Source organism: Nicotiana tomentosiformis, chromosome 7 (assembly GCF_000390325.3).
Source record: "Nicotiana tomentosiformis chromosome 7, ASM39032v3, whole genome shotgun sequence".
NCBI classification, from domain to species: Eukaryota; Viridiplantae; Streptophyta; class Magnoliopsida; order Solanales; family Solanaceae; genus Nicotiana; species Nicotiana tomentosiformis.
In genome coordinates, this window is record NC_090818.1 from 118,141,016 (window position 1) to 118,213,104 (window position 72,089).

The 72,089-nt window shown below is 35.7% G+C and overlaps 2 protein-coding genes and 1 non-coding gene across 4 annotated transcripts; 2 read left to right on the top strand and 1 right to left on the bottom strand.

The window, feature by feature from the left end:
- Window positions 1–6,612: 6,612 nt before the first annotated feature.
- On the top strand, window positions 6,613–6,719 carry LOC117275881 (small nucleolar RNA R71). The gene has a single exon (XR_004506109.1). It is a non-coding gene; the product is annotated as a small nucleolar RNA R71 (small nucleolar RNA).
- Window positions 6,720–27,797: 21,078 nt separating this feature from the next.
- Window positions 27,798–31,739, top strand: LOC104092653 (BTB/POZ domain-containing protein At5g03250-like). Of its 2 annotated transcripts, none has more exons than XM_009598306.4 (4): window positions 27,798–27,945; window positions 28,894–28,963; window positions 29,512–30,720; window positions 31,012–31,739. In XM_009598306.4, exons 1-4 carry the CDS (start codon window positions 27,887–27,889, stop codon window positions 31,468–31,470), a joined length of 1,797 nt encoding a protein of 598 aa, XP_009596601.2. In that variant the 5' UTR covers window positions 27,798–27,886; the 3' UTR covers window positions 31,471–31,739. The 2 variants fall into 2 exon arrangements, with proteins under 2 accessions (XP_009596601.2, XP_033511113.2); XM_033655222.2 differs by lacking the exon at window positions 27,798–27,945 and adding an exon at window positions 27,960–28,292.
- Window positions 31,740–36,440: 4,701 nt separating this feature from the next.
- On the bottom strand, window positions 36,441–41,153 carry LOC104092654 (cytokinin riboside 5'-monophosphate phosphoribohydrolase LOG3). Its single transcript, XM_009598309.4, has 7 exons — window positions 40,828–41,153; window positions 40,059–40,156; window positions 39,864–39,894; window positions 38,885–38,984; window positions 37,252–37,322; window positions 37,000–37,143; window positions 36,441–36,791 (listed from the first exon to the last, which is right to left on the bottom strand). The coding sequence occupies exons 1-7, from the start codon at window positions 40,954–40,956 to the stop codon at window positions 36,699–36,701; spliced, it is 666 nt and encodes a 221-aa protein (XP_009596604.1). The 5' UTR covers window positions 40,957–41,153; the 3' UTR covers window positions 36,441–36,698.
- Between the last annotated feature and the right edge of the window lie 30,936 nt (window positions 41,154–72,089).

Sequence of the window (72,089 nt, forward strand, 5' to 3'; positions counted from 1 at the left end):
AATTATATATTGCCAAGGCTGAAAAATCGATCAACCTTCCCCGAATAGGTACCAGCTGCTCAGGGTCCTTTGGATCAAAACCGACATAAAATTCCCAAACCATATTGACATTGATATCCCCGATATTTTTAAACACATAGCTCAACCCCAAATCATTAATACCTCTCTAGATTGCTTGGTACTTGGTCTGTAGCCGACGCTCATGAATAGCAGATCCGGATGTATATGTCTCGGCCGACAATGCTTATACCAGTCCTTAACATGTGGGGGTATGCTCTTGATTCCATACTCCTGTTGTCCCTGAGGTTGTGGACGAGTGGTTGCTATAGCTGCCACTACTTGCAGTCTTTCAACCTGACTTGAAGTGGCTCCCCCCCCCCCCTCTCCTTTCTCTTTTTCGGTGGATGCGCGGAGGGAGCCTTAGCCTTGGACGGAGCAGTGGTTGTGCCCTTACCTTTACCGGTGTCCTTCCTTGGAGGCATGTTCGTACCTACACAAGTGAGCATTAGTCAGTTTAAGACTCATTGCAACATTTCAAAACATGGTCTTGCGACCCCATATTTAAGAGTTCATCATATGATGTTCAACAATTTTCAAGGTTACTCAGACTTCACCTCGTTATTTCAGCAAGAGAATCAAGAAATGACACAAGGATGTTTCCTCCAATTTCGAAGCATCGGGATACCGGTGAGTCACCCCACACTTAAAATTTTAAAGTGGTGCACGACGACATAGCACTAATATTACAATCCCGGAGACTCGAGCTCCAATGGGGACAAGGAATGCCCTTGCGGCATTTTGACAAACACTTAGCATGCATTAGTCCCATGGGAGTGCTTTTTGGAATGATGGATTGTCTCACCCTCCCAAATCGGCTTGAGAATTCCGTGCTACCACTTTTGCACACAACAACAACACCATTCCTATGGGGTTTATGGGTTTGGGACACACAAACACATTGATACTATGAAGAACAACCCCAAAATTTTTATCTGATTTCATGCATTTACCCGATTCGAAATTGTCAAAGAATGGAGGTAGAAACCATACCTTAGATGTTTAGGAGGAGGTATTGCCCTTGAATTGATGTTGCAAGTGAAGGAAGGAGTAGAAGAATACTTGTCTTCAATGGGTTTGTGAGGGAGAGGGTTTTGGCAGTGTGTTCTTTAGGTGTGAGCGTGTGAGATTGTTATGAGGCAGTGTGGTTGAGGCATTTAGTTTAGGTTTTAAGGGAAGGGGTTAAAAGAAACAAAACAAAAGGAATTAAAAGAAAACCCCAAAAAAAAGAATACTTACCTGGCGACGCGAGGCTACTGACTCGCTATATCCCTTGCGAAGTGATCTCTAACACGAGTTATGGGGCGTGCGATGTGAGGGTTTTCGTGAGATGCACCTCGCTATACCCCTAGCGAAGCGAGCTCCAACGCGAAATACAAACCTGGCGACGCGAGACTTTCTGCCTGGACAAGCGCGATGAGGACCTAGCGTCGCGAGGTCTAGTGCACGGTCCACTGGTACTGCCTACAAATATGTTAGTGCCTACAAACAAAAAGAAAAAATTCTAGTTATGCCAATAATCAACTACGAATTGGGTTGCCTCCCAACGAGCGCCTTAGTTAACATCACGACACGACGAATACAACATTACAATGGGTTGCCTCCCATGAAGCGCCTGATTTAACGTCACGGCACGACGCAGACAATCAAACTTAAGGCTCACTCAAAATTTTTGGCTCTTGCAAATCAGTCACCGCTACTACTTTCGTCTCATCCATGCCCAAGTAATATTTCAACCTGTGACCACTGACTCTAAACTTGCGAGAGCCATCTTCTGATGCAATCTCTACGACTCCGGTGGGATGAATCTCTAGCACACGGAATGGTCCTGACCATCTTGACTTCAATTTACCCAAAAACAACCTCAATCTCGAATTGAATATTAATACCACATCTCCCGGTTTAAAATTTTGCTCAAGAATGTTTTTGTCATGCACCAGTTTCATTCTTTCCTTATATAACCTTGTACTCTCAAAAGCATGGTAACGGAACTCGCCATGTTCATGCAGCTCTATGAATCTACTAGTTCCAACACCCTCCAAGTCCAGATTTAATTGTCGTAACGCCCATAAGGCTCTATGCTCTAAATCCACCGGTAAGTAACATGCCTTTCCAAACACCAATTTATATGGTGACATACCAATTGGAGTTTTGATTGCAGTGCGGTAAGCCCATAGCACATCATCCAATTTTCTCGCCTAATCAGTCAGAGTAGCATTTACAGTTTTGGTCAAAATACTCTTGATTTCTCTCTTTGACACCTCCACTTGTCCACTTGTTTGTGGGTGATACGGAGTAGCAACTTTATGGAGAACGCCATATTTCTCCAACAACTTTGCAAAGGCTCGGTTGCAGAAGTGAGTGCCTCCATCACTGATGATCGCTCTTGGAGTACCAAATCGGGTGAAGATATTTTTTCTCAAGAAACCAATAACTGCCTTCGCATCATTTGTTGGAAGTGCCACGGCTTCTATCCATTTCGAGACATAGTCCACCGCTACAAGTATGTACTTGTTATTAAATGAGTTAACAAATGGTCCTATAAAATTGATTCCCCATACATCAAATACTTCCACCTCTTGAATTGGGTTCATGGGCATCTCATGTAGACGGGAAATATTCCCCGTCCGTTGACACTCATCATAACTTTTCACCCAGAAGTGTGCATCTTTAAACAGCGTCGGCCAATAAAAGCCCGACTCCAACACTTTAGCAGCTGTCCTTACTCCTCCAAAATGACCTCCATACGGTGAAGCATGACATGCCTGCAAAACAGAAGATTGTTCTATCTCGGGAATGAATCTCCGGATCATGTTATCAAGACAAATCCTAAACAAATATGGTTCATCCCAGAAATACATGCGACAATCACGAAAAAATGTTTTCTTTTGCACAGAAGACAAGTCATAGGGAGCAATATCGCTTGCCAGGTAATTTGCAATATCCGCATACAATGGCGTAGCCTCAAGGCTCGTGGCTAAAAGTTGTTCATCTGGGAAAGTCTCCATGATCTATTCCACCTCAACCTTCTTTTTCGCTCCTTCAAGCCTGGACAAATGATCAGCAACTTGGTTTTCTGTTCCCTTTCGGTCACGGATTTCCAAGTCGAATTCTTGTAGCAGTAGCACCTATCGAATTAAGCACGACTTTGACTCTGTTTTCTCAATTAGGTACCTGAGGGCAGCATGGTCAGTATAAATAATTACCTTCGAGCCTATCAGGTATGACCTGAATTTATCAAATGCAAACACTACAGCTAGCATCTCTTTCTCTGTCACTGTGTAATTCAGTTGGGCACCGCTCAAGGTTCTGCTTGTATAGTAGATCAAATGCATGACTTTATCTTTTCGCTGCCCAAGAACTGCTCCCACAGCATAGTCACTTACATCACACATCAGCTTGAAAGGTTGTCCCCAGTCGACAGTCACTAGTTTCTTCTTCAACTCCTCAAACGCTACCCCGCAGTCATCAGAAAACACAAAAGGGTGATATTTTTCAAGCAGTTTACACAAGGGGTTAGCAATTTTGGAGAAATCTTTTATAAACCGTTTGTAAAAACTGGCGTGGCCAAGGAAGCTTCTTATTGCTTTGACGGAAGTGGGTGGTGGTAACTTTTCTATCACATCAACCTTTGCACGATCCACCTCAAGGCCCTTACTTGACACTTGGTTCCCCAAGACTATCCCTTCCTGTACTATGAAATGACACTTTTCCCAGTTAAGTACTAGATTAGTCTCCACACATCTTTTCAGCAATCTTTTCAGATTCTTAAGGCAGTCATCGAACGAGTCTCCCACCACTAAGAAATCATCCATGAAGACTTCCATTATGTCTTCTACCATAGCTGTGAAGATGGCCATCATGCACCTTTAGAATGTTGCATAGGCTGAACAACATTCTTCGAAAAGCGTAGACGTCATATGGACAGGTGAATGACGTATTCTCTCTATCTTCTGGGCAATAGAGATCTAATTGTATCCCGAGTATCCATCTAGAAAGCAAAAGTAGGACCTCGCAGTCAATCTATCTAACATCTGATCAATGAACGGCGGGGGAAAATGGTCTTTTCAGGTGGCCTTGTTCAATCTTCCGTAGTCCATACAAATTCACCATCCCGTGACTGTTCTTGTTGAGATCAGCTCGTTGTTCTCATTTTGCACTACAGTCATTCCACCTTTCTTTGGAACACATTGAACTGGGCTAACCCAGTTACTGTCGGAGATGGGGAAAATGATTCTCGCATCTAACCACTTTATCACCTCCTTTTTCACGACTTCTTTCATATTGGGGTTAAGCCTTCTTTGATGTTCTCTAGAAGGTTTGTGCCCATCTTGCAGTAAAATCTTATGCATACAAAAGGCCGAGCAAATACCCTTAATGTCTGTAATGGTCCAATCAATTGCAGTTTTGCACTCTATTAATACCTGCAAAAGTTGTTCTGCCTGCACATCTAACAAACCAGATGAGATAATAACAGGTAAAGTTGATTTAGGTCCCAAGAAAGCATACCTGAGGTGAGGTGGTAGCGATTTCAGTTCCAACTGTGGTGGCTCTTCAATCGATGGCTTAGCTGGAGGAGTCTTTCTTTCTTCTAAGTGCAAAAACTCAAATTCGAGCTCTCTTTTCCAGAATCCTTGGCCTTCAAGAGCCAGCACCAACTCCGCCAAGTCCTCTCCATTTACTTCTTCTAAGTTCATGAGACAGGCTGCTAAGGGGTCTTTAGCGTTCAGAGCCTCACCTTCCTCCTCCAAAATTACATCCACGGCTTCTATCAGAGAGCAGTTAGGTAATTCACTTGGTCGCCGCATAGACTTCTGCACATTGAACGTTATCTCTTCATCGTTCAGTCTCATTTTTTGCTCTCCAGTTTCACAATCAATTAGAGCTCTCCTGGTGGCCAAGAATAGTCTTCCCAAAATTATGGGAATCTCCTCGTCAACCCGGCAGTCCAGAATGACAAAAAATGCTGGAAACACAAACCTTCCAACCTACACTAGTACATCATCAAGGATACCTGATGGCCTTTTCACTATCCGGTCGGCTAACTGTAGTAACATGGATGTGGGTCTTGCTCTTCTAATGCCTAACCTTTTATAGATAGCCAAGGGCATCAAGTTTATGTTTTCCCCTAAATCACAAAATGCTTTAGCAAAAGCAGAGCTGTCTATTGTGCATGGGATTGTGAAACTCCCTGGGTTTGACAACTTCTAGGCTATGGGTCTCGTCACAACAGCACTACAAGTCCGGGTTAGTGTAACAGTGGCCAAGTCTTGGAAGTCGAACTTGTGAGACATCAAATCCTTTATCATTTTAGTATACCCAGGCATCTCCCTTAAGGCGTCAATCAGTGGAATATTCACCTGGATTTGCTTCAACATCTCCATGAATTTCTTATACTGCTCATCCTTCTAATATTTGGCCAATCTCTGTGGGAAGGGTGCTAGAGGTCGCTTCCTTCCTATGATTTTAGTTTGATCCTGCTCGGGCACTACTTCTACTTTCGTTTCTTGCACTACCTCAATCTCCTTCGCAACCTCTTTTTCTTTGCTTGTGCTCTCTTGTGTATGTTGTATCGTTACCTCAGTTAACCATGTTGAATCATCTACCTCAAAGGGTACTGGCACAAGTGTTTCAGTTGGTCGGCTTTAGCGAGCAATTTCTTGCTCTAGATCTAGATCTCTACCATATCTTAGACTCACCGCCATAAGCTGCTTCTGGCCCTGCTCGTTTGGATTGACATGGGTGTCCGTATGTAACGTCCCTTGGGGATGATTATTCAGAGCCATCGATATCTGTCCTAGTTGAATCTCAATGCCTTTGATAGTTGAGTCGTGCGATACTACCTTTTCTTGCATCTGGTGGGCCTTTTCTTCCATTTTCCCGCTGGACCCAATGAGTTATTGCAACATTCCTTTAATTTCAAACAACCCATCATCTTGTCGCACTATCTGTTGTTGTTGTGGCTGTTGATAAGTTGGCTGCTGATTTTACTGGTTGTATCCCTGTTGCCTTTGGTAAGGCACAACTTGACCCTATGGTCACATAGCCCCGGGATTGTTGCTATTATTGTAATGATGTTGTGCTGGTCTATATTGATTATTTTGTTGCCCCCAATTCTGACCACCTTGTCTCTGTCCTCCATAGTTAGCCACATAGTTCATATTTTCCTGATAGTTCTGGTTGTCACTTTCAGCACTCCACGAGCATACATATGGTTGGTTAATGCATGGTGTACCCTTATTAGTCGCATCAACTATGTGTACCTGCTTCTTGTCTTATTCATCAATCTTTTTGGTGAGGATACTCATTTGCATCATCAGAGTGGCCATATTCTCGGCTATGGAGTTGTTTGGGTCCAAAGCTACTGAGTGAACGATAGGAGTGATTGTATAGTCTCTTGTCATCCATCCTGAGTTTTGAGCCATTTTATCAAGTAAGATCTTGCATTCTCTGAATGATTTGCTCAAAAATGCTCCACCTGCTGAAGCATCAACATTGGCCTTCAAGATGTCTGCCAATCCCATGTAGAACCTTTGCCCCAACATCTTATCTGGAATGCCATGATGTGGACACTTAACCAGCATACCTTTGAACCTCTCCCACGTTTCTTGCAGTGTTTCAGTTGGTTTCTGCCTGAAGCTCAATATCTCATCAACTTGTTTGGCAGTCTTATTAGGTGGGTAGAACTTGTTCAAAAATTGCTTGACTAATTCCTCACAAGTAGTGATGGAGTTTATTGGGAGTGAATTGAGCCAAGTCTGAGCCTCTCCCGTCACTGAGAATGGAAACAACAATAGCCTTATTGCTTCCGGCGTCACATTTGGTTGCCTTTGCGTGACACATATCGACAGGAAATTTTTCAGATGCTACCGAGGATCTTCAATATAAGACCCTGAGAACAGTCCTTTGTTCTACAACAAATGTATCATGTTATTTGTGATTTGAAATGATTCCGCTAGTATTTGAGGGACTATAATTGCGGTTGCCAAATTTTCGGAGGTGGATTGTGCCCAATCATACAAGGATGCTTCTGGCACAAGAGGCACCACACCCTAATTGTTCGGGTCATTCGCATTATTTTTGTTGTTTGGGTTTTCTATTACGTCATCCATGTCTAGTTCGATTCGTTTTGTTGAGTTCTATTGTTGTTTGTCCTTCTTGTTTGCACGATTCAACGCCTTGAAAACTTTCTCACGATCTGATAATGCTTCGAACAATTCACCAGTTCTTGAGGAGTTTCTAGGCAAGCACTTATAACACCCAAGACTACAAACGTTAGAATTTCAATGTATTTAGTTTAAAATGAAGAAAATTGGCTACACTAAGAATTCTAGCACTTCTTTTAGCTGCAATTAATAACATCGTTAATTTCCCGGCAACGGCGCCAAAATTTGATCACGCCCAACTTTGCCTTATAAAAAGGACTAAGCGGTCGTCGCAAATATAATCTGGTTAACAAGTCCGGAGTCGAATCCCACAGGGAATTAACCTACTAAGCACATCTACTAGACTCACACAAATTCACGCAATTAATCTTTAGAAATACTAAATAACAAATTGGATGTTAACTAACTAAAGATAAAGTAATGAAAATACAGTAATTAATAACTAACGACGAACAGCTTGTAGACAATATTTGGAATGATCTAAGGTTATGATTTCCCCTATTGTCGGAATCCTTTTCGCCACGTTTCCTATAATTTTATCTAAGTTTTCTCTACCGATCATGAGCGCTTTGAGTGTCGTAATTCTCTTCTGAGTAACTACCACAATTTACTAGACATATTCTTCCGAACTACGCTAGCTGGCACTAAGTCACGGCTCACTCAGATTGCACCAAGGTTTCGTTATTCCTAATCCCACCTTTAAACCCTCCGTATTGATCCCTCACATACGTTAGGAGTAATGTTATTCAAAAACTATCTAAATATGCATTCTCTTCCGAGCAATACACACTAAATAGGCACAGTCAATTGAGAGCTATACAATCAACCACAATATAAACGTAGTTGAACAAATAGAAAAAAAACTACGACAACTCTATATTAAACGTAATAGGAAAATCATCCTCCAATAAGTTCCATCAAAACCCTAGATTAGAAGTTTACCTATTCATATTCATAGTAACAAATTTCCAAGTATTTTGCATAAATAAATTACAAAGAAAAGATGAAGGAATTTAGAACTCGATGATTCTTTCCCCCAAAAATTGTTCCACGAGCTATTCTTGCCTCAGGTCGCAAAAACTCCCTCAAAAGTGGTGTTTAATGACTATTTATATGTGTAGGAAAAGACCTAAACAACATAGCCCAAGTCCAAGTCCAACAAGGAGACGAAATAGGCTTTTAAAATCCGGATAAGGCTCGCTACGAATCTCGCCTTGCGAGGCAAAACGCGAGCTTCACCTCGCCTCAGAATGTGCGGTGCAAGCCCTGTCGCGCGCTTCAATCTCGCCATAACCCTTGCGTCGCGTGCTTCTACGCGAGCTAAAGAGCTCGCCTCGCCTGCTCTAATGCGAGCCACTGGGCTTGCTTCGCCTGCTGCTTTATTTTCCCTCTGCTCAATTCTTTCTTTCTTCTTTCCTATTGTTTTCGAGCATGATTTACACTTCAACTATTCACTTTGCTCCAATTTCATCTCCAATGTACCTATACATAAAATAGACTCAATTAAGCATAAATATAGTATAGTTTAGTATTAAAGCACCTAAAATATAAGTTAAGTAATGTACTAAAAATATGGAATTATAGCCAAACATCAATCTGTCAATAACCCTAGGCAAGATTACTCCATAATGGAATAAGTATTCATCACAAGAGTATTAGGAGAACAAGAGGACATTACAATTCCCAAATCCAAACAAACTTCCGTATTGAATGAATTGGATCAAGTATTTTGCGTTTCCGTTGTTTCCTTCCTTCTTCTTTCCCAAAAGTTACTCTCCAAATCCCAGATACCCTCTTTTAGACGAGCTGGGCTTCATATAGGTCAAGAGGAGTCGCCTCCAAAATTACAAAAATAGGCTTGGGAAATTTTTCGGACCAGACGTGCGCGGTCGCGCACCTGGGCAGGTGGTCGCGCATGTGGCCGCGCATGTTTGACAGTGTTCTGCTCCAAGTGCACGCCCAGTGCGCGCTCGCGCACCTGGGTGGCTTCCTGCTCCATCGTCGTTTCTCTTCATCAAGTGCATTATTGTCCGTTGATCCTCGATTACGATCCCAACTTAATCCATGGGCTTTTACTTAGATTTCAAAGCTCCAAAATAGCTCGAATTAGCTCCAAAACCTCATCGTAACTCGGAATCGCTCCTACACAACATAAAACACTCAGTACAAAATCATACCATTTAAAGCTCATACACTAGTAAAGTTCAGCGAATTAGTAATAGTACTTTGGACCGTTTTATCCCATCAACTGATATCAGAGCCAATTGTATGCGGGACGAGTATGGAGATGATGGAGTGCGGCATGGGGCCTGACTTAGTGGCTTTGTCCATCTACGGGCCGGTTTATGACACAACCTTTGGGCTTCAGTGACCGTAATTACTCGAATCATGTGGGTGACACATAGTTAATCTCCAAATTATCCCATGAATGGTGATAGTCATGTGAAACTTAGTTCAATGGGAAAATTGTGGGTATGTATGAACAAAGTCCCATATCAAAAATAGAAAAATTCTACTTATAAGGTGTTGGATATTTTTAATGGTGTGAGGCCTTTTTGATTAAAAAAATGTATAGGTTTGGCCCAAAACAGACAAAATGAATCTACTTTCATTAAGTGATTTATTAGATAATCGAAAACAAAGGATCTTGAATACTATTCGAAATTCAGAAGAACTGCGTGGAGGGGCTATTGAACAACTCGAAAAAGCTCATTCTCGCTTACGGAAAGTCGAAACCGAAGCCGAGCAGTTTCGAGTGAATGGATACTCCGAAATAGAACGAGAAAAGTTGAATTTGATTAATTCAACTTATTAGACTTTGGAACCCAATTGTGTCGAACTTTCCATTTTTGGAATAGTTATGGAATCTCCATGAATAGGATCAAACCTTATTCCATGGTATTTACATGAGGTTCCTCTTTAAGAAAGTCCCCGAGAGGGCTTAGTTGATCCATGATTTATGTTTCATCTTTCGTTTCCTTTTCGTTTGTTTCGAGAAATCTATCGATCAATTCCGATTCTTTCTTTTTCTCTTGATTCTTTTCCGATCGAGATGTATAGATCCTGTTCATGGATTAACGAAAATGTGCAGATGGTAATCGTGGTTGATTCGAGAATCTTACGCGGCGGAGCGAACGATAGACATCATGTTAAGATTATCTTTGAGCCCAACTGTTTATTGTATCGAAAAACCAAATACACTGTTTTTGTTTTTTTTAGTGCATATGAATTTTGAGCTGCGATCATTAGTTCTAGATGAATTTTCGTGAGGGACATAAAGCTACAAAAGAAGAAGAAAAATAAGAAAAGTAGAATCATTTGGAAGATGAAATTATGGACACATATTACCCACGGCTAGTCCTTAAAAGTAACGAAAAGGAACCAAATGGACAACATTTGCGTCAAAAATGCACTCTTCTTTTGCTTTTTCTAAAGTTCGAAACAATTGAATGTCAATTTGAAAAAGAAAATAAACGTGAAGATAGCGAATACTTTATTTGAAACATTGTAAAAGTACACTATGCCTATTAAAATAGTGGAAAATAGTGGGACCAATTATATCTTTCTGTAAAAAGAAAAGAGAAAATCCAAATATCCCTTCTGTTAAAAAGGGATTGTATTCTGGTCAAATAATTAAAATTCCTCTAAAATTTTCTATCAAAGAAATTAAAGCCCTTTGAAAAGAAAATAGAAAAAAGCTTTTATAAGCTCGATACCTAGGTATATAATATCAATTTCATAAACTTTAAGAAAAACCTAATAAAATTCGTGTTGGGCATTGAGAAAATCTGGCAAAATTTCTTCAATTTTTACACATTAACCAATTGAACATAATATTCTTATATTACATGTCATTATAGGCGAAACTAGTCTTGACTATATTTTTATTAATACGGTACTTATGATTTTCTGAGTCGAGTGTCTATTGGAAACAAGCTTTCTATCCTCACAAGGTAGGGGTAAGGTCTGCGTACATACTACCCTCCCCAGACCTCACAGTGTGGGATAATACTAGGTATATTGTTATTGTTGTATCATAGGCGAAACTAGCTAGGGATGCAAGGGGTTCATCTGAACCGTCTTTCCGAAAAATTATACTTGTTTATATAAGGTCAAAATTATTTTTTATGCATATATAATTGACGTTGAATCCTCTTGACACAACCTAATAATTAATTTCGTGTGTTTATTTTATTATATTTTAAGTTCTCTTAGAGAAAATTTTAGCTCCGCTGCGTCATTAATCAAAATGATATATGAAGAGTGAATAAAAGAGTTTTGTCACTAAGTGATTGGAGATGGGGACATTAATTGGCCCATCTTCTCACTACTATTTGACAAACGTATGAAACACTTGTAGTGAAATGTTGGGTAGATGGTGTATTTGATGCAACCTCTTTGGCCACTTTGTTAATCCAACGACTGCAACTCCTTTCAGAATCTCTTTGTTTTTGTACCCACCCCATTTCCAATTAGAAAGAGCCACTTCAAGTTTTTTCTTATTTTTTATTCGGTTCTGGTATCGATATTGAAGTTCGACTAATTCAAATTTCATTGAGCAAGGCCTATTAAAAGAGGTTGCTTTTTCTACCAATTTTTTTTTTATTAACTAGACTCGAATCTGATACCTCTTATTACGGCCAGAGCGATATTAATCATAACTCTTGGGGGTAGTACTTGAAGTTAGTAAAACCTAAGTAACCATTTGGTTACTTGAAAAAAGAGAAGGAAAGTGTCAGAAAGCTTGTCTCGTCTTCTGTTTAGAATAAGAAAAAGAAAATGCTAGTTAAGAAGATTAATTTTGGATGAATAATTTTAGTTCTATGTCATGACATTGATAGTTGACGATTGATACTAAAAGAGATTTGTGGTAATAGTCATGTTTGTCTAGTTCCATTTCGCGCGGAAAAAATAATTCTACTTCGTTGAATATAAGGAATTAGTATAAACAAAACCAAAAAGAAAAACAATAAAAAAGAAGTAAGAGGGGAAGAATGCAATTACACGTATGGGTGTACATAGATCGGGTTGGTTCAGATTTTTTAATTACCAAACCAAACCAATTGTATCGGATTATTAAATCTAAAGACCAAACCAAACCAATAAAAGTCGGATTTTTCAATCTCGGATTTTCGTATTTTTCGGGGTTTTTTTTCATAAAGTCTTCATAGCACAAAATATAGAATTTGTGCTCCAAATATTTTTTTAATCCTAATAAGATAGAACTATATAAGGTGTTTTTCAATAAAATAACATAAATATGAGATGAGTCATGGCTGTAACGACCCGACCGATCATTTTGAGAGTATTAGTCCCGAACCCCTAATTATCGCTCCCTCTATTTTATTTTTGGATTTTGTGACTTGCCGGGAGGATTTATTTTTGTTTCGGAGTAAAATGGGACACATAGTCCCTAAAATAGAAGTCTAAGTCGTAGGAATCGACCGTAGTTTGAATTGTGTGAAGACGACTCCGGAATAGAGTTTTGACGGTCCCAATAGCTCTGTAGGGTGATTTGGTCTTAGGAGCGTGTTCGGATGTTGAATTGGAGGTTCGTAGGTCATTTTAGCGTAAATTGGCGAAAGCTAGAAAATTTGATGATTTTTGAAAAGTTTGACCGGTAGTGGACTTTTTGATATCGGGGTCGGATTTCGATTCCGAAAGTTGGAATAGGTCTGTAATGTCAATTATGACTTATGTGCAAAATTTGTGGTCAGTCGGACTTGATTTGATAGGTTTCGACGTCGGATGTAGAAGTTTGAAGTTTTAAAGTTCATTAGGCTTGAATCGATGTGCAATTCGTATTTTTAACGTTGTTTGATGTGATCTAAAGGCTCGACTAAGTCCGTATGATGTTTTAGGTCTGTTGGTAAGTTTGGTTGAGGTCCCGGGGGCCTCGGGTGGATTCTGAATGGTTAACAAATCAAATTTGGACTTGTGAGAATGGCTAAAGGTACCAGCTCTGGTGTAATCACACCTGCGCAAGATTGACAGTAGGTGCGAGTCCGCTGAAGCGACATGTTGATCGCAGGAGCGGGCTGGAGCAGTGTGGGCAGAGGTCACAGATGCGAGGGAAGTTACGCATCAGCGAGATCGCAGATGCAAAGGAGGCAGCGCAGAAGCGGAAGGGACCTGGCATGGGGGGCTCCGCAGAAGCGGCCTTCGTCTCGCAGAAGCAGAAGTTCTGCAGGAGCGAAAGAAACCCTAGAAGCGGGTATGTCATCGCTTATACGATGCCGCAGATGCAGCTAAGTGTCCGCAAAAGCAGAAGTGCTAGACAGAACTCTTAAATACAAGGGTTCGCGATTTTTGCCTCATTTTTAACATTTTGAGCTCGGGTTTTGGCGATTCTTGAGAGCATTTTCGAGGTATTTCTTGAGGTAAGTCTCTTGTACGTATTTTTCATCAATAACCTTGTTTCTCCATTGATTTTTCCATCTAGATTATGTATGTTTAAGGTGGAATTTAGGATTTGGAGGCTAGGGATTTGGAGAGTTAAATTTGGGGATTTGGGTGGCGACTTGGTGTTGGATTTTGGTAATTTTGGTATGGGTGAACTCGATATCGAATGGGTGTTCGTATTTTGTGACTTTTACCCGATTCCAAGACGTGGGTCCGAGTCGACTTTTTAAGGAGATTTTTTTATTCTTTGCTAAAGTCGTAGATTTATGATTTAAATTAGTTTCTTATAGTTCTATTCATGATAACTTTTAGCTAGATTTGGGCCATTCGGAGTCGGAAAAATTGAGGGAAAGGCATCCTTATCGATTGATTGAGCGAGATTTGAGGTAAGTGACTTGTCTAACCTTATGTGGGGGAAATCCCCTTAGGATTTGGTACTATTGTAACCATTTGTGATATGTGAGCGCCATGTACGCGAGGTGACAAGTGCGTACACGGTCTAATTGTGGAAATTCTAGTTCTTGATGAGTAAATTTCTTTTGAATTCCTTAACTGAGTTGCCTTAGCATGTGTAGTTGTCATGTTTAGCCTAGTATCGCATGTCTACTTGTCTTAACCTTTACTTGAAATTCGTGCAACATGCTTAGTTAAATTACCTGTTTTCTTGATTATTGTATTCGGTCTTTAACTGTAGGATTCCTTTCCGTAAATTCGTGGTTGCATAATTTATGAGTTATATATTTACTTTGGGACTACGAGGCGATACCTCGGGAGATCCCCCCTGTCTTGAATATTTACTTTGGGACTACGAGGCGGTACCTCGGGACATCCACATGTCTTGAATATTTACTTTGAGACTACGAGGCGGTACCTCGGGATATCCCCCTGTCTTGCATATTTACTTTGGGACTACGAGGCGGTACCTCGGGAGATCCCCATGTCTTGCATATTTACTTTTGGACTACGAGGGGGTATCTCGGGAGATCCCCATGTCTTGCATATTTACTTTGGGACTAAAAGGCGATACCTCGGGAGATCCCCCATATCATGCATATTTACTTTTGGGACTACGATGCGATACCTCGGGATTCCCCCTGTTGAGCATTTACATTTGGGTTACGAGACGATACCTCGGGAGTGCCCCTGTTGTTTACCTTTATTTGTTGTGCTGTTATTTTCTGAAACTTCTCGTTGTTTAACTTCTCTACTACCTTGCTTATCTTTTTAACCAGTAGGGCCCTGATCTGACCTCGTCACTACTCTAACGAGGTTAGGCTTGTCACTTACTGGGTACCGTTGTGGTGTACTATTACTACACTTCTGTACATCATTTTGTGCAGATCCAGGTTCTTCCTACCAGACCAGATACCAGTGAGCTGGACCATACGTGGAGACTTCAAGGTATATCTGCCAGCGTCCGCAGACCTCGGAGTCCCCCTCTATCATTATTCTGTTGTGTCCCTTATTCTTCTTAGACTTTGATGTATAGAGACACTTAGTATTTTCTCTTAGAAGCTTGTGACTTATTTCTATCGAGTTTTGGGCGTTGTAATTATTTAAAACGCAGTTTCTATTTATATATCGTGTGTTGAGACTTGAGTACATATTATTATTTAGCTATTCCGCAAATTGTTAGACTTACCTAGTCTTAGAGACTAGGTGCCATCACGACATCCTACGAAGGAAAAATTAAGGTCGTGACAAGTTGGTATCAGAGCTCTAGGTTCATAGGTGTTATGAGTCACAAGCAGGTTTAGTAGAGTCTCGCGGATCGGTATGGAGACGTCTGCACTTATATTCGGTAGGCTTTGGAACTGTTAGGAAAAGCTTCACTTCTTTGATTCCTTATCGTGCGAGATTTTGACTTCGGATTCTAAAATTCTGTCTTTCTATTCTCTCACAGATGGTGAGGACACGTACAACTGGATCAGACATCCGTGCCCCCTGCTAGAGCCATGAGAGGCCGGGGCCAGGGTAAAGGCTGAGGACGTCTACGTGGTGCAGTCAGAGCACCCGCACGAGCTACCACAGAGGAGCAACCAGTAGCTCCAGTTGCAGGGCAGGCACCTGAGACGCCTGTTACTGCACCAGCCCTCCAGGAGACTCTAGCCCAGTTTCTGAGCATGTTCAACACCTTGGCTCAAGCAGGATTGATACTACTTGCTCCTGCCATATCTCAGGCCGGAGGAGGAGCACAAACTCCTGTTGCTGGTACCCCAGAGCAACGGGTACAGGTCGACCATGTTCCAGAGATCATACCGATGCAGCCGATAGCCCCAGTTTAGCCCGAGGTTAGGGAAGCAGTTTCTGAAGTGGAGCAGCTCAGGTTCGAGAGGTACAAGATGTACCACCCTCCTACTTTCAGTGGCTTGGCGTCAGAGGATGCCCAGGGTTTTCTTGAGGAGTTCTACCGTATCCTCCGTACTATGGGTGTTGCAGAGACTAGTGAGGTTTCTTTCACTATATTCCAGCTTAGAGGAGAGGCCTATCAATGGTGGCGCGCATATGATTTGGGTAGTCCGGTCGAGGCAGCTTCACTTACTTGGACTCAGTTCTCAGATATGTTCTTGAGGGAGTATATTCCCTAAAGTCTCATAGATGCATGGCGCACAGAGTTTGAGTAGTTGCGCCAGGGTTCTATGACCGTGTCAGAGTATGCGGTCTGATTCAGTGATTTGGCTAGGCATGCACCAGCCTTGGTTGCTACTGTTTGAGAGTGGGTTTGTCAGTTTATTGAGGGGATCAACCCCAGTATCAGATTGAGCATGGCCCGGGAGTTGGAGATGGATATTACGTACCAGCGGGTAGTAGGGATTGCTAGGAGGTTAGAGGGAATTCTGACTCGGGATAGAGAGGAGAGAGAGGCTAAGAGGTCTCGAGAGTTTGGCACTTATAATGGTACTCGTGCCCCAGCGGCAGGGGTTATATGGGTCGCCCTGTTTATTCAGCACTTTCAGCCGCCAGCGGTACTCCGGCCACTACTAGGCCCCAGGATCCTTATTATGCACCGCCAGTGTCTAGTGTGCCTCCTGTACGGGGTGCTTTCAGTCGTCAGTCCAGTCGATCAGGCCCGAGCTAGTCACAACAGCCACGTCCTACGAGAGCTTATTTTGAGTGTGGTGACACTTGTCATGTGGTGAGGGATTGCCCCATATTTAGGAGGGGTACGCCTCCACAGATTTCTCAGATACCGCGTACTCTACCAGGTCCTCAAGCTATGGTTACAACACCAGTTACCACCCCACCTACACAATCAGCTAGAGGTGGAGGTCGGACAGGTAGAGGTCGCCCTAAAGGGGGAGGCCAGGCCAGATATTATGCCCTTCCTGCTAGGACAGAGGCAGTTGCATCAAATTCTATTATCACAAGTATTGTTCCGGTCTATCGTAGAGATGTATCAGTCTTATTTTATCCAAGCTCCACTTATTCCTATGTGTCATCTTATTTTGCCCCGTATTTGGGTGTCTCCCGTCATTCTCCGAGTTCACCTGTTTATGTGTCTACACCCGTTGGTGATTCTATTGTTGTTGACTATGTGTATCAGTCGTGTTTGATTGTTCTTAGTGGTTTTGAGACCAGAGCTGATTTATTATTGCTCAATATGGTGGATTTTGATGTTATTTTGGGCATGGACTGGTTGTCTCCCCATCACACTATCCTTGATTGTCATTCCAAGACGGTGACGTTGGCTATGCCAGGTCTACCACAGCTAGAGTGGAAAGGTACCTTATATTATATTCCTAGCAGGGTTGTCTCATTTCTTAAATCTCAGCGAATGGTTGGGAATGGGTGTGATGCGTATCTGGCCTATGTGAGGGATGTTAGTATTGATACTCCTACCATCGAGTCTGATCCGGTAGTGAAGGACTATTCATATGTATTCCCAGCGGATCTTCCGGGCTTGCCGCCCAATAGGGATATTGACTTTGGCATTGATTTGTTACCGGGCACTCAGCCTATTTCTATTCTACCTTATCGTATGGCCCCAACAGAGTTGAAAGAATTAAAGGAATAGTTGCAAGAGTTGCTTGATAAGGGCTTCATTCGGCCCAGTGTGTCGCCTTGGGGTGCTCCTGTCTTGTTTGTGAAGAAGAAGGATAGTTCTATGCAAATGTGTATCGATTATCGCCAGTTGAACAAAGTTACAATGAAGAACATGTATCCATTGCCACGTATTGATGACCTATTTGATCAGCTTCAGGGTGCCAGAGTGTTCTCTAAGATCGACTTGCGTTCAGGCTATCATCAGTTGAAGATTCGGGAGCCAGATATCCCAAAGACTACTTTCAGGACTCGGTATGATCATTATGAGTTCCTTGTGATGTCTTTTGGACTGACCAATACCCCAGCAGCATTCATGCACTTGATGAATAATGTATTTCATCCCTATCTTGACTCTTTCGTCATTGTGTTTATTGACGACATTCTGGTGTACTCCCGGAGTCGGGAAGATCATGAGCAACACCTGAGGACTGTGCTTTAGACCTTGAGAGACAAGAATTTATATGCAAAATTTTTGAAGTGTGAATTCTGGCTAGATTCAGTGGCATTTTTGTGTCATGTAGAATCGAGTAAGGGGATCAAGGTAGACCCGAAGAAGATTGAAGCAATACAGAGTTTGCCCAGACTATCCTCAACTACGGAGATCCGGAGTTTTCTTAGCTTGGCGGGGTATTACCGTCGATTTGTAGAGGGTTTCTCGTCTATTGTAGCACCTATAGCCAGATTAACTCAGAAGGGTGCTCCATTTAGGTGGACCAAGGATTATGAGGAGAGCTTTCAAAAGCTAAAGACTGCTTTGACTATAGCCCCAGTGTTAGTGTTGTCTATCGGTTCGGGGTCCTATATGGTGTATTGTGATGCGTCGCGCATCGGTCTCGGTGCGGTGTTGATGCAGGACGGTAGGGTGATTGCCTACGCGTCTAGGCAACTGAAGGTGCATGAGAAGAACTATCATGTCCACAACCTCGAGTTAGTAGCTATTGTTCATGCCTTGAAGATCTGGCGGCATTATTTGTACAGTGTCCCTTGTGAGGTTTTCACCGAAGTCTACAACATCTGTTTAAATAGAAGGATCTTAACTTGTGGAGGTTGAGATGGTTGGAGCTGCTTAAGGATTATGACATCACCATTCTCTATCATCCCGGAAAGTCCAATGTGGTGGTCGATGCCTTGAGTCGCAAGGCGGAGAGTTTGGGCAGTTTAGTATATCTACCAGTAGCAGAGATGCCTTTAGCCTTGGATGTTCAGGCCTTGGCCAACTAGTTTGTTAGATTGGATGTTTCTGAGCCGAGTTTTAGCTTGTGTGGCTTCTCAGTCTTCTCTTTATGATCGTATCAGAGAGCGTCAGTATGATGACCCTTATCTGCTTGTCCTTAAGGACATGGTTCAACACAGTGATGCCAAGGAGGTCACTATTGTAGATGACGGTGTATTATGGTTGCAGGGCATGCTATGTGTGCCTAATGTAGATGGGTTGCATGAATTGATTCTTCAGGAGGCTCACAGTTCACGGTATTCCATTCATCCAGGTGCCGCGAAGATGTATGAGGACTTGAAGAAGCACTATTTGTGGAGGCGGATAAAGAAGGACATAGTGGAATATGTAGCTCGTTGCCTAAATTGTCAGTAGGTGAAGTATGAGCATTTTTGGATTGCTTCAGAAGTTAGATATTCCATAGTGTAAATGGGAGCGGATCACTATGGATTTCGTTGTTGGGCTCCCACAGACATAGAGGAAGTTCGATACAGTTTGGCTGATTGTGGATAGATTAACCAAGTCAGCTCATTTCATTCCTGTGGTTACTACTTACTCTTCGGAGCAGCTGGCTCAGGGTTACATCCGCTAGATTGTCAGGCTTCATGGCGTATCGGTATCTATCATCTATGACCGGGGTACGCAATTTACATCATGGTTCTGGAGATCCGTACAGCGTGAGTTGGGTACTCGTGTGGAGTTGAGTACAATATTTCACCCTCAGATGGACGGACAGTCCGAACGCACTATTCAGATATTAGAGGATATGCTTTGTGCGTGTGTGATTGATTTTGGGGGTGCTTGGGATCAGTTATTGCCACTTGTGGAGTTTGCCTACAACAATAGTTATCAGTCGAGCATTCAAATGATGCCGTATGAGGCTTTGTATGGTAGATGGTGCCGGTCTCCAGTTGGTTGGTTCGAGTCGGGCGAGGCTAGGCTATTGTGTACAGACTTGGTTCAAGATGCCTTGAAAAAAGTTAAATTGATTCAGGATCGACTTTGTACAGCCCAGTCTAGGCAGAAGAGTTATGCGGATCAGAAGGTTCGCGACGTTGCATTCATGGTTGGGGAGCGGGTCTTGCTCCTAGTTTTGCCCATGAAGGGTGTTATGAGGTTCGTAAAGAAAGGCAAGTTGATCCTTAGGTATATCGGGCCTTTTGAGATTCTTGAGAGGATTGGAGAGGTGGTTTACAGACTTGCACTACCACCTAGTCTCTCTGCAGCTCATCCAGTATTCCATGTTTCCATGCTCCGGAAGTATCACGGCGATCCGTCTCATGTGTTGGACTTCAGCTCAGTCCAGTTGGATAAAGATCTATCTTTTGTTGAGGAGCCAGTAGCCATTTTGGACAGACATGTTCGAAAGTTGAGGTCAAAAAACATCGCTTTTGTGAAGGTTCAGTGGAGGGGTCATCCGGTCGTGGAGACGACTTGGGAGACCGAGCATGATATCCGCAACCGTTATCCTCATCTTTTCACCACTTCAGGTATGTCTCTATACTCGTTCGAGGACGAACGTTTGTTTTAAGAGGGGGAGGATGTAACGACCCGGCCGGTCATTTTGAGAGTATTAGCCTCGAACCCCTAATTATCACTCCCTCTATTTCATTTTTAGGTTTTGTGACTTGCCAGGAGGATTTATTTTTGGTTTCGGAATGCAATGGGAAACATAGTCCCTAAAATAGAAGTCTAAGTCATAGGAATCGATCATAGTCTGAATTGTGTGAAAATGACTCCGTAATGGAGTATCAACAGTTCCAATAGCTCCGTAGGGTGATTTTGGTCTTAGGAGCATGTTCGGATATTGAATTGGAGGTCTGTAGGTCATTTTAGCGTAAATTGGCGAAAGCTAAAAAATTTGATGATTTTTGAAAAGTTTGTCCGGTAGTGGACTTTTTGATATTGGGGTCGGATTCTGATTCCAGAAGTTGGAATAGGTGTGTAATATCAATTATGACTTGTATGCAAAATTTTAGGTCAATCGGACTTGATTTGGTAGGTTTCGGCGTCGGATGTAGATGTTTGAAATTTTAAAGTTCATTAGGCTTGAATCGATGTGCAATTCATATTTTTAACATTGTTTGATGTGATCTAAAGGCTCGACTAAGTCTGTATGATGTTTTAGGACTTATTGGTAAGTTTGGTTGAGGTCCCGAGGGCCTCGGGTGGATTCCGGATGGTTAACGGATCAAATTTGGACTTGTGAGAATGGCTGAAGGCACCAGCTCTGGTGTAATCGCATTTGCGCAAGATTGACCACAAGTACGAGCCCGTAGAAGCGGAATGTTGATCACAGAAGAAGGCTGGAGCAGTGTGGGCAGAGGTCGCAGATGCGAGGGAAGTTCCGCATCTACGAGATCGCAGATGCGAAGGAGGGAGTGAAGATGTAAAATGGACCTGGCATGGGGGAGTCCGCAGAAGCGGCCTTCGTCTCGCTGAAGCGAGTCCGCAGAAGCGGAAGTTCCGCAGGTGCATAAGAGGAGACCGCGGGAGCAAAAGAAACCGTAGAAGCGGGTATGTCGTCGCTTCTGCAACACCGCAGATGCGGCTAAGTGTCCTAGAAGCGGAAGTGCTGGACAGAACTCTTAAATACAAGGGTTCGCGATTTTTGCCTCATTTTTAACATTTTGAGCTCGGGCTTTGGCGATTCTTGATAGAAATTTTAAGGTATTTCTTGAGGTAAGTCTCTTGTACGTATTTTTTATCAATAACCTTTTTTCCCCATTGATTTTCCCACCTAGATTGTGTATGTTTAAGGTGAAACTTGGGAGTTGGAGGCTAGGGATTTGGAGAGTTGAATTTGGAGCTTTGGGTGGCGACTTGGTGTTGGATTTTGGTAATTTTAGTATAGGTGAACTCGATATCGAATGGGTGTTAGTATTTTGTGACTGTTACCCGATTCCGAGATGTGAGCCCGGGTCGACCTTTTGGATAGATTTTTCGATTCTTTGCTAAAGTCATAGATTTATGATTTAAATTAGTTTCTTGTAGTTGTATTCATGATATGTAATAGCTTTTGGCTAGATTTGGGCCATTCGGAGTCGGAAAAATCGAGGAAAAGGCATCCTTATCAATTGATTGAGCGAGATTTGAGGTAAGTGATTTGTCTAACCTTGTATGGGGGAAATTCGCTTAGAATTTGGTACTGTTGTAACCATTTGTGATATGTGAGCGTCGTGTACACGAGGTGGCGAGTGCGTACACGGGCTAATTGTGAAAATTCTGGTTCTTGATGAGTAAATTTCTTTTGAATTCCTTAACCGAGTTGTCTTAGCATGTGTAACTGTCATGTTTAGCCTAGTATCGCATGTCTACGTGTCTTAACCTTTACTTGAAATTCGTGCAACATGCTTAGTTGAATTACCTATTTCCTTGATTATTGTATTCGGTCTTTAACTGTAGGATTCCTTTCTGTAAATTCGTGGTTCCATAATTTATGAGTTGCATATTAACTTTGAAACTATGAGGCGATACCTCGAGAGATCCCGTGTCTTGTATTTTTACTTTGGAACTACGAGGCGGTACCTCGGGAGATTCCCCAGTCCTGCATATTTGCTTTGGGACTATGAGACGGTACCTTGGGAGATCCCCATATCTTGCATATTTACTTTGGGACTATGAGGCGGTACCTCGGGAGATCCCTCTGTCTTGCATATTTATTTTGGGACTACGAGGCGGTACCTCGGGAGATCCCCCTTGTCGTGCATATTTACTTTTGGGACTATGAGGCGGTACCTCGGGGGATTCCCCCTATTAAGCATTTACATTTGGGTTACGAGGCGATACCTCAAGAGCGCACCTGCTGTTTACCTCTATTTGTTGTGCTGTTATTTTCTGAAACTTCTCGTTGTTTAAATTCTCAGTCATTTCAAAATACTATTATTTCTTCTACCTTGCTTATCTTTTTAACCAGTAGGACATTGACCTGACCTCGTCACTACTCTACCGAGGTTAGGCTTGGCACTTACTGAGTACCGTTCTGGTGTACTCCTACTACACTTCTTCACATCTTTTTGTACATATCCAAGTTCTTCCTACCATACCAGATACTAGTAAGATGGACCGTACATGGAGACTTCAAGGCATATCTGCCAGCGTCCGCAAATCTCGAAGTCCCCCTCTATCCTTATTCTGTTGTTTCCCTTATTCTCCTTAGACTTTGATGTATATAGACACTTAGTATTTTCTCTTAGAAGCTTGTGACTTATTTCTACCGGATTTTGGGAGTTGTAATTATTTAAAACGCAGTTTCTATTTATATATCGTGTGTTGAGATTTGAGTTCATATTATTATTCAGTTATTCCGCAAATTATTAGGCTTACCGGAGACTAGGTTCCATCACGACATCCTACGGAGGGAAAATTGGGGTCGTGACAATGGCATTGTACTAAAATATTCAACAATAAAGATAATAAAATCACATAACATAAGTATTATTAATAAGCCATAATGAAAACAAACATAATTTAAAATTGCTAATAAATTGCTCAAATAAGTACGACTAATAAGTACTATTATGTACATGACTAAACACTAAAAGAAAAATAAGTTATGCATTTTATCTAAACCACGAAAAAACTAAAAAATAGATATCCAACACTATTTTCATTTATAATATAATTGAATTGAATGTCTTTTATTAGCATTAGTATAGATTTGATATTTGTTTAGGATTTATTTGAATTACTAATATTTATAAACTATAAAACTTATTGGAGCATCTAAAAATTATAAGTTCAAGTTTGAAATAATACGTTAAAAGATAAAAGTATGAAAAAGCTTAAGAAATATTTATAAACTACACTACAATAAATATTTTTATGTATTAAATATATTTAAAACTTTTATACATATAATGTCGGGTTAGTTTGCTTTCGATTTGACTTTTTTAGTTAAAACCAAACCAAACCAAATCAAATATGGCCGTGACCCATGTTTGGCAAAATTAATTAAATTTGGTTATTTGTAGTTGGCCTAAAGTATGTTGTCATCAGAATTTAGTGACATCATTGCCCTGCCTTCTTCAACTACCATGATTGACCAACGAAGGTTATGGTGGAGTGATATATTTTATTCTTAACCAGAGGTCTCGGTCTTGGACCATGAATATAGTATCGCCTTCGTTAGGAAGCGCTTTACTCCCCAACATGACACAAATTTGGATTTAGTCGAACCTCAATACTAATACAGAACACCGGATGAAAAGCTAAAAAAATAAATCAATGCAGGTTTTTAAGTTAGAAAATTTGATATGGAAAATAAAGAGAAAAACAACAAGTATAAAAAACTATATCAGCAGTTGAAGATTTGATCCAATTTTGATAGTGGAATAGGTCCATTATTGAGCTCAAGTTTTAGGGCCGAACATTGGAGATCAAGTCCACATTCCTTGAAGACAAATCATTTTTAAAAATACTTATGGGATTTAAGTTATTTACACTAACAATCTAAATATGTGATAGCATATTATTTATTATTTTAATCAGGTTATTGATTAAAACTTATCATAAGATTTTACTTGTAATTACTATCATGTAAATATATTTTATATAGGCATTGTATATAACTTAAATATTTGCTTGAGTATTATACTATATATCAAGAAAAAACATTATAATTATTAATTTGAGTGAAATTTGAGGGTGTAAGCACACTGGTTTTTATGCATATTTCAACTTGCTTATTCTTAAAAAAAAAGTATATAGAACTACTTATTCCTGATCATGGAATTGGAAACCAAAGATAGATGGTTGATTTGACAGAAATGTATATTTTTAGCCGCTTTCAAAAATAATAGTCTATAAAATATATATTGTTTTGTATATATACGTATTATATACATATAATATACATATTTTATATATTTGTTTGCTAGAGAATGTAATTAGTTTCGACCGACCGACTAATTTTATATGTTGTCCATACATGAAAAAATAGGCCTCGTACCAATTATAAGCGAAGTATTATCACTTTTAGCCCGTACTTGAAACTATTTACATATGGTAGCCGAAAAAGTGTATAAATTTTGTATATAATATACAAAATGTATATATATACAAAAAAATATAAATTTTACACATTTTCGGTTATTATTTTTACAGCGGTTATACAATGTCATTTTTCCATTATAAGCAGCTGGGGGCTGGTTCAATTGTTTGGAAGCCCAAATGACACTTCCCTTAAAACTGTGGACGGACATACTTCAACCTAGGGGTGTACATGGACCGGGTTAGTTCAGTTTTTATCAAAACCAAACCAAACCAATTATATTGGTTTGAATTGGTTCGGTTTTGTCGGGTCTTTTGGATTTTTGTTACTTAAATATTATTTCAATCTTACTTTGTTAAATTTTTGATAAGTAAATATATGTTTAGTTAAAATTTAAAAAATTGACAAATATATTATCAATTAAAATATTATTATGGGAGAATTTACTTAGTAACACATGATAATTATCTTTTTAGTCTTCTGGCAATAAATTTTTTTTTGTTGATGTATACTTTTAGGGTTAATCGAATTTAGTAATTAAACATAAAAATCAATATGATACCTAAATAATATTAATCACTTCAAATTCGAAAAAGATATAAAAAATTAATAGATCTTGACATATGAATATGGAAGAACAAAGAGATTGACGTATTTCAGTAACACTTGATAAGAAAGTGATCATATAACCCATTATTTAAGGTTAATAAATATGGAGTACTTCATATTCTATTAAATATTATATCACGTAAGAGAATCCCAAATATTTCAAGACATTTTTAAAAAAAATTCTGTATAAAATCTTATATATATATATATATATATATATATATATATATATATATATATATATATATATATATATATATATATATATATATATATATATATATATATATATATATATTTATATGTCGGTTTGGTTCGGATTTTTTTTACTCAATACCAAACCAAATCAAACCAAACCTAGTCGGGTTTTTTAATCGGTTTGATTTGACTTTTCGGTTTGGTGTAATTTTCCGGTTCGGTTTGTACACCACTACTTCAACCTATTAGCTTTTGGTCCATTTTGCTTTAGATGTGGCAATTTTTTTTCTTAATTACCAAAATATGACAAGTTTGAATATTTATCTTACTAGATAAATCGTGTAAAAGGAACCCTTGTCAAAACAACTTAAACTCCAATTAGGCAGTATTACCTAATGTTGGGAAGATTATAATTTGATACAACGAGTCAAAATAAATATATCTATAAGCACAAGGATGAAAGTAACTACAAATATATGTAATCTTAGTTTTACATATTGATCAAAATCCAAAATCAAGTATTTTGACACCTTTGGTTTTCACTTTATTAAGAGCCCGTTTGGAAATAAGAAATTTTTTTTTTCAAAATTTTTTCACTTTTTTCCGAAATCAGCGTTTGTTCATAAAATTTTCAATTTTCAGTTGAAGATGCATTTTGAAATTTTTCGAAATTTTAAAAAATTCCAAAAAGCTGTTTTTCACTCAGATTACTCACAAAACTTCAAATACAACCCAAAATTATATTCATGTCCAAACACAACTCTAATTTTCAAATACTATTTTCACTTAAAAAAAATTTTCACTTTTTTTTTTGGAATTTTACAATTCTTATGTCTAAACGCCCACTAAAACTTGATGATCCTTTTATAAATGGGCCGATTAGGCCAGTTACAAATGGTTGGAAGAAGGTGAAGATTTTATCGGATGCAAAGAGTATTATTGATATGATCCGGAAAAAAATATCAATACCTCATGGGAGACAGAAGTGATTTGTAAAGACATTTGGAAGGTATAGACTTTGCTTGATCATGTCGACTTTGTTTATATTCCTAGAAGTCTAAACAAACTAGCACCTAACTTAAGCTAAGTTTTCTATTACTTTGTTAAAGGAAGTATCTTGGGGAAACTATTTTCCAAGTTGGATTATAAAGGATGCTATGGGTACCTTCGCTCAAATTATTTATTCGTTGCGTTAATATAATATCTACATTTGATGAAAAAAAAAAGAGAGATTAGGTCAGTTACAATCATTTGTAGGCTTGTAGCACTAAATTGACAATTGTCTTTGAAGGGAGTTAAATGCTAGTAGTAATGCAGTTTATTTGCACGACTAATAAAGGGGTTAATTTTTTCTCCCAAAGGGAAGGGGTGGGGAGGAGGAAACTACAATTCAATAAATATTGTATTTTTTGCTTCTATAAGAGTGTAAAGTAAAGGTTGCAAATGTGCGAGTTGAATAAAATTTAGGTTTGTCAAAACAGATAAGTATCATGATTCAGCTTGTCCAAAGTTTGTTTCGATCAAAATGAATTAATTAAGATATGTCAAATAAAGAGTCGATCGCAATCCATCTCGCGTATATAATTAGTTTAAGTTCTTAAAAACTTACGAAATTCTCAATCTCTAAATTAAATTTTATACATATTGTTAAACTTTAGATTGTGTTTTGATTGATTGAGTTACGCGGCTTAACTTATTAGGCTGGTCATTCAAAAATAATTATATCCGTTAGTTAAATATATAAAAATATGTATATTATATATTAATATACAAAAAATATATATTTTACTGGCTATTAATTATTTTTGGAAGCGACTATACTCCATAATTTTTTTTAACTTATTTTGTCCCCATGATTTGATGTTTTTATTTTGGGCTCAACTATTGATTCAAGTCAACAAACGAATCATAATCCAATTTGTTTAAACTTAAGTAGATTAAAAAAATTATTAAAAAATGAATTGATTTTGGCACCTAAAGTATAGCACGTAGACTAAATCCACACCTAGCTAGTGAGAAGTAAGAGGAAAGTGAGGACAGTTTCAGCAACTCAGTAACCGATTTTCTCTCTTTTATCACTTAAGACTCGGGACTTATTCACTCACAAACTTTACTTCTACTTACAACTACTACACCAAATTCCTATTTCCTTCTTATTTCTAAGTATAGTTTTTACTGTATTTGTCTTAGTTTCATGCAACCAAAATGGCACTTTTGAATCTTGGTTCTAAATCCGAAGCCTTCTGTTGTGAAGGCCAGACTTGGTAATATTTATTATGGGGAGTTTTTTGCATTCTTGGTTATATCTAACATGTTTAGACTACTACTTGTTACGTTCCTCTTTTTTATACCAGTAATATTAGTATGTATTCTCATATTTTTCTATTCTTAGGATTCAATTACTATATATTGTTTCTTTCGTTTCGGTCATCTTATTGTCTTGCTCTTGTTACTACTTATTTTTCATGGCTTCTACACTATTGTTTTTCTTTTTCATTACCGTTGTGCTTATACATTACTTGAGCTGAGGGTCTATTGGAAACAGTCTCTTTACCTCCATACTGCAGGGGTAAGGTCTGCATACAGACTCTATTATGTGGAATTATACTGGGTATGTTGTTGTTGCTTATATCTATCATGTTACTCTATCCATCCTTATTATTTGAAATCTTGTTTTTTCAGACAAGTTAGATAAAATGGCAGGTTCTTCTGTGTTTTCTTAACATTACCTTTTAAGTTTTAACAAGTAATTTATGAGAGAAGTATTCTTGTGTTAAAAATGAGCTTATATGCATATGTTGATTGTGGTTCACTCTTTTTATGTGAACATTTCCAGTGTTATATTCATGTTTCTTTTTTCTGTACATAATATTCTTATTTTTTGTTATTTTTAGTAGAGTTTAAATAATCGATCCAGTACTCCCAAGTGTATTAGTGTGTTAATCTGTGTAATATAAAATTCTAGCTTACTTTTGTATTAGCTGATTAGTGGTCCAAGATATACCATTAGATGTTTGATTTTACTTTCATATATTCTAGATAAAGAATGAAAAGAATGAAAATTTAGGGGCATTTTGGTTTTGATTATGTAACCTAATGTTGATCATATGGATATCTAATTAGTATCCAATAATTTGTCGAACGCCTTTTTTCAGTTGATTTATCTAACATCAACAGTGAATTTATGAAGCTTATGCATAAACTCTGTTCAGGCGTTGTAAATCAGGACTTCCAAGTGATATTACAATTGAAATTGGAGAAATGTCCTTTTATCTACACAAGGTACACTCTTTGATTGCTTATTCTCTTTAAGTTCAATTTTTTTGGGACTGAGGCGTAGTTGTTATTGTTGTTAGCATTTCTCGTAGTATCTTCTTTGCTAATGCACTTAACGCCATTCCGGAAATCGACATATACTTGTCTCAATTCTTCCCTTTTGTAATCTATGGTTAACTCAAGATGATATTCACAATCAAAATCTATGGTTTGTATTCTGTGTTTAATCTTAGCCTTCGATCTCTATTACTACCTGAGTTTCCCTTGTGTCGGTTTTCTTATTGCATTGTTATTTTGTTGTTGTTACTGTTCTTGCCTTCATTATTTTCAACTTGGCTTCTTCATTGCTGTTTTTCTTTTTCAAACCTGTTGTGAATCACTTTTCTTGAGCCGAGGGTATATCGGAAACAACCTCTCTACCTCCACAAAGTAGGGGTAAATTCTGCGCACAAATTACCTTCCCCAACCCCCAAATTGTAGGAATATATAGGTTATGTCATTGTTGTTGTTGTTGAAAACCAAAATCTAAAACAACTCACTTAATTGTGCTGCAGTTCCCTTTGCTCTCAAGAAGTGGACTTCTAGAAAAGCTTATGAGTGAATCGACCAAAGAGGATGGATTGGTATGCGTTCTGCAGCTTACTGATATACCTGGTGGAGCTAAAGCATTTGAGTTAGTAGCCAAATTTTGTTATGGTGTTAGATTTGAACTCACACCTCTAAATGTAGTGAGTCTTAGATGTGCATCTGAGTATTTGCAAATGACCAACGAATACGGTGAAGGAAATCTAGTTGCACAAACGGAGGCTTTTCTTAACGATGTTTTTGGGAATTGGACAGACACAATAAAAGCTTTAGAAACCTGTGAAGAAGTTTTACCACATGCTGAAGAGCTTCATATTGTGTCGAGATGCATAAACTCGTTGGCGATGAAAGCTTATGGCGATTCAAAGTTACTTAATTGGCCTGTAATGGAGAATAGTAATGATAATACTGCAGGTTCTGATGTATGGAATGGTATAAGTACTGGAACGAAGTCACAGCCAATGACTGATGATTGGTGGTACGAAGATGTGTCGTTCCTCAGCTTACCTCTCTACAAACGTTTAATTCAGGCTGTTGAAGCTGGAGGAATGAGGCCTGAAAATATATCAGGCGCCCTCGTGTTTTATGCAAAGAAATACATTCCTTTAATGAATAGGCAAGCGAGTTTCAAGGACGCTAGTCATGCTAAATCAGCATCCACGCCATCAGAGGCAGATCAGAGGGCGCTTCTTGAAGAGATCGTGGAGTTATTACCAAAACAGAAAGGAGTAACAGAGACTAGGTTTCTTCTGAGGTTGCTCCGTACTGCTATGATGTTGCAAGTTAGTCCGTCGTGCAGAGAAAATTTGGAGGGAAGAGTCGGGTTGCAATTAGATCAAGCTACACTTGATGATTTGCTAATACCAAATATTGGTTACTCGGTCGAGACTTTATATGATATCGACTGTTTTCAGCGTATTCTGGACCATTTCTTATTATTAGACCAGGCTTCTGCTGCTGCATCTCCATGTATAATGGAAGAAAATCAATTGGTGGAAGGTAATCAGTCTTTGGCTTCAATAACAAGGGTGGCCAATTTGGTGGATTCATACCTTTCTGAGGTGGCGCCTGATGTTAATTTCAAGTTTCCGAAATTTCAGTCTCTTGCTGCTGCAATCCCAGATTATGCTAGGCCACATGCTGATGGTATCTATCGTGCAATCGATATATATTTGAAGGTAACAAAGTAATTCTTTTAGTTTATGATGATACAGTCAAACCTCTCTATAACAATCTCGTTTCTTCCAGATTTTTTTGATTGTTATAGCGAAGTGATGTTATACAGAATATATATTTTAACATAGCATGGAAATTGGTTCCGAAGGGAACTTGGTTTTTATAGAGAATGATTGTTTATAGCGATGATGTTATAGATAGTGTGGCTGTAGTTAATGATCTAAACATAAGCGAGAAATTTAACAAAATTAGTATGTGAGTTAAGTAGTGACCTACAACATTTTCAATTTTAGGCACATCCTTGGCTTACAGATATTGAAAGAGAGCAAATTTGCAGACTAATGAATTGCCAGAAGCTTTCGTTAGAGGCGAGCACACACGCTGCTCAAAACGAGAGACTACCTCTAAGGGTTATCGTTCAAGTCTTATTCTTTGAACAGCTTCGACTACGTACATCCATTTCAGGATGGTTTTTTGTGTCTGATAATCTTGACAACTCACAAAATCTAAGTGGAGGGATGGGACAACATGGTGACAACACTAGACAGGGAAGGGGATCAAGCATTGAGGACATGAGGGGACGTGTTTCGGAGCTTGAAAAGGAGTGTAACAACATGAAGGAAGAGTTTCAGAAGCTGGTAAAAACAAAGAGAAGGTGGAATATATTTTGCAGAAGAAAATCTCAGTGTAACTCGAAATCAGGAAAGCCAAGTGAAGCTGCAACATGTCCCACTTTTCCAAAAATTCACTAGTAAGTGTAGTGGAGTTGTTTTGTTACTATTTTGGCAATTCAAAAGGGTTTGAATTAGTTTTAGAGTCGTGTTTACACTTAACACAGGAAACAGGTCGTTTCGACATTTGCCAACATTTAGATTGTACAGTTTCTGGTGGGGTGAGGCTGAGGGGGGAGGGAAGTTAAGGTTTCTTATGTTTTCTTGAATATCAGAATTTGTTTGCAGAAATTATACAGTTTAACATATGAAACACATTGCTATATATTAATAAAATTGCACATCAGAAATGTTGAATGATCCAAGTACAATAGCTTGAAATGAGTCTTCACTGCCCAAGCCTGGTTGTCTCTATCTTCTTTAATCTTAAGTGAGGTGAAGAGCCTAACCTTTTCTAGATCTAAGGATTGACTGATGTTGTTGCTATTGGAAAACACCTGTATTTACATTTTCCAGGAATTAGCTGTTGTGAGTTACTATTACTCTATGAGATGGTAACAGGTAATCCATAAGTTGAATGGTAACTCAATGGATTTATAAGATACTATTTAAGTAGAAATAGTGTCCACTGGTCACTTTTTGGCCCATTGACATGAAACTCCATGGTAATGTTTGAAATTCCATGACACATTATTGCTCTTCAGGGATTTTTTACCGTGTTTATACCATATTTACTCTACCTTTATTTTAAATTGTTTATCAAACTCTACCGTATTGATATGATTTTGTGCTTGTTTAATTGTGCACCAAACTCTACCAGATTAGCGTGACTTTGTATTATCTGCATTTCATCTATTTGTTAAACATATCACAACTTTACCTAGTTGGCAATGATTTTGTATTTGTTCAATTTTTCATCAATCTCTATCAGACTAACATGACTTAGTGTAATATGCAATCGACCTATCTGTTAAATTATTTATCAAAATCTATCTAATAGTCACAATTTATCTGTGTTGTCCAACAAGTATTTTTCGAAAATGCAATTTAGTGCAGAACAGTATGACAAAATAGTAAAACTTTTAGCTATAAATATTATATTACTATATTGCATTTGATACTGAACTCTACCATGTCGCTAGATCTTAGTTGAAGCCTACACAAAGGAAAGGACACAGGGTCCATTTATTAAATGCCACCAATTAGCGAAAAAATTCAAAAATAGCCAGATTTACAAGTGGTAATTGAAAAATAGTCACAGTTTCAAAAGTAATCGAAATTTAGTCACTTTTCATGTAAAGATAAATCTGAATGAAAAAACTGTTCAAAATTCAAAAAATATTCCAGCATAATATACTGGAGTTCCAGTATAATATATCGATCCAGCATAATATGCTGGAAGTTCATACACAAGTGTACCAATCTCCAGTATATTATGCTGGAACTTTTCGCGCGTTGGAGTTCCAGCATAATATGTAGGAAGTTCATACACAAGTGCATCAATCTCCAGTATATTATGCTGGACCGATCTGTGTTGCAGCAAAATAGTGGCTATTTTTCAATGACTTTGCAAACGCTAGCTATTTTTTAATTATCAGTCCGAAAATTGGCTAGCCCGTACTATTTTTACCCAATTACGAGGATATTCCCCTAAGACGAGCCAATTGTTTTTTGGATGTCAACCTTGTATCTATCGAAGGGGCCCAATTTCTTAGTGGTCTCATTTTTAGGCCTTGTTGAATTGGGCTCTAGGATCCTCGCCACATTACTTCAACCAGGCTCACTATTTCTCCATTCCTCTCTAAAAATAAAGAAGAGGTAAAGACGTCAAATTTCAATCACTTAAAACTATGTACAGTGACCCCAGTTACAAAGATTTTTTTTTTAAAGAATGAATGAATTATCTGATATGAGACCCAAAATCAACAAATTTAACCATCACAAATAGGATTACTTTTTTTCTCTTCTTTTCTTTTTTATGAATGGGAGTAATAAATTTAGCCTCCAATATTATGAGAGATGCAACTTTTTTTAAAATTTGGAGCATACATTTTGTAGGTACTAGAAGCATACTGCTTCAAATTTATTTCCTTTCAAATCATTTTAAATGAATAAATCCCAAAAGATTTCAACAAAACATTATAGGCATTTTGATTATTTCAAAATCATAAAAAAAAAAATAAAAAAATGTACAAAGCTAAATGGGGAACAGAAGTAATATGCCAGCTATAAAACTGTTCTCCCTTGAGGAATTATTATCATTGCTATGGCAGGCAAATATTATCCTCTCTTTTTTTTCTTTAATTTTTTAAATAATCTATGAGCTGACATTTTTCTTCCCACTAACAAAACAATCACCTACTCAAACGTCTCATCTTTGGCTTTCTACTATCCCTTTTGCAAAAATGAATTCAAGATTTAATTTTGACGCGTTCAACTATTAAGGTTTTAAGCGCTAAATTTATTATATTTTTGAAAGAATAAATTCAAAATTTAATTATTTGTTGAAATTTTAATAATTTTTCACGTAAATACCTGTGTATTTTGCGTCAAAATTAATAATATAAGTCACTAGTTCGAGCTGTGGAATCAGCCACTGAACACATCCTTTGAGATGCGATCATTTTCCGGATCCTGTGTGAATGCGGGATGAGACTGCGCTTGAATTCATTGCGAATAGGTTCCATCTGCCTTTGAAATAAAGTTGTGCTGCACCAAAAATAGCTGTTCAAACTCACCAACTTATCCAAAGTATAATTACAAATGATTGTGTTGCTCTGAATAATTTTATGTTTGCCTACAAAAAGATGAAAGTACCAATTTTTTCTGCTGTTTACGCTAATAATGTACTTAGCACCAATTAGGCTGTCTATTTCAGTTGTTAATGTATATATGATGTCTTGCTCTATTTTAACAAGTTGGCGAATTTGTATACTTTAGCCTTATAAATGAAAGTAACATCCACTTGTGGTTAGAGGGCACGTTTGTCAACTGTTGAGTACCATACAATGCAGAGTTATTATGCTTAATAATGTTGAGGTTTTTGAGACAAATTCAATGGTTCAAATTAATAGGGACACGTGTCACAGACTCACTTAAATAAAGGAAGAAATAAAAAATCCTCTCATTTCCCAACAGTTTACGCAAGATTTTGCATAAGCGATATCAGTCTATTATTACAACTCTGACTTGTATGAATTTATATTTGGGGTTGTGAAATTTTATTACTATATATTTTGTGGAGTGATTGCATGTAATTAAATCTATGTTCACGCAACTTTATACAATTTTTATTATGAAAATTTATGGCACCAAAAAGGCCAAGAAATAACACTCTCCATTAATATTGGAAAGTTTGGTCAAGTGAAGTGGGTACTTTTTTGGGTTTTTTTCACTTTTAAGCCGCGTATTTACATTTGCTAGTCGAAAAAGTATATAAAATTTATATAATTTTTGTATATAACATATATATATATATATATATATATACAAAAATATATATCTTTTCGGCTATTATTTTGAGCGTGGCTATACAGTGTCATTTCCACACTTTTTAATATTTTTCAACGTTTCCTATGTTTCAACATCATTTCAGAGTACATTCCTTATGGATTTTCATAATTAAAGCCCAAGCAAGAAACCCATTGAAATTGACTCTTCAACTGCCTTTTGGCACCTTCTACATATTCTCCAACTAAAGCCAGTTAAGCATTCCCTAGTAGTGGTTCACTCGTATATGACCAAGTGAAACTGGGGACCAACATTAGGCTATCATTTTGTCTAGAATAATCAAATAGACCACATGCTCCTCTCCTTGCTTTGCAACTAGTTAGCCATAGCTTTCACTCATTGGGACACTAAAGGCGGATCTAGAGCGAGTTCTGTGGGTTTAAATCCACTTTTATAACTTGGTAGAGTAGAGGGGTCACTGGTTGAGTAGTCCGCTCATGTGCTCCTTCCAGCTTCAAATCATGGGTCCGTCTCTGATTATACATAACAAAAAAATGAAAATTGTGTATTCTGACAGTACGTGCTTTAAATTCTGAATTAGCTTATGGGTGACACGTGTCAATATCTCATTCGTTGGCGAGGGGACCGACCACAACTTATTGTTACCCGGAATAAGAAGCAGAGGGCCCTTCCTTCTCCCTCTTATCAGCTCCGGCCGGCCTCCTTTCTGTTACCTGTCATTGGTGGTGGATCATAGCTTTGTTATGGTTGTCTCATAGTTGAAACCTTAACAGCAAACATCAATCGGATATCAGTTGAAACATGTGCTTCTGTTAGAGGACATGGTCCCTATTCTCCACTTATACTTAATCAAAAGCTTTCTTACTTTATTTTATAGACAGTTTAATTATCTTGTATTTAGTACTATTAGTTGGTCCTCAGCTAGAGGAGCATCATTGGCAATTGTGTCTCATTGTCAATGCAGTATAGATACTAGATGAAGAAAAGAGAAAAGGACATAAAAATGCCTTTATTTGATAGTAACAATCTAGTTATTATTAACAAGTTGCTATTTCTATTGTTGACCTTGAATATGAATGTGGTGAAAGGAATAAGTAAATTCACATAGTCAAAGAAGAAAGTACAGAGATGACATGTTACCAATTGATCAACATGATGTTATGCCACCAAGAATGCAAGGACAAACCTGTTTACAATATTTTATGTTTGCCTCAAGTACTTGAGAATAGTCTTGGAGCAACGGTAAAGTTGTCTGTATGTAATTTACAAGTCACGGGTTCGAGACGTGGTGAAATTAGATTCGAGCCGTGATGGAATGATTCTTGCATTAGGGTAGGTTGTCTACATCACACACCTTTAGGGTGCGGCCCTTCTCCAAACCCTGCGTGAAAATTGGATACTTCACACACCGGACTGCCCTCGAGTAATTATCTAAGATTCAATCAGGGTAAATAATGGACCCTTTTTCAACAATTGGAGGATCAATTTTCAGGTTGTTGGTGTTCTTTAAAATCAAGTTGGAAAACAATCCTTATGATAAACTGAAGAAAATTTACATAAAGAAAAAGAAACAGAGGAGCAAAAAGAAAAGCTTGGTAAGTTGACATTAAAAGGGAAGTCCATATGCATCTTAGTAGTTACAGCTTACAGTAAAATAAGGACATTTCCATGTGAAGGGAGAATAGGACATATGCTGCGGTCTGTCATTTCTAGATTGATTTACAAAAAAAAGTATCCCCCACACAACAAAAATTAAGAATTTCATTCAAGTTAGCTTCTTCCAGTTTGATATTTTCAATTCCTAATGCACACTTCTATGCTGCAATTCCATTCTTTTTTCACCGCGCCATTTCTTCTGCTTGCGGATAGCCAAGCTGCTCCATCTCCCAGCTCAATTTGGAAGCAACTTGTTCGTGGCAAGGAACATATTCCTGCAATTGCAAGATATATGCAGTTTATTAAGTACGGACTGTCATATCGACCAATGCTAGTATTATATAATACGAACGACATCATACCAACATATTTCTCCATTTTAACCAGAAGAGATCAATGTTTCTTGGCTGTTAATGAAGCTTAGAGAAACATAACAAGTCCATTTTTAAGGTTATTCGCGTAACGACATGCATAAGATATTACCTCCAGTTTCTTGACCAGCTCCTTCGCTGTTGGTGCAGATACAATGATCTCGCGAGCATTGGGACTAATGAACCCTTCCTCCACAGCTTTGTCAATAAATGACAATAATGAATTGTAATATCCATCCACATTCAGCAATCCTACCTGCAAAATTACATTGCATATGGCTTTTAATTCTGAATTTGTCGTGCTAGATTGCATAGGTACAAAATAACAGAAATGATAAAAGAAATTGCATGCATCAATATATACCGGCTTATCGTGGATGCCAAGTTGTGCCCATGTAATCACTTCAAGTAGCTCCTCAAGTGTGCCATAACCACCTGGATGCAATGGAGTATTTCATTATCCTAAAATTTCATAAGTGCCAATGGGATATGCAACGGTATTCAAAATCTGTTTTTTAATCAATAACAAGTAATATTTTACCCTATACATAGCTTCACCCCCGGTTTTATTCATTAGTCAAACTAACTGTGCTTTAGATTGTGAAATATTAAGTAAGAAGCCTTTCGGAAAAACTGCAGAAGAATGATACAAGTAATGAATAAAGGTTATAGATAAAAGGGTTAGAGCTATAATTTTAGCTCACATGTGCATTTATTACTCCATGGCAAAAGAATTGACTTATTGTGCTTTGTATACAACAATGCTCTTTTCTGTCTCATACTGCAGTAAATTATGACTTCCTACAACTTTCTCAAACTGACTTTGTTGTCTGAATTTTGGCATTTATTGACCTCATCCTTCAGCAAATAGGATGCATGCTCCTCTGCTAAGATCTTAGGCTATAATGTCTCTGAAAAAAAATATTTTTTATTTGGTTTTGAAGCTTTGTGAAATGCAGCCACAATAAGTGTATGTCCACTTGAATTTTTTGGAGAAATAGAATTCCTTGAATAGAGTGAGCATGATGCCTTCTTAGGTACATCAGCTAGTTGTCATTTACAATTTTGTGAAAGTGTGACAGTTTTCTCTTTTTTATTTTTCTAAGGGAAGATTTTTGCAGGAGGAAAACTCAGAGGCTATATGCACATTTAAGGAAAAGAATAAAATCACAGAACCCAGTTATCTTTTAAGCAGTGAAACAGCTCTTAATTTTCAGTGCAAGATGTTGATAGGTCAACACACTAGGGTTTGAACTGTAGGTTTCTAATCATGAGTCTTGGGGTTTGTGAGACTTCAAAGAACCAAACTGATTATTTTCAAGATTTCACATTTTTCTGTAATAGGTGTCAACTAGGTCTACTACTTAACTAGGATTTTATTTATTAAGCTTGTCCTCTGCCTTTTTGGATAGAACATCCCTCATTTGCCAAGAAGAGACAATTCCCCAAACCAAGAGCAATTAACTTGTTTTGGTACTTTTATACAAGAGGAAAGTATATCAAGTCCATATGAAATCTTGAAACAATCTCTAAATGCTACTCATTTAGTACTTTTCGCTTTTCGAGATCCAAACTGTGGATATTTTGATCAACATTTTGAAATATATTTTTTTGTCATATTGACACGAGAAGAATTACAACTTATAGTACTTCTCGTATAGGTTACCATCTAAATTTTAACTTTAAAATGTTGAATTAATCAAAATCTAATTTAACTTCAAAGATTAGTCAAATTAACTCTCGAAAAACGAAAAGGTTCACATAAACGGCAACAGAGAGTATCATTAATGCACACAGTAGATGTTACTTCTCTTAAAAGTTATTGAGGAAATGTAAAGGAATACTAAGCTTAGAATATGACAATCTGAACTCTGAAAAGAATAAAACAGAGAAGAGAGATGGTGAATCTATGCCCAAATTAGCAAAACTAAAAGCACCTGATATCCTTTTTTTTTATTGGCAAGAGTGAAAATTGGAGTTGCAGTTCTTATACCAACCTGGTAAGGCAATAAAAGCATCAGAATGCCTAGCCATTTCTGCTTTCCTTTGATGCATATCTGCAACTGCCTTCACTTCTCCTACTGTTTCACCAGTTAACTGTTGAAAGGATAATAAAATATTGATTTTTTTGAAATATGTGCTTCTTGGGAGAAATGAAGGAAAAAAAGGGTGTGTGGTGGGGGTTAAAGGGTCAGAGTAAAACAAGTTTCTGGTTGTAGTGTAGTGCATTAATGCAGTGAAAGCAATGATGAGTTTTTCAGAAAATGGTGAAGTTAAATCCCAAAAATCTTGATTTTGAAGATGAAAGTTATCACCAACATATACACTACTAAATAAACATATATACATGTACATGTATCGGTACCACAAACAGCCCGGTGCCCTAAACACCAGATATGCGCGGGAAAGATCCGAACCACAAGGGTCTATTGTATACATTCTTACCCTATATTTCTGCAAGATGCTATTTCTACGGTTCGAACATGTGACCTCTTGATCACATGATAAAAACTTTACCAATTACGTTAAGTTTCCCTTCCAATGCCACAAACAGCCAAGAAAGAAAACTACAAGAGCTCTAAAAGCAGGAAACAGAGTGAATAAAGCATACTACTCAGAAAAAGGAAAAATCAGAGAAAACATTAGCAACCTAAGAATGCATAAAACTAGTGAAAAGCCAGCTGCCAAAGTACTATGGGATATGGATAAGGCTAATAAGGACCAAGAAAGAAGCAGTGTTCTTCAAAATTACAAGGAAAAGGAAAGCACAGACAATGAAATATTTATGACTATTATTTCTTTTGTACATCAAAACAGACAGAAACCATTGTTAATATTTTAAAGAGTAAAGTACTCCTAACTGCTAAATAACTCAAAGTCTCAACTCATAAACCATGGAATATACTATTGAGTTTTTCTTTAATAATATAATAATCAAGAAAGGCCTAAGACTTTTCAAGATTACAGCAGACAAACCTCTCTAGGCATGAGTGTCTTGGGAATAACTCTGCAGGTAGACAATAACATGACAAAAAATTAGTGGTTTAATTGGAGAAGAAATCAAGAACACTAAACATAATAGTAGTAATAATTAAGAAGTTTTACTCAATTGCTCATGTTTAAAAAATACTACTACTAATTAGTTAAATAAATACTTTATCTCATTCTCACCCAATAACATGCCTACCACCATCATGAACTGCTTGTGAAACCAAACCCATTAGGCCTATGCTGCCTCCACCATAGACCAAATCGATGTTTCTTGAGACCTTCAATAAGAAGCAAACTCAGATCAGTCCAAGTACTTATTAACCAAAACAACATAAAAGAAAAAAAGGTGGATTTTGGGTCTACAACATCTAATCAGTCTTAAAAACTTTAAGCACATTCACATTTTGTAAAGATGAAAATGGATAACACCATACCCCAAAACCAAATCTAGTTTGCATATACGAAGAAGATGATGAGGCATAAATTGAAGATATTCCACAATGAGAGAATACAAAGGAAAGTAAGCAGAGAACATTGTTTATTTGAAAAAGGAAAGTAACTTCAAGAAAAGAGAACCTAGACATGGATAGTATGGGTAACACACCTAAATGACCAGAAACACATACACACACACAGAAACATGACCACAAAACACACACACACACAGAGCGAGAGAATAGAGGGTTGTTGTTTGACAGGGATATAGAAACATTGCATGCAAGCTTTTCACCCTCAAAGAAACATCACATTTGCATGAAAAAGTTTTACCCAAAAACAGAGAATCAACCTAAAATTCCAATCAACATGTATATACATTCCTTTAAAACTTGCATTAACTTTAAAAAAGACCCCATTTTACCATTTTACATTAGCTTTGCAAAAACACCCAAATGAGGAAAAAGTCAGAAAACAACACATTCTCAGTCCAAGAAGACATTAATAACTGTACCAATTCATTGCCAAGCTCAATGGCAGCATCTTGATAACTACTCTTCTTGCCTTGACTACTCCCACAAAACACACAAATCCTCTTGAATTTTGATACTACCATCACATCACTGATCATCTCCCTCTCCATTTCTTTAAAGTTTTATCCTTTCTATTAACTCTGTTTCCTACAAAAAGACCCCCTTTTTGTTTTTGCCTAAGCCAAATTCAAAGAAACAAACTTTTAGCTGTGTTACACCCTTTTGCAAATGAACTCTCAATATATATTTATAGAGGCAGAAAAACACAGACTATAGGCATTTTTTTTTCTTCACATATACGTGTGTGCCAAAAAAGAATAATACCTATAGACCCTTTTAGCTTGACCACTCAATAGTGTCCAATTGCTTCACTACCATTTACATATGGGGCTATGGCACGTGACTAACACTTAGCACGCTTATTGTTTGTGCTCTCTCTAGCACGTGTGGACCACCTTATTTCTTTTAAGTTTTTTTTTTCATTAATTAGTTGGTCTTCTAATTATAAAATAAGCTCTTCAGAAAGAAAAAAAAATGTGTTAAGGTAAGATTCCTCCAAATTTTATGGAAAATGGGACTATAATAGATATTTTTTTTTTGGAAAATTCATAGGAAAACTTATGGTCGTTATCCTTCTGGTGCGCATTGAATAACCTACTCACTGTGCAATAGCTCGCAAATTATACACGGGATGTGCTCTGACTGAGAAGGCTGCTAGTGAGGTATATTAATCGGGGTGCTCTCTCTAGCAGGTGTGGACCTCCTTATTTTTTTTAAGTTTTGTGTTTTCATTAATTAGTTGGTCATCTAATTATAAAATAAGCTCTTCAAAAAGTAGAAAAATTAAGGTACTTTTTTCTCCCAATTTTATGGGAACTGCGACTATATATGATAGGTATATCAATCTATTTTTAAATTGTATATTATCATCAATGATTTAGGCCTTTACATATTTCATTATTTCATCCTTTTTATTAGGTATATCTATCATGACTAAAGTTTAATTTCTAATAATATTCAGATGTAAGCGAAGCTTTTATTGAGCCAGGGGTCTACCAAAAATAACCTCTTTATCTCCACAAAGTAGGATTGAGGTCCGTGTACATATTAATTTCCGCATACCCCATGTGTGAGTATACACTGGGTATGTTGTTATTATTGTATTCAAATATAAGCGAACTAGGAATGGATATAAATATTACTATAGTTTCGAAGGGAGTTTTGCGCCACGGTAAGACTTGGTGTCGTGTGAACAGTTTCAAGTCGTGAAAATAATTTTTAAGAAAAAATATAAGGTAAAACTGTATATCATAGATTCAATGTAGTCCAATTTTTTCTCGGACTAGTGAACAACAGGAGTTTATTGTATCGAACTGCCCTTTATTATTAGAGTATAAGTGAAATGTCAAGTTTTCCTTGGGTATAAACTTTTTGTAGTAGAAAAACAATCACAATTAACTAGCTAGAAAAGGTAACATTTGCATGTTACTCTATTTAACAATTTTAAAAATGAAAAAGTTAAATTTGAACCAAAAGGAACAGCAAGACGAAACAACCTAACATGTCAAGGCAGAGTCAATATATAGAAAAAGAAATGAAACTAATATACCAAGTAGTAGTAATTTCTAGAATTATTGGTAAGAAAGCAACTGTTTGGTACTTGGTGTTTTCTTACTTCCCTTTTAGTTAGGGCCAAAGGGTCCATACCCTTCTTTCCTCACCCATGACGTTCAATCTACACCAACTTTTTTCAAAAGTTTTTTTTTATATTTTTATAGTGTCCAAGGATGAGTTTAGAAACAATCCTTTTACCTTGAGATAAGATATGCGTATACATTATTCCAAAGACGAACACATGATTTGAAAGTGGCATAGCACATGAACGAACTGCTCAACCAGTGCCTTGTTGGTCTTTTGATCGTAAAGGTTCCAAATAAAATATATAATTATTTTCAATATATATACACATATATATTAAGAACTTTTTTCTAGGTTAACGGTGTATGGTGACCCCTCTAATATATACATAAGTCCGTCTCTGCATTATTCTCCACAGACCCCACATTATGAGAATATACTAGGTACGTTGTTGTTATTGGTTTAAGAAGGTGCTTATTTGAAGTTTCTTTTTACTATTATATGACACATTCGGAGGATGTTTTTACAAATAAGTTTTGGGTAATTTTCTTAGCAAAGGCAGTAAAAAGAAGAAGAAAGTGGAAAAGTAGGGAAAATCGATGGGATTATTTTTTCCAAAAATCTGATGATTTCCCTTCTACTGAACATTTGGGGGAGGGAGAGAATAGAAAAAATGTAATCACTCGCTGTTTACACTAATTTAACAATTATATAGAATATGTTTTAGATTTTACATATATATTATTGCCACTTTTCTATTATTATTTTACTCCAGTTATTATTTAACAATAGGATTTGAACTCGTGATATTGTAGGATCAAATTGTGGTCTTTTGATTTCTTTAGAGATAATATCCTTTTATTAATTTAATTTTCTCTTTTTCCACTCATTTTCCTATATTCTTGGAGATTCCATCTTCAAAAATAGAAACAAAAAGAACCTAAATTGAAAGTCAAAAAGATCTAGTAACATAATCATTCCAAGGTCCCAATTTCCCTCCTTTTTTCTTTATTTTGGATTTCCAGTCTCCAACTTCATTTCGAAAAGAGTTAAAAAGACCCTAAGAATATTCCATATGAAGTCAAACATTGTCTATATCTTAGAGAATACTCAAGTAATACATCATAAGGAATTATAAGGATTAGAGTAACAGTTTAGCGATTGCAACTCGTCTTGCATTATTTAAGCGTTCGAGCCGTGTAAATAGCCATTAATTCTTGCATTAGGGTAGGTTGCCTACATTACACCCCTTAAGATACGATTCTTACCCCGATTCTGCGTGAATACGAGATGTCTTGTGCACCAGACTGCCCATTTTTTTAGAGTTATAGTTTAGCGATTGCAACTCGTCGCATTATTTGAGCGTAAAGTTTCAATTTTACATGAGCCCTTTCATCTTTTATCTTCCTCTTAATTACTCGTTATTAATGAACATATCCCACTCCGCAAGAAGAAAAAAAAGGGAATTAAAGAACTTGTCAATAAAGAAGAATTTAAAAAAAAGGCTAGTCTGGTGCATTATGTTTCCGCTATGCGTGGGTTCAAGAACGCCGGTCCACGAGGGTGTAAAAAAGGATGCTGAAGCAGAAAATCACTTATAAAATAAACAACAGGAACGCCATAAGCTAGCAAAACAGATAGAATATTCTACCTTTCTGGAAAAAACAGTACTATATGTAAACTTTTCTTAATCTGGTTTTCTTTGCCTTTTCTCCCTGCAAACATTGAAAAGATTAGTACCTTTACAACTGCAAAAAGGTTATAAATGGACATTGCAAAACAAATGTTTTCTCCTTTTGTTTTCTCTACTAAAAACAATAGTAGTAATAAACTAGTAGTAGCATGCTTACTACAATTTACGAGTAATTACAATAAATAAATTAACAACACTACATTTTATGGGCAAATACATGGGAAAACTTCAGAAGTTCAGATGGAGTACTTATGGAGCACTGTGCAAATTAATTAAAATAATTGAATAAACAAAACAGGTGGGTATTGGGTATATCAGGCTTGTACCCTCATTCACCTGACACAATTGCTCTATTCATAGGAAACATTTCATTCTTATTTCATAACTCCATTCCCTTCTCCCATGTCATTTGGCTTACCATCTTGTCCCCAACCCATTCCCTAACTTACTTCATTGCCTTCAACGAATCGAGAATCTAGAGTCATTGGTTCAGAATAGGCATGGCTACAGGGCGGGTCGAAAATGTATAATGCAAAAACGTATAAATTATTCGACCTGACCCACATTTTATACGGATAGAAAATGAATTAACTGACGGATAATATGGATATTCATATTATCTATGGCTTCTTGAATATGATTACTTTGGGGAGAATTCCTAGTTTACCAAATTTGAAGAACCCTCAATTTGAGTTTTTACAAATATAAAAGTAAACCCATAAGTTATCAATTTTCTAAGTCAATAATATTGATATTTGACCCATTTTTAAAAAGTTCATTATCCAACTCATTTTTAATGATAATATGAATGAATAACTATTTTTTTTAATCTATTTTGCCACCACTAATTCAAAATGAGTGTATATATTACACTTTTTTTTGACGTATGTATACATTATTCCAGGGAAAAGAAATGAGTTCACTTGATCATCCCTATAGACGAATAGAGAATCTAGAGTTATTGGTTGGGAATGAGTGTTATTATGGTACATATATTAAGCTTTTTTCATATACATATACATTGTTCGAATAAGAAGAAATGAGTTCCGTTGACCCTAGAGACGAATCAGAATTTGAAATTATTGCTTCAAAAAGAGTATTAAAAAAAAATCACTTATGTGTACATTGTTTGAGCGAAAAGAAATGAGTTCAATTGACCCATAGAACCCGCACTACATTTGCCACTACTTATGTGACTTCCAAACTTGTTATAGTTATCCTTACACATGCTTATTTAGACCGTCAAATTTTCAGATTATACTATACTACTATTTAACTATTACGATAGAGGAATGAGGATTCACCCCCCCCCCCCCCCCCAAGCAATAGCTGAATTATTTAATCCTAGGGAACATGTTTTAATTTCTTAATTTGTTATGGGCTTTATATATAGCATACTAATGAAAAAAAAACAAATTTTAGTTAGTTCTGTTGGTGCCAGGATTGCAGTAACAGAGAGTAACTTAGACCATGCCTGTTAAACAAAGATAGTGTCTTAAAAAACATCGTCAATCCCTAGGTTAGCCTATATATGTGGTTTTGTTTTTCTTTCTCATCTCTGTATTCTCTGTCTGACTACTTACAGGCTACAGCCCACTCTTTTGAAACCGCAAAAGTATAGAGATTATCAAATTATAATTACTGCTATATTTAGTGGAGAGTTTTTTTGTGGATATACACACATAAAATATGAGTGCATGCTTGCACGCGGGGTATATAATTAGCATGTTTTTGTGTGTTGTTTTACACTCAAGTGTGTGTATTATGGTAGGCTGCGTTTGTATTGTAATTGCTGCAGAATACATATATTGGAGCCTTCAAAGACAGATGGGATACAGCCTATAGTGAACGGTAGGTTTGCTTTCCAAAAAAACTTATTTGTACTCTATGTTTGTATCAAATCATACTAATTTATTATAACTAAGCGATAAATTAAACTAATATACATATCAATTAATTATGATTAAGTGAGAAAGGTTCGAGTACATGACCCTCGATAGGAGAGTATAAAAGATGAGAATTAAGGTAGAAGGTTAGTAGGCAGTTGAACGTCCTTCCTTTTATTCCAGTAGTAATAGCGATATTCTAGTAGTTTCATATTCTTAACATTCTAGTGCTACCTGATTTTGTTTGTCTTTTTGTTTTTCTACTATTTTGTTGTTATTTCTGCTTCCCTAACTTTTAGACTACTGCATTTCTTTATTTATACTATTGTGATTATGCATGCTTGCTTTGAGCCAAAGGTTTATTAGAAATAATTTTTTTACCCGCACAATCCAGGTATGGATAGAGCTGCATATTTACTATCCTCCTCAAACTTCACTTACGAGATTAAAATGAGTTTGTTGTTATTGTAAGTGAGAAAAGTATATATGAAAGACACATGTTATATTTTTATTTATTTAATATAAATATCAAATTTGGATAAGTTTTTTTTTTCAGTTTGAAGGTTCTTGGGGAGAAAGGGATGGCAAGACGATAGCAACACGGATAAGAAGACAAAAATTGTAATAATACCAACTGGCAATTGGTGGAGTAGAAAATGACCTTAATTGATGGGGTAATTTTATATAAATTGGCACTGTCACAATTTGCAATTTTGTGGCGTACGATATTCAGATTAAAAAATTCCCCAAAATATTTACATCATTAGCTCCCTTTCAAAGATCCAAAGGAAAGTAAAAAACAAAAAGAAAGAAAGAGTCGGTAAGGTTTCATTATGACCGATAGTTCAAAGATTAACTTAGGGGTCGTTTGGTATGAGGTATATGGTGATAAGATGTAGGATTAAATTTATATCTTGTTTGGTTGGAAGTATAAATTTATCCTAGAATAAATTTATACCTCCAACCAAATAAGATGTAAATTTAATCCTAGACTTAATCCAGGATATCCCATCTTATCCCATCAAATATGGGATTATTTTATTACATCTCTCGTGTGGTATAAATTAGTCCTGAGATTATAATCTCGGGATAATTTAGTCCGCGTACCAAACGACCCTTATATATTAGTTCCCTTTGCACGTTATTATAAGAATTTTAAGAATAAAAGAAGGTAATTAGATGATTCTTAAAGTATTAAGTTTAATCGTTTTACTATTTTCTATTATATGGCAGGAAAAAAGGGAAAAGGACTGCAGTTGGAAATCAATTGTAATATTTCGTGCACTAAAGTACGAGTTTCTTGTGACATTTTTATCCACTATATGTTCAAGTCAAAAAGAATATGAACAACTAACAAGTTCTTGAATATTGGTTCGATTCACCATATGAACATGATATATAAGATAAATATGAAGTATTTTGGTAAAAGGATGGATCGAGTAATATGATTTTTAAGGGAATTATCATTTTAAAAATTATTCTTTCAACTATACTCTAATTAGATAAAATTTGGTATATTTCATCGTTCGAATTATTAAGTTGAGAGGTTTGTCCGCTCACTCTAAAACTTGTCTAATAGATAAAGATTGGTATGCATAAAACCCTTTGGAAGAAGAATATTAGCCTGATTGGCCCAGCTTCTTTTTGGTCAATTTTTTTTTCTTTTCGCCAAATATTTTTTCTTCCAAAGTTAAGGTATTTGGTCAAGTTTTTAGAAGAAAAAAAAAAACGCTTTTGAGAAGAGAAGATTTTTTTTGAGAAGTAGAAAAATATAGTTTCTTCCCAAATATACTTTTGAGAAACACAAATTATTTTTCACCAAAAGTACTTCAATAAAAAATACTTTTAAAAAAAAATACTTTTCAAAATAAACTGATTTTAGAAGCTTGCTCAAATAGGCTAATAGAGATTTCATGCAATTAATCTTCGCACGCCCAAATGAAATGAACTCGAGATAAGGTTATTTTCTATTCCCTCTCTCTTTCTCTTTAAATCGTGAAAGTTTAAAAAAAGAAAAATGAAGAAAAAAATTCAGAGCTATTAAAATGTGAGTAAAAGAGGTAGTTGGATTTATTTAGAAAGGAAGAGTTAATTTGGGAGAATTGGAATAAATGTATGATAGAGGCCATTTTGGTGCAAAGTAATTGAACCACATTGAGGAAAAATATTATCATTTCAAATATTGATAATTTATGCTTCAGACTGCTGTCTCTGGAAAAAAGATGTAGAGCTGAAAATAAAAATTAAATTATGTGTCTGGATCTAAATCTACTATTATCCTTTTCCTCCAACCACGGACCAACCCATGACCTATTCATTTATTACCGTTATTTCCCAATGAAAATATCTTGCCTTTCATAATTTAATTCAATTCTTATTTATTTTCTTGGACCTTGACTCATTCATTAACAAACGAAAATAGGAGGAAGTATAGTGGATAAAAACTAACTTAATAGCAGCAAAAGTTCATTTGCGATGTATATTCGTGCTAGACTGAATACATGTTAGCTATAGGAAGTATGGTTTCAAAAGTGAATTTGGCTTGTCAGATTAGGCTCAATTCCTCACTTTATATTAGCGGACGTACAGGTCGGGCTGGCGATCGCCATTTCTTCTTTTTTTTGGTGGGATATCGAGGAGAGAAGGGAATGCGTCGAGACGACGAACAAGACAACTATATTTTGAATTTTCCCTCCATGAGATGAGTCCAGTGCATTTGACCGAGGAAGCTCCTCTTAGGTGAATGCTTGATCTCGAGTGTAGATGCTCGTCCGATTATTCTCGCTACTCGATCCTCGAGCTTAAACTAACTTTGAGCTTCTTAATTAGGACGAAAAGGTTTTTCTAGACATATATATCTAAAATTTCAAATATTAACTGACTTACATTTCAAATTAAAGTATATATGATTCAGCAACTAACCCAATATCACAGAAAATTGAGTTTTATCTCCTCAAAAGATTTTTTTGTTGCGAAAGATCATGGGTTAACTAACATACTGTTTACTTTCAAAATCGGATAACAATTAGATTTATACGTGGTTTTAAGAATACGTGATCTAGTTTGATACAAAATAATAAATCAGATTGAAATTGAAATAAATAATGGGAAAGTAAATGCAAACCACACAGGTTGAACAGTCTTAGCTTTAGAAGGTTAGCCGCCCTCGATCCAAAAGTGCTTTTTTCGATATCAGAACAGAATGACAAGAAAATAATAAGAACTGAAAATAACAATATATTGCTTTGGAATGCGAGTTACAGTGTGTTTCACAAGTAATCAGACCCCCTTTATATAGTAGGAGAGTCCTACTTTAGGTACAATTTTATAAAAGGTAAAATCTCCTTGTTTGCTGATTTGTCAGTTCCTTATGGATACGTGTCGAGATTCCCGCCGTGATATCCGACGGATTACGAATATTTCAGCCTTCCGTTATTTCGGTCTTTTGTTGGTTATACCGGCTATGTTTCCTCGAGCTTATTCCGGGTCCGGGTTTATTCCGGGATCATGGACTTAATATTCTCGAGGACAGACATTCTGACCTCGTGTTCTAGTTCGATAAGACTCGGGGTCGATCTTCAACCTCTCGCGTTCCGAGCCCGATCTGTCATGCAATAGTCGAGCCCAGTTTCGACCATATATACATACCATCACATATAAAGTAAATAGAAAAGAAAAAAAAAAATAACATAAGAATTTAACGAGATTCGGCTAAGCCTAATCCTTAGGGCAGAAACGGAGAGAGCATTTCACTATGAATGAGAAGAATAGCATGGTACAATTTATAGAATCCTCAACTACAACATCTATATATAGATTCTAAGTAGACCTAATTAACCTATAAGATAAAGTTTTTTGCAATCTTATAGAGACATTAGGTTTTTCTTTCCCAAATCACTAGGGATTATGGGTTTCCTAAAAATATAAGAAAATAAATTCAAGACACAATTAACAAATTTTCCTATTGGCTTGAATTCTCCTCTGCAATAAAAATAACATATCTTGCCTTGCCCTCAGCCCTTGCAATAAGAGGCCCAATCTCTTTAGCTATAACACCAATATGTCCATCTGCTTATGATATTAATATGATGTGATACTATTCGCTTTGTCCCAAGCCCGCGCGATTTTTTTCAAAAGCTTACTTTGTGCCAATCCTGCACAATTTTTTTCCAAAACCCCCCACACCATTAAGAGATCCCTACATCTTATATGTAGGCTCCCATTCTTTTCAGCAACCAATATGAGACTTTGTTCGCACACGCAACAATCTTCCCTTCGAACAAGTTTCACGTGGCCTATCACCACGATCTATGGGTCTCCCCCTTGAGATTCATTGTGTTACACCCATATCATCAGAGTATTTATGGCAATAAAAACCCGCAACTAGCTTCTTCTAGCTTATGTGTATCTCCAAGCTAGTAAAGGTAAGCAAACCGAATCTCGCACTAATACTCCGCCATATCATACTCGTATCGCCGAATCTGGGCTCTAATACTAGTTGTCTGGCTCAACCATCCCACTGATACTCTTAACATAGTGTGATATTGTTCTCTTTAGGCCAAGACACAATTTTTCCTAAAGGCCGCACACCATTAAGAAATCCCTGCATTTTATATATAAGCATTAAGTCTTTGTAACTACCAATATGGGACTTTGTTCGCATGCTCAACATTTGTCGAGTTGCCTTTGGACGTAAGGTGATATGGAAGAGTCTCAAGAAGTAGAGGCGGAGCCAAAATTTCAAGGTTATGGGTTCGGAATTTTAATCGCTTTAAGTTAGTGGGTTCTAAATTAATAATTTATATATATTCAATGAATTTTAAGACAAACATAGAGTTCGAACCAAAACTATTGAGTTCGGCTGAACCCGTTCTCGATACTCTAGTTCCGCCCATGTCAAGAAGAGACCCTCTCCAGACACTTGTCCCCATGGCAATATTTGCTTTGTTGAATATATCCACTCATTATTTCTTGTATGAGTCTCATTTATTTGCATGCAATCTTGCTCCAAACATGATTTGACTTGTGTCCCCAAGTTTGGTTTGTTCTCTCCATTTCTATTTCGGTTAGAATTTATCTTTTAACTATACTACAAATTACCTAAAAAATAACTATAAATATGCGTTTATAATAAGTAAAACTAATTACTTAAAGAATAAAGAAGATAATTTGCTATAACAAATTTAATGTTACTGATAATGTTAAATTTCTGTGCACAATCACTATATATAAATTAAATTCTTTTAGTTTTAATATTTTTAAAACCCTTTGGTCTCACAAAGTTGGAACATTTGGAAGACTCACTCTTGTCACGTCCTTAGTAGTTAACTAAGTACACGTGCGACACTTGATAACTCGCTCACGATCTTGCATAACTTGCTCACGTTCTTGCTATGCCAAGTCAATCTTACTACACTCAAGATCGCTAAGAGAATGGTAGAAAGAACACAAGATAATTGTTAAAGGAGACTTTGTATTAGAGAGAACTTGAATTGTTTGCTTGGTGAATTATAAATGAATGGTCCCCTTTATATACTAGTCTCCTAGGGGTTAGTGTGTAAATATTAATTGTTACACAAGTCCTTAATATTTACAAGATAAAGGCTTTCTCTAAAATTCTCTACAAGCCTAGAAGATTCCGAGGACTTTCCTAGTAAATCCAAAGGGATCTAGGGTCTTCCAAAGGAAATGCCCATACTTTTCTAGAATTTTCTCACAAATGCTAACCTTCCTCATATGTAAGCTTCCACATAACTTTAACATATGCCAAATGGTGCCTATGTGGCATGGTGACATGGCGGGTCATCACACTCTCCCCACCTAATGTTGCAACGATCGCAGCGCAATGTTGCTGCATAAACTCTTTCATCTTATCTTTGAATTGCCATAAGTCTTCATATCGTTCCCACGTGGCCTCCTCCGAAGATTTCCCCTTCCAATGGACGAGAAACATTGCGGTGGCTTTCTTCCCTTATTTTCGCCTGGCCTGGTAATCAATAATAGCCTCAATCTCCGTATCATGCGAGGAGGTGATAGTCATAGGCGCTCGACTTGATTGGCCCCTACTCAGATCATCCTTATCTTCATGATATGGCTTAAGCATGCTGGCATGGAAGACATGGTAGATCTTAAGATACGATATCATGTCACGCTCGTATGAGATCTTGCCTACTTTGGCGACTATCTTAAATGGCCCCTCATACTTACGAATCATCCAAGTCTGATAGCGTGCCATCACTTTGTAACTCGCCATCCTCTTCAACTATGTCCGTCCAACTTTTCTTGCTGCCACCGTGCTCCATTTGCATGGTGCCAAGATAGATTTTGGAATCCCTTACTTTCGGCTTAGATTCCAAGCGCATTCCCCCCCTCCCCCCCAATGCAGGCGGTTTCTCCTGTATCACCCTTATGTGCCTGAGCAAAGTGTCCGATCATTGCTGCAAGCCTCCCCAACTCTGGGCATTCACTTGCGCGATGTGATCCTGTACAGAAGTAGCACCCTCTCTTAGAAACGTACTCGCTACCGTTTTCCGGCCCCTTGCCGTTTTGCTTGGACCTCAGTCTGTTATGGGATGACCCCTTGCCATTGCCCTTGTATACCTCGGTTATGCCTTTCTCGTTGTCCTTGTCATTATCTCTCTCACCCCTCTCGGCGTTGCCTTCTTTGAACTTGGCAGGCTCCATCTTGAAGTCAATGAGCGACTCGGCTACCGCTATGGCCTCATCCACGTTAGCTACTTGATGTCTTCTTAACTCTTTGCTTTGCCCAATTTTGCAACCCATCCATGAAGTAGAAGAGTGAATCATCCTCGGATAATGATGGGATTTGTAGCATTAAGGTAGTGAACTCTCGCATATACTCCCGAATTGCAGCCGTCTGTCGGAGCTCCGTTAGCTTCCGCCTAGCCCCATACGCCATATGCACGTGTATTCTAACATTCTCTTAGTTGCAACCTTTGCTCTGATACCACATTGTCACATCCTTAGTAGTTAACTAAGTACACGTGCGACACTTGACAACTCGCTCACGATCTTGCACAACTTGCTCACGTTCTTGCTATGTCAAGTCAGCCTTACTACACTCAAGATCGCTAAGAGAATGGTAGAAAGAACACACGAGAATTGTTAAAGGAAGCTTTGTATTAGAGAGAACTTGAATTGTTTGCTTGGTGAATTACAAATAAATGGTCCCCTTTATATACTAGTCTCCTAGGGGTTGGTGTGTAAATATTAATTGTTATACAAGTCCTTAATATTTACAGGATAAATGGCTTTCTCTAGAATTCTGTACAAGATTAGAAGATTCCAAGGACTTTCCTAGCAAATCCAAAGGGATCTAGTGTCTTACAAAGGAAATGTCCATACTTTTCTAGAATCTTCTCACAAATGTTAGCCTTCCTCCTATGTAAGTTTTCACATGTTTTTAATATATGCCAAATGGTGCCTATGTGGCATGGTGACGTGGCGGGGCATCACACTCTTCTCTCTAAAGTCTAAACCAAAGCAAGATTTCTTTTCTAGTCACATCCCAAAACAAGTAACTAATGTAGATTTTGTCATTGTTGTCCTTTTTCTTAATTTTGATTTGTGTATTAGGTTCATTAAACATTAAACAACGACACGAATTTGTATATTTGTATATTTTCTTGAATTTATGAAGTGAAACACCCCATTTTATCTCTATATGAATTCGTTGTAAACTTAAAAAATTATTATCAAATGAAAACATTGAAAGTAATTAATTTGACATGAAATTAACGTGATCATAAAAGATGAAAGTATGCATCATAATTACACAATCTAGTATTTACGAAATGGATATTAAAAACAACGGAGCATGTAACTAATTGTAATAGATCAAGAGATTAAAGTACGATTAACAAATTCAACCCGTCGCTCGGCTTCTGCCACCGCCTCTTGACAACATTATACCTTTTTAACATGTTAAATCACATCATAATCCACTGCCCAGTGAAGAAATCCTTTACATGTTCACGAAATTTAGGTTTTTTCTTCTGAAAATCATTTTATATGTACGTCAGTAGTGTAAAAACAATTACAACATATGTAAGCACACTTTTACATTATTACATATTACAACAGGTTGTTAGCTTTATTTTCTTAGTATTTAACTTTACTAATTATGAAAAATTACTTATAAGTACTATATTTTAAGTAACTTAATAATAGAAATTTTTTTGCACTATACTATACACCGAAGTCAAGTTTCAAATTATCGACTCTTTTTTATAGGGTGAAAATTATTTTGATCCCTCAACTTCATCATAAAATAAAATTCCCCCCCCCCCCCCCAACATTAAATAATTTAATAGACATTCTGCTACTCGAAACTCAATTGTATTTTAAAATGCCTATTTTATCCTCAATTTTATCAGCCTTGGTCTATATAAATTTTTTTTTACTTTTTTAATATCATGATATTTTTCTTAATCTATGTTATGAATATACCTATAGTGAAAATAATATTTTAAGAAAGTTAAAAATGATAATCAATCATATATAATTTATTAAAATTGAATAATGAAAGAATTGGGCATAATTAAAATATTAGAATAAAGGATCTTGCTAACATCAATCAAATAAGAGCTAGTGCAGTAATATAAAAAATAATAATTGAAAATAGATTGAAATTTCATAATAAATGCCTAAAATAATACATATTTATACCTTGGTTCTTTAAATTACAATTTAAAATATATTTCGTTAATAAAAATAAAATTCAATGGGTGTGTGTGTGTGTGTGTGTGTGTGTATATATATATATATATATATATATATATATATATATATATATATATATATATATATATATATATATATATGTTTTACCAATTTAAATATAATAAAAAAAGTAATATGTATAGAGGAGGAATTAAAATGTCAAGGGTAAAATAGAAAATGCATATAATAGGAGGAGCAAAATATCTATTGTTTAGTGGGCGTTTGGACATAAGAATTGTAAAAATCTGAAAAAAAGTTTTAAAAAAAAAGTTTCAAGTGAAAATGATATTTGAAAATTAGAATTGTGTTTGAACATGAATATTATTTTGGGTTGTTTTTGAATTTTTGTAGTGATCTGAGTGAATTTTGAAAAATAATTTTTTGGAATTTTTTAAATTTTCGAAAAATTCCAAAATTCATCTTCAAGTGAAAAGTGAAAATTTTATGGCCAAACACTGATTTCGGAAAAAAGTAAAAATAATTCGAAAAAAATTGAAAACATTTTCAAGGCTAAACGGGATTTTAATGTTGGATGAGCAGTTTGATTTTTAAAGCAAACATTTTTAATAAGTATAATAACTTGGCAGTTACGTCTACTTGGGGGGGGGGGGGGGGGGGGGATTGGCCGGTGGGGGATAAAGAAAATAACCAAATTTCCCGTGATATGTTTTGCTCAGTTTTCAAACCAAATTTATCATTTTGGAGTCTTTTTATGCTTTTCGGCGTTCTCAATCTTCTTTTTTTGTGTGGATAATTTCGGAAATCTCCCTTTAGATTTCGTTTTGTTACACTATTCTCTCTTATATTTTAAAATATTATGTTCACCTTCTTTATTTTTATTTATTTATAATAATTCTTTTAACCTATTTATCATTAATATTTATTGTTCTTTTGAGAGTCAAATAAATTATCACACAGAAATTTTCAACTTCTCGACTTTATCTTACTTAGTTGTTGCTTATTTTAAATATTATTTTTTGATATTTTTCAAAATATTAACTTAGCTATTGTCTGATCATGCTAAAAATGTTGCAAAATATTAACTTAGCTCTTGTCTGGTCATGCTAAAAATATTGGTTCTAATAAGTGATTCCCAAGGAAAAAGAAATGAGTATTTATTTTGGTGACAAAAAAGAAATAAAATTTTTGATAGATAATATTTAAAGCATTTTAGAAAGCTTTTGAGTATTAAAAGGTCACGTTTTGTCCCCTATTCATAGGTTCAGCTAGGTTGTTTTATATTTCAACTTTAGCCTACCTCTTGATTCACTTTCACATCCTCCTCCTAACTATTTTAATAAGAAATTATCGGAAAGTCAAGGTTATACATGTTTTACAAAAACATCAAATTTATAGGATAAGTACTAATTTCTATTAAGATTTGACAACCGCAATTACGCAAAACTGTTAGGAAGTTTGACCCATCCAAAAAGAAGGTAATAAGTAACATGTACTATATGAATGATTTAATTTTTCAAAACTAAGGAACATAAGATCCAACCTAATATTTGTAACTCCATCATATTATCTATATATGTTAGAAAAACCAAATATGATAGAAAAAATCAGGGCAAACACCAACCAATATCCGCATAGACGTATGTTATGTGTAGCATATGATTTATGAGTTAAATTGATCACTCAGCGTCTTTGACACGAAGAATAGATATTATACATAAACTATCACTAAAATTTCAATAAATTTTATATTTTGAACCCATAATTTTCAAAATGTGATGGGTTTATTAGTAACAACCTAAAAATAAAATCCATCAAATTTAAATTATGGATCCGACTTTGTATATCCACAATGTTCTATACTAAAGGATGTTTCTCTTTTCACTTTCTCCAACTCCTACTGTTCATGGGTAAGTTCTTACTCACAAACTTTAAAACTTTTTTTGATGTACTATTAATATTTTTTGCTAAACTAAGTATTAAAAAATTGCTTATGATTAAGTTTTGATAGATAGAATTATTCAACGTTAGTACTGATAGAACTTAACAAGTAATTAATGAATCAATTAACGTGCCAAAAATTGATCTAAACACCATGGTTATGAAAAAGAATATAGTAGTTCCTTTTTTGTTTAATGATCGCGAAAATTTTGTGTAAAGCCTAACTTCGAGGGATTGCTTTTTTGACCCAAGTGGTTAAGTTAGTAGAAGAAGATTTATGAGTGTTTGGCAATACTTTTTGGAGAGGGCCAATGCCTTTGGAATTGCGTTGACATGACTGCCTGCGCTTTTTTTGGATCCCAAACATGATGAGACACACATTTTCATGAAAAGTCAGCTATTTTTCTTTTAGGAAACAAAACGTTTTGAATACAAGAAAAGACAAGGGAAATGGAAAAAAAAAAGAGGAAAGTTCTTTAGTTGTTTGCCATAATTAATGACCAATAAGACCAACTTTTTTTTGGAAGACAAAAGAAAGTGTAAAGATTATTAATACGGCATATAATTTAACTAACATTGGATGTTTATATCAAATCAAGCTGTTTAACCATGATATTTATAGTTTAACGTGCAAATTCATATTACTTAACCATAATTAAGTAAAAAATAAATTATATACAGAATATGTTATGCATTAATTTGCTCGGTGTAAACATCATATACAAATAAATTTTTATTTTATTTATACTTCTAAATTATATAGGTATTCTTTCTGTTTACCCTTAAAACGGATAACAATTAAATTTATATGCGATTTTAAGGATATGTGGATTGATTTAACAAAAATAATCAAGAATATTGCATAAACGAGTTAAAGACAAAATGAATAATCAAACCAATTGTAATCTTACGGTCCAGCTCGAACTTAGATTGAATAGTAGTTTTGCCCTCGATCGGACCATTGGTTCGAAGCCAATTGTGAATAAAAAACAAATGGTAAAGTATGAACTTTGAAATAGCTAAAAAGCAAAAAAGTGGATTTGTATTCCTTGGTTTGCGTGTTACAATATGTCTTATCAAAGAAAAACTTCCCATTTATATAGTAGGAGAGTTTCGTCCCTAGTACAAGTTTGTAAAAATCCTCCTTTCTCGTTAATTATTGATCCGTAACCGACACCAGGCAAGATTTGCGTCGTGATATCCGGTTAGGTACGGATATCACGGCCCTATGTTAGTCATGCGTAACCGTTTTTCATATTTTCCGAGGTCTTAAAGCTCGTTTTGGGTCCGGGGAGCGTTGCTTTATCACGCCCGACGATGAGCATATCATTCACCTTTCATGAGTCTCGGTACGAAAGGCTTCCAACCTCGATTTCAACCTCGTGTGTCCGTTCCCTTCTTCCCTCTTCTTCGTCGCAAAATCGAGGTATGCATTGTCCCCGATTTTACCGTATACACTTTCAAAATCTAATTTGCCATTATTAGTGACGAATAGAAGAAAAGATTTCGGAAGAAAATAAACAAAAAATTGAAAATTCAAGTAAGATCTCTATATTAAAGAAAGAATAAAGAACTATAGGGTAATTCGACTTACCCTTTCAAATTCATTGAACATAATTCAGTTCTTCAATCACAGCCTCGCTTTTAAAAAGCGCGTAAAAAGTAGAGAATAAATCAGGAATATAAAGGAAACATCTTCCAGATATAATGTCAGAGACAAACCAAACAAAACAAAATACCATAGAAGAGATTAATGGTGACACTAATAATCAATAAAGCTGAGATTAAGTAATATCAAAATTGTGGTGGGATGGATAAGTTTGTCTATTCTTAACCAGAGTTTTTTGAGCCTTAGTAATTAAACATATGATCATGGCAGAGAATGTTTTCTCCTTCAATGGCCTTACGTGGTATGAATTCGACTTAGTCGGTATTCCGATATATATTTTAGACAATGAATAGGAAACCAAAAAAAATAAACTCATGATGCAAAAATTAATTTCACCATCAATATAAGTTAACTGGCTTTAGCACGTCATCATTACTGTATTATTTATGTTACTATATCAAATTTGCTATTAAGAGATTACATGTTATTGTAGATCAAATTAATACGATGGTGTAAAAAATCTAGATACATAATTCAATTACCAATTGTGAAGTCGAACATTTAAGCTATTAATTAAGTTGAACATTTAATCAGAATAGTGACAAGAAATTAAAGGAATGATTGAGATTCTACGACCCCACCAAAGTGTAATTTAGAACTAGGGATATGGCTTTTAGTAATTATCAGGAATTTGAATGACAGTTAATACCGTTAGGATGTCAAACAAAAGGTCTTAATGCTTTATTCCATTAGGACCATTATTAACTGTTCCAACACATAAGTCGAAACCTACCGAAAGTCTACCAAAAGGCAAAAGCACAACCCTAATTTAACCGTATCATTATCAATAATAATAATTGTTATTATTATTCTCTTAATATCATTGCTATTTCTCTCCTATAATTATGGCTATTAATTACAGAAAAATGTTTATCATCATCCGTAATGTTCATCGGTATTTCTGTTAATATCATTGCTCTTACTATTATACGTGCTATAGTTATTACAAAGTGAAGTGGTTATTCAAGTTTATTAAGCAAGCCTTCACATTCTTTTTCCTTCTTTTTATTTTTTATTTTTATAATAGTAATGTTAGGATAGGTTGTTTACATCACACTCCTTAAGGTGTTGCCCTTCTCCGGACCCTGCGTGAATATGAGATGCTTTATGTACCGTGTTGCAGCCTTTTAGTGATGTTCATGTCGTTTTTCATGTATTTTAGTTATTTCCTTGAGTACCCGCTACTTTCAATTAGCGCATGAAATTGGTAATATTACCTACTAAAATTTAGACAGATAGAAAGAATTATATTTTAATTGCATCTCATGAGATTTGAACTCTAATTAATTTTTCATAATTTTCGTCAATCCACTTCATTCACAGTCAAAGTCATGCTCCCCATGTTTCTCTTTCTTTAATTTTCCACAATTAATATTGTGCAGAAATGTAACAGTAATAGTATAATGATAACTTGTATCTACGTGTATATCCATGCATTCTTTTTGGTCTAAAATGGCGGCCAGCCATGCCTTTGAAAGCTATATGAGGTAATTAATCTGCAACCAAGTTGCTTCTTTTTTCAAAAAAATTATAAAATAATTTGGCACGGTCTGAAATCAAGTTGTGTTCTTTATATTTCCTTCATTAATATCTACAAAATATAAGCTAAAAGTACAATATATTGAGCTAATAATACGGAGTTGTTATGAAATACTATAGAAAGCTAAGCTTGTAATGCTTTTTGGTTTTCTCGTCTGAGGGTCTTTGCACGATAAATACGTACTCACATTGAATGTTTATACTAATATGATAAATAAATATATGACACATGCCTTTATAGATGTGTCATTTGATTTTTTTTGGGTCTTTGCAAACTTATTTTTAGTTTTATGACTATACCTCTTTTTTTTTTTTTACACATGAGAGATTTACTTTTACACGTAAGAGATCTGTCTTTTACACATAAGAGATCTAAAAAAGTCATTTTTTTAAATTCAAAATTGTAAAGGGGCATGATGTATAAATAGAACTTTATAAACACGATTATCATTATACAATAATTGATTAACATATTTTTACTTCAATTTATCACTTAGGATAAATTAATATGATTTAATTTAGGTGTAGATAAGTTTTCATAGTAGACTTTAGGTAGGTTTTCGACTTATGTGTTGATAGTGGTAGACACTCGTGAAATTTTACTGGGTTATTATTGTTATGTTGATACTGGTAAAATGTTTCATCTTTCATTTTTTATTGTTATATGACACTGTTCCTCAAAATATTCCTTCCTATCAAATAAGTAATATTCATATTCAGTTGCCTCCACAATTTAAATTTTGAACGAGATAATGAAATAAATCATTTCATAATTGAGGAATTAATCATTATATCTAATATCAAATGTGTTAACATTATTCCAGATCTCACCTCTCAGTATTATTCCAATTTTATGGAACATTCTCGAAAGGAACTCCTTCATCTTTGTACTCGTATAAGGCTCCAATTAATTCAAATTCACAATCCGTAAAACCAGAAAAACGCTTTCTATTGAGAATCTGATTAAGGATAGGAATCCTATCTATCCAAATATAATTCTTTGCGGTAAATTAAAGGAACTCCTTAATCAGTTTCTTCTTATTTTGGTCATTTTTTTAAATCTCAATCCCAAATAAGTCAAAAGAAAACAAAGTCAGAATAGTCATCAAATTAAACTGGGGCCTCTTTGAGCTGACTAATGTGACAAAGCTTAACCACCGAAAGGTTTCTCTCTTAGAGACAAGAACTCATTCCATTTATTCTTTTTTCTGCTTCTTATTCTACATTTCCAAAGAAGAAGGGGATCGGAGTCTTGGAGCAATGATAAAGTTATCTCCGTATGATCTATAAGTCACGAGTTTGAACCGTGAAATTAGTCACTAATTTTTGCATCAGGGTAAACTGCCTATATCATATCCCTTGAGGTACGATTCTTTCTCGAAATCTGCATGAATACGGAATACTTAGTGTGCTGAATTGCTCGATTTTTAATTTATAAATAGAAATTGAAGGAAAAGAAGAAGATGATGTAAAAATGGTCTGACTAAATAAAGGGGGTCCATAATTGTTTGCAACTTCACTAATGTTGTTCCCCTTTTATGTCTCAAACCTCATGAGCTTGTCCTCTTATTTTCATCACATCTTCTCTCTTCTCCCTTTTGGTTTTCATGAAAATACCCACCTCCTTTTTCATGGGATTTTGTGCCAGTTTTTTAAATTCCCATTTTGATCAATCAAAGCATGCATAAAGTTTAAAAGAAGCTAAGCTTACTAATTATGATCTCTTTTGCATGGCTGACTATCTTAATTTTCAAAAGAAGATGTCTATAACTAACTAATATGCCGCCTTGAGGTGTTTGAATATTCCTTTTCCAAAGACTTTTCTATGATGCCAAATACAAATAAGACATGATTAGTGAAGTTTTCTTCCAAAAATTAACCTAAATAACCATTCACCCAATTATTTAAATTAAAATAATTAACGAATATATAATATATATAATCATATGTAATCAAGATACTGGAAAGATAGCGCAGGCTATTCTCAACTTGGCCTCTCAAAGACATGTTCGATCTATATTTTACCGATAAGAAAAAATAAATAGCGAATATGATTGGCCATTTGGGTAAAGATCCATATTTTTTTTGGTAAAACATGAAAAAAGTACTTTATGAATTTTTGAAAGAACACACAAAGATGGTGTTTGTCTGAACATCTTTTCCAAAAAATTTAACAAAAGAAATTTTTAGGTTAGAATTGTCTTGAACCGCTTTATAAAAAGCTTTTTGGAAATAAAAAAATAAATTTATTAGAAGTAACAAATACCCAAGTACAGCATTAGTGTAATTTAATACACTATATTCCATAGTAGGTCATTGACCAATACTTCTAACTTCCGTTATTAACAATGCTCATTAAATAATATTATTTGCCTTGATTGTGAAAAATGTTTTTTCAAAACTTAAACCTTTCAAATATCTTTTTTTTTCTTTCAGAAAACATCTCTAAATGCCCATGTGTATAGGCGAACATGCCGAGAAGAAAAGAAAAGAATGAAAATGACACCTCAATCTCCCTGAAGAAAACAAGGACTTTCATCAGACAAATCATGTTAGTTAGGCTTTATTTTAACAAGACAATTTAAACCGTGATTATAACAACCCAAAAAGCCTAAAAATATGTAATGAAAACCACAAAAAAATGTTAAACTAACATTCAAATCAATCTTTTTATGGATGTTTTGTCGGTGAAAGAATATTCAACAACCCATTTCTTGACCAAACACAATGGAGAAAAGAAGAAAGAAATTATAACTACACTTCTTATAACTTATTAATACACCTTTCGCTATTAATATGAGTAAGGCAACTCTTTTCCACTCAAAAAAGCAGCTCGGTCTAAGAAACATCCTACATTTATACAGGATCGTGGAAATGAATCGCACCTCAAGGGGTGTGACATAGACAACTTATCATAATGAAGCATTAGTGACTGACTCCATGACTCGAACCCGTAACCTCTAGATCACATTGAAACAACTTTACCATTAATTTGAATAAATAAATCAGTCAAAACAAGAAAGTAACAATATCCCATTAACTAATTTAATAAAAAGGAATTATTATCAAACATGATCATGATTGGTTATCTACTACCTTGAGTAATTACATCTTGCTTAAAATTTACCAGTTTTTTTTCTCTATAGCTTCAAGTCAAAGATAATCAAGGTTAAAAGTTGGACGAAATCATTATAGTCACAACTTAGACTTCTTGAACATGATTCAAACACTACTATAGCTAGAAGAAGCCAAGACCTCGTAAGAATAAACAAATATTGAACGTTAACCTATTTTGAAAGCAAACATGCTAGCCATGCACTCATACAAGTCTTACTCAATATTAATCATTACCTAATGAAAGCACTCTAAATTTTAGGCTTTATTTTCAAGTTGAAATTTCTTAGTCAAAGAATTTCTCTCTTTTGACCTTATTATATGGCCTCCATCCACATAAAAGAAAAAGAAGTTTCCACAAGTTATGGATAAGTCATGTATAGTCCATACTAATCAGAGGCGGAGATAGGATTTGAAACTTATGGATTTGAGATTCTATAATAATAATTTATACGTATTTCATGAATTTCACAAGATAAATACAGAGTGCATAAAAATTACTGGGTTCGGCTGAACCCGTAAGCAGAGGGCTAGTTCCGCCCCTGAGTCGAGTTGAACCTCGCCAAGGCTAATGATTCCCAAGAGCTCTTATTAACAAAGTCGTTTGGCGGAGACATCTTGACTAATAGTGTCAAATTGACGTCGTATTACAAAAAATTCTCTTTATATATGTTTATGTAAATAATATATTTTTAAAAATTTATATGAATAAGTAAACTAGACCAATCGGTCATCACATAAAAATAATACAGAATAAATATTTATTTGGGATAGGAAAAGAAAACACTAAAACTAATCACAATTTCAGAGTTAAAGACCGTTTACAAAACAAACTGCGACAAGAGGCCAACGTTTTATAAGTATTCACATTTCTTTCTTTCTTCTATTGCTTTGAGACAAAGGAAAACAAAAAGAGGAAAAGGTAATAGGGCTTAAACCCAATGTAGGAAACAACAATATTTTGGCTTCTCCTTTTACCATATTCAAATATGGACGATCTAGCTTAACTATTTTGACCTTTGGTACCCTCTTTTCTTGAAAAACATGTTGGTTTCATTCCCATGTTGTGGTGTTGTGTGCTTAGCAAAGGATCAAATCAATGTCGGTCCAGTCCGCTATAAAAAATAATAACCGACAAAATATATATATATTGTGTATATTATAAATATTTTATATATAATGTATATTTTTTATATATTAGCTAGCAAACATAATTATTTTTGGTTTACTAGCCAAATATGTAACTTGACCTTTAAGATTTCCTTAGTGACACAAGGCTTAAGATTTGCTATCTGGACAATTCTAAGTTGAAACGATTTCTAAAATATATATCTAACTCTATCTATACTTGTTCTTCGGAGTGTGTGCGCACATAGACAAATACATAAAATCCGACCTTAAAACATTATTTGGGTTCTACATAATCCACAAACCCATGGTCGGATCCAGGGCCGACCCAAAGCACCTGCAACTAATTAAAAGTCTTGGCTTTAGGCCCCAAAATGTGAGCCCTTACAAAATATTAATACTACTATTTGGTAAAACTCATTGAGATTTGTCAGGGAAAAACTCAAAAATTAAGGCCCCCTTCTTTCTCATTTGTGGAAAAAAATATCTCCATAAATTATGGGAACAATATGTTCTCAATCTTCCTTTTTCACAGTGATCTTTGCAAATTCATAATTTCATGAGAATCGAAACAATTAACTCAATAATTTGATACTGATTGAAGCAAACATCAACTTGTCTAGCAAAATGACAAATACAAAATGAAAACATCAGACTCTCGATTTAAAAAAAGAAATAGACATGGGCACAACTAAGCAGTGGCGTAGCTACATGATGCCAAGGGTGAACAAGCGACACGCTTCACTGAAAAATTATACTATACATATAATTCAAGTATCACTTTATGTGACTATATATTATATTTTAACCACCTTAGATACAATTGAGATAGGCAGTCCATCGGCCAACCATGTTACGTTCAAAATGAGGTGGAGTTCATGGATTAGAATCCCGATTATATCCTCGTGACTCTCTCTTTTCTTTGATTTTGTGCTTACTTTTATTAGTAAAATTTTAATTTAAAAAAATTGAACCTTTAAAGTTTAAACACCCTTGGAGAAATTTCTGGCTACGGTACTGTGCAACTGAGCACAAGTATCCCAAATGTATATTAGTACATGCATGTTGAGAGTTAGGCTTATTTGGTGAGTGCTATTCTTTTTGCGCTTTAGATGACGAGTTCATACCTCATCAATAACATTCCTCTAATGTAATTTAAAATAATAAAAAAACATATTATTAATAAGCGTAGCTCATCGGCAGTCATCCATCTTCCTTTTTTATTCTCTCTTTTTGTCCTTCAAAAAGAGAATAAAATGTATTCGCAAAATCTGAAGCAAGTGAACTGTCACATTGAAACGTCTCTCTGCTAAAATATGCTTACCACATAATCATATGCTTGTAATATGTCATACAAATATACATTATTAATTTCGGGTTAGCTGGTTTTGTGATCCATTAAAAGTTTTTTTGGTTTAATGTCAAATTTAGTGTCAATATGTGTAAGAAGTTTGAAAATCAAATATTAAATTCTTTGTAGGGTCGTTTTCTTCCTTATTATAAACTGCTTTAGTTAGCTGAAGTTGAACCAAAATCAATGCCTTATAATACAAGCCATTTGTTTTCCTTTTTTGTTTTTTCTACTTAAAAGAATCTAACAGCTACAATTCCTATTTCTGCAGTCCTCCTTATGTCTTTCCTCATCTAACATTGAGAATCATTGATTTATTCCTATTGTAATTAATATGCAATTAATGAAAGCAAATAGATGTTCTCTCAGTTTGTCTTTCTCTTCATGAATGCTTTGACAGTAAGACTTCTCCTATATGCTTAATGTTGGAATTTTTTAAGAATTTACACATATATTCTATTGAAAATAACTGTATGTTCATTGTTATCATTATTTTGTTGGCCTAAATTAATGTGATCTACTAAGGTTTAAATTTAAATGGGCCAAAAAGATACCTCATAAAGTATGGAGTCTTATATGTACATATCCGGTATAATGATGGACTAAATTAGAAATACATAAATTATGTACAATTATAATTTGGGTTATTGTCGCAAAGAGTTTTTCTTTCTGGTATACCATCATTGGAAAGAGGAGAATGGCTTACGTCTTGGTTGGATAGACCACTAACTACTGTCACGATCCAAAATCCCACCACAGGCGTCGTGATGGCACTTAGTCTCTAAGACTAGGTAAGCCGATTTCAATTACATTTTAAAGTCATTTTTTTAAATTTATTTATTTAATAAGTAATCAAAACTAACAACGAAACAAATATGAATATACAACCTTCCAAGACTGGTAGTACTGAGTCACGAACTCTAACTGAATACATGAAATGATCACGAGGACCGAATATACAATACTATCTGATTACAAATTAACAGTACAATGAAATGAAAAGACTCCAAAGGACTGCGCCGATCAAGAAGCTCTACCTTGAATCCTTACGATCCCGCTTTAACTCTGTTCAAGTCCGATATCTCCAATACTTGGCTCTGCACAAAAATGTGCAGAATTGTAGTATGAGTACACCACGGTCGGTACCCAGTAAGTATCAAGACTAACCTCAGTGGAGTAGAGACGAGGTACAATCAAGACACTCACTAGTCTAATAACCAGTGCAATATAATATACAAAATAATAGAAGACAAATAACAATAATAGCAACATCAAACAACCGGTGATATGCACAGTAATACAACAAGAACACCATTAATATCGCTCAATAAATAATGAATACAAGTACACCCAATTAAATCAAATTCTCCAAATAAATGTCTTTCACATATAATTCTTCCAATAAATCTTTTCAAATATAATTTCCTCAAATAAATATCTTTTAAATACAATTCTTTCAATAAATATTTTCAAATATAATTCTTTCAATCAAGAAGTCACCTCGTGACACCTTATTTCATAATCTTAAAAATACGGGTCTCAGCCCATTTTTATATTTCCAAGGCACCTCGTGCCCATAATTAGATCATCAAATTTTTTCGGCACCTCGTACCCTCATTTCATATCACAACTGCACGGAAAATTCACGTGCCAATATCCTCATTATTTACTCATGACACCTCGTGCCCATATTTCATTTTATAATTCGCATGGCAATGGCCACAGGCCCTCAATTTCAACATAAATCAGATTGTTATCAATTTACCAATAACAAGACAAATTGCACAAGGTATAAAAATAAACACAAAAAAATCACAACATCACATGAAAATCATCAATACCACAACCCCACATCATCACATATCGTCCCTGACAATAGTCACCCTTATCGCTCCTATTTTCACCCTTATCACTCTTATAGTCACCCTTATCGCTCTGCCCAGACAATATCAATAGCCACCCTTATCGCTTCTATTGCCACCCTTATCGCTCCGCCCAGACCATATCAATAGCCACCCTTATCGCTCTTATAGCTACCCTTCTCGCTCCGCCCAGACCATATTCCTACAACTACAACCACAGTGAAATGCCACCCTTATACCCACATAATATCAACGGTGAAATGCCACCCTTATATCCTCAAAATAATAATTAACACAACACAACAATTTACACGGAAAATTATCACTGTAACATAACAAAATTAATTCATATCACAATTTGCCCAATGGCCACAACCAAATTTCAAAACTACAACCAAGTCAATTAATTTCACAACAAATAGCCAAAAGCTCCACACAATGTGTACAACAACCAAAAACAATCAATAGAGATAGAAATTACTCAACATAAAGCAAAGTCTTCATTAAATTCAAATTTTCAATAATTTTATAAACATCTCTTCTTAAGCTCATTTAATTAATTATTTGCAGAGGAAAAATTCATAATGAAATTAAATTTCAATAATTATCAAACCAACAAATTTATGGAATTACATAAATAATCAAGTAACAATCACATCAAATTGTCATATAACAATAGATTCAACAACAATAAGGATTTAGGCACGACAAATAGATGATTGAATATATACCAACAATTATCCAATTTACCACACAATTTGCTTAAGACTTTAACTCAATAAAATTTACACATATAAGACGAGTACGTACTCATCACCTCGTATACACGGCTTTTCACATTTCACAAATTGCACATAAGACTCGATGCCTAAGGGGTAATACCGCACTCTAGGTTAAGCAAGACACTTACCTTTTTGAAGTTATGCCGATATTCCAAAATCGCCTTCTTGCTTGAATTGACCTCCGGACTGCTCAAATCTATCCAAATTAATTGCATAACTTCATTAAAATTCATCGGAAATAATTCCGGATAATAATACGTCGACTTAAAATTTTATTCCAAAAAGTCAACAAAGTTAACGCGGGGCCCGCCCCTCGGAATACGACATAATTTTTATGAAATCCGAACACCCATTTTGATATGAGTTCAACCATACCAATTTTATCGAATTCCAATAACAACTCGACCTCCAAATCTTAAATTTTCGTTTTTAGAAGATTTTACAAAAATCATGATTTCCTCCAATTAAATCCGAGTTAAATGATGAATATAACCATAGATTCATGAAATATAATTACTTTAGGATATAGAAAACTTACCCCAACCATGCTTGTTAAGAATCCCTCCAGAATCGCCCAAATCCGAGCTCCAAAAATTCCAAAACAAAATGCCAAAAATGGCCAAGTTCCATCCTTATGTTTCAGCCCAATTTCGCACCTGCGGTTACTGTTCACGCACCTGCGGTTACTGTTCACATACCTGCGGAAAAAAAATAGCAGCTGCCCAGAAATTCCACCAGCTTTTCTTCAAGTCCGAATTGATCCGTTAACCTTCCGAAATCCACCCAAGGCCCTCGGAACCTCAACCAAATATACCAACACGCCCCAAAATACAATAAGAACTTAGTTAACCACGTCAAACAACGCCAAAATTATGAATCGCGCATCGAATCGAATTATACGTTTTCAAATCTTCCAACTTTTATATTTTGCGCCGAAACGTACCAAATCAATCCGGAATGACTTCAAATTTTGCACATAAGTCATAATTGACTTAATGGAGCTATTCCCATTTTCGAAATCGAAATCCGACCTCGTTATCAAAAATTCACCCTTCGGTCGGACTTTTTCAAAATCTTATATTTTCCAACTTTCGCCAAAATGTGTCGAATTATCCTACGGACTTCCAAATCCAAATCCGAATATACGCCTAAGTCCGAAATCATCATACGAAGCTATTACCACCCTCGAAATTCTATTTTGGGGTCGTTTGCTCAAAAGTCAACTCTCCGGTCAACTCTATCCATTTAAGCTTCTATATAAGAATTGCTCTTTTAATTAAATTCCGAATCTTCAGTAAATCAAACTCGACCACACCCACGGGTCATAATACATATTGCGAAACTGTTCAAAACCTTATGCCACTAAACGGGGCGATAATTCTTAAAACGACAAGTCGGGTCGTTACAACTACAATACGACAAGTTTCATCCGTGGATTCAGATACGCTTCCACATCTAATTTTAGTTTCTTGATGAAGGATAAAGCTCTTATCTACAACCCTAAGAATGAAAAAAATCCTGATAGGAAGCGTTTCTCCCTTTAATTGACCACAAAAAATCGGACACCGAATGAAAAATAAATAAAAAATAATTTCATGCTCGTCCTTTTTGCTACTTGATGTCATTCTTCGTACGTAGAAAAAAATATTACAACCCAAATGCCTCCATTGAAATTCATGAACTGGCCACATGGCTAATGAGTAGGGGTGTACGTGAGGCGGTTTGGTTTGGTTTTTTATTAAACCAAAATCAAACCAACTATGTCAGTTTATTAAATTTATAATCAAATCAAACCAACATAAACTCGGTTTTTTCGGTTTCGGTTTTTGTCAGTTTTTTCGGTTTCCTCGGTTTTTCGGTTTATTTTCGATTTTTCTTTTTAGTTATATTATGCTTGCAAAAGAGATCAAATAATCACCAATTGTCCGCATGATTACTATTCATTAAAATAATATATGAGGAATAGCAATTATTCGTATGAATCATAATTTCAAGATGTATTCCACATCTATTCCAATGGTAGTTTCCATCTAGAAAGAGAGTCTCTACACATAATAAAACATTAGAATTACTAACTGAAATTTAAAGAAAAATAAATGAGAAAAGAGAGAAGTTCGGAAGCTTCTCAAATTCAGGTTACTTCTTAGAGAACCTTTAACATTAAGCAGTCATTTCATCACAAATGTAAGTGCAATATTGGAGTGAAAGAACACAACTCGTAGCATCAAATTTCAGGATCAACAATCTAAGATAACAATTATACCCAAATATAAAGGGACAAAATAACATAATTGGTTCAATCAAATACTTTAGCTTACCAAATTGTATTGGAGTAGTAAGACTAATATGTAATTACAAACTTGAACAGTAGCTCGGAATTGCAAAGAAGGAAGCTCGTCGTGAACTGGATGGAAGGGTTTTCACTATTTGGGGTTCTTTGACTTTGGAGTTGGAAGATAGGAAAGATACAGAAGAATAAAGACAAGGAATAACCTATTTTATTGTCTTTTCTTATTGGGTTTTAGTTTGGGCTTCAAATTTAGGTTGTGTAGTTAGAACTTTAGAACTTAGAATCTATTAAGTGGATAGTGAATTTATAAGCCCACAAATAAATAATATCTCAAGACATTGAAAACTATAAAATAATTTAGAAAATACTTACAAATTAGATTTTAATAATATATATATATATATATATATATATATATATATATATATATATATATATATATATATATATATATATATATATATATATATATATATATATCTCGGTTTGGTTTAGATTCGGTTTGAATTTTTTTTATTAATACCAAACCAAACCAAGAGTGATCAGTTTTTTATTTTCCAACACCAAACCAAACCACAAGTCATTTTTTTTTTTGTTTGACTTGGTTCGTCAGTTCAGTTTGGCTTGACAGTTTGGCTTGTACACCCCTACTAATAAGGCCAGATTCACGAGTGTTGCCTATTCCGGTATTTTAGATTAGGGGTGTACATTGATCGAGTTGATTCGCCTTTTATCAAAATCAAATCAAACCAACTATATCGGTTTGGATTGGTTCGATTTTGTCGGATTTTTCATATTTTTGTTACTTAAATATTATTTTATTCTTACTTTGTTAAATTTTTTATAAGTAAATATATATTTAGTAAAAATTTAAAAAATGACAAACATATTATCTATTAAAATATTCTTATGGGAGAGTTTTCTTAGTAACACCTGATAGTTATTTTTTTAGTCGTCTGACAATAATTTTTCGTTGATATACACTTTCAAGGTTAACCGAATTTAGTAATTAAACATAAAAATCAATATGATACCTAAATAATAATAACCACTTCAAATTCAAAAAAGATATACGAATTTAATAGATCTTGATATATGAATATGGAAGAACAAAGAAATTGACGCATTTCAGTAACACTTGATAAGAAAGTGATCATACAACCCATTATTTAAGGTTAATAAATATTGAGCACATTTTATTTGTAAATGCCTAATTTTTGCTCGTCTTTTCTTCCACATGTTGAAATTATTATGTGTGTGTTTTGTAGGTTTTTGACTTAGATTTTTAGTTTAATTAGTTTGCTAAGGGGGTTAAGGGATTAGGGTAGAGTATTTTAATTGAAATTGAGCCAAAATTGGCCCAAAATCAGAAGCCCAAAGAGCCCACATATCCGGTCCAAATAGGGCTGCCAGGGGAGGATTCAAAACGACGTAGTTTAACCTAAAACTACGTCGTTTTGGATAAGTGGCCAGAGATCAATCCCCAACCATCCGATCTCCCTTAATCTAATGACCATCCTTCCTCATTGAATTTGGTGTTTACCGAAATGAAACAAGTGTTCCATGGCCGGCCAGTCGCTACTCGAGGTTCTAGAAATCGTTGCTGCTCGAATCGCTATCAAATTCCTTTGTCGGGTAAAATCCTGTAAT

What these genes read in the sequence shown, in the direction of transcription:
- LOC104092654 (XM_009598309.4), bottom strand. Translation starts at nt 40,956, where the DNA reads ATGGAGAGGGAGATGATCAGTGATGTGATGGTAGTATCAAAATTCAAG. An exon ending in TTGAGCTTGGCAATGAATTG is followed by an intron (nt 40,157 to 40,827) that starts GTACAGTTATTA and finishes TTCTTATTGAAG; the next exon opens with GTCTCAAGAAACATCGATTT. An exon ending in AGACACTCATGCCTAGAGAG is followed by an intron (nt 38,985 to 39,863) that starts GTTTGTCTGCTG and finishes TCCTTTCAACAG; the next exon opens with TTAACTGGTGAAACAGTAGG.
- LOC104092653 (XM_009598306.4), top strand. Translation starts at nt 27,887, where the DNA reads ATGGCACTTTTGAATCTTGGTTCTAAATCCGAAGCCTTCTGTTGTGAA. An exon ending in TGTCCTTTTATCTACACAAG is followed by an intron (nt 28,964 to 29,511) that starts GTACACTCTTTG and finishes ATTGTGCTGCAG; the next exon opens with TTCCCTTTGCTCTCAAGAAG. An exon ending in CAATCGATATATATTTGAAG is followed by an intron (nt 30,721 to 31,011) that starts GTAACAAAGTAA and finishes TTTCAATTTTAG; the next exon opens with GCACATCCTTGGCTTACAGA.